General features: G+C 43.5%; 2 protein-coding genes across 3 annotated transcripts in view; one reads left to right on the top strand and one right to left on the bottom strand.

The window, feature by feature from the left end:
- The first annotated feature begins 20,731 nt into the window (after positions 1-20,731).
- On the top strand, positions 20,732-58,162 carry LOC127326116 (uncharacterized). Of its 2 annotated transcripts, none has more exons than XM_051352980.2 (3): positions 20,732-20,786; positions 56,959-57,187; positions 57,806-58,162. In XM_051352980.2, the coding sequence occupies exons 1-3, from the start codon at positions 20,735-20,737 to the stop codon at positions 57,849-57,851; spliced, it is 327 nt and encodes a 108-aa protein (XP_051208940.1). In that variant the 5' UTR covers positions 20,732-20,734; the 3' UTR covers positions 57,852-58,162. The 2 variants fall into 2 exon arrangements, with proteins under 2 accessions (XP_051208940.1, XP_051208939.1); XM_051352979.2 differs by lacking the exon at positions 20,732-20,786 and adding an exon at positions 56,653-56,815.
- A 6,187-nt stretch (positions 58,163-64,349) lies between these two features.
- Positions 64,350-72,089, bottom strand: part of LOC127326149 (probable amino-acid acetyltransferase NAGS2, chloroplastic) — a 9,023-nt gene continuing 1,283 nt past the window's right edge. Inside the window, exons 2-10 of the mRNA XM_051353012.2 lie at positions 69,378-69,465; positions 68,519-68,727; positions 67,748-67,899; positions 67,152-67,572; positions 66,671-66,768; positions 66,232-66,343; positions 65,960-66,119; positions 65,174-65,246; positions 64,350-64,830 (exon numbers count right to left, since the gene is read on the bottom strand). Of these exons, the coding sequence (XP_051208972.1) occupies positions 64,674-64,830; positions 65,174-65,246; positions 65,960-66,119; positions 66,232-66,343; positions 66,671-66,768; positions 67,152-67,572; positions 67,748-67,899; positions 68,519-68,727; positions 69,378-69,465 (1,470 nt within the window). The 3' untranslated portion in view covers positions 64,350-64,673. The remainder of the gene's footprint in view (positions 64,831-65,173; positions 65,247-65,959; positions 66,120-66,231; positions 66,344-66,670; positions 66,769-67,151; positions 67,573-67,747; positions 67,900-68,518; positions 68,728-69,377; positions 69,466-72,089) is intronic.

The following is a 72,089-nucleotide window of genomic DNA, read 5'->3' on the forward strand; positions in this document are numbered from 1 at the left end:
CCCTCCACCCTAACTAGTAAAGTACCTCGCAAGCCATGGCTCCATTGAGCCGGGCGGCCCGGCGGCAGGATATCCTAGGGAAGACGATGAGGACTAGGACCGCCGAGAAAAACTTGACATCTAGCCAGCTAGCGCGTCATTGTATGGCCACTTATGATCACCTGAGCATTCTCGCAGAGCAGTCTATCCTCTATTCGATGGAGAGCGAGCCAGTGGGCGAGGGTTCGTCCGGGTAGGTTTCTAGCGGCGTGTCCTCCAGTTCATTTTTATTTTCTAACTGTTTTTTCCATTTATTTAAATCTCACAGGGTCGGCGGTTCAAACGTCTCCCCGGTAACCACCACGACGGTGGCGCCCCAAGTCCGATCGTCGGAAGCTGAGTTCGGCCCCGTTTCACGGCCAAGCCAGGTAGGCTGTATACTCCCAGCTTGTTTTTTTATACTCCCTCCAATCCATTTTAATAGACTCAGATTTAGTACTCCCTCCGATCCATTTTATTTGACTCAAATTTAGTACTAGTACAACTTTGTACTAAATCCGAGTCAACTAAAAGGGATCAGAGGGAGAATACAACTTTACTAAATCCGTGTTAACTACTACTACGGAGTACTAAAAGGGATCGGATGGAGTAGTTTATGTAATCACGGCTTTCCTTTTAATTATGTGTTGATGAACACTGTGCTATTTGTGGAGCGTCCAAGTGATGTCCATTCCTGTATCAAGATCTGTGCTAGAAATTAGTAGTACTCCTATTTTTTTGCGTGCAATTACTCATATATGAATTGGTTGGATTCTTTTTTTCGATACAATGATCGTGCCAGCAAATGGAGGTGAACATGGCCCACATAGGCAGCCAGCTGGGGAATGAACTCTCCCTCACCCCGGAGTTTGAGCCTGTTCACGTAGATTTGGCGTCCGAGAACAAGATCTGCCTTTATCTTCAGCAAGGCATCAATACCTTTACTGCCGAGCTTGACAGGCTTAATGAGCAGAACCGCGTTTGTGTGGAACTGCATAACCAGAGCGTCACATTGATGAATGATGATGATGCAAACACCACCATCAAGGGCGAGGGTTCGTCCAGGTAAGTTTCTAGCGGGGTGTCCTTCAGTTGATTCTTATTTTCTAACTGTTTTTACATTTATTTACATCTCACAGGGCCGGCGGTTCAAATGTCTCCCCGGTAAGCACAACGACGGTGGCGCCCCAAGTCCGGCCGTCCGAAGATAAGTTCGGCCCCGTTTCCCGGCCAAGCCAGGTAGGCTGTATGCCTCTGTCCACTTGTTTTTTTTATAGTTTATGGAATCACTGCTTTCCGATTAATTATGTGTTGATGAACCCTGTGGTATTTTTGGAGCGTCCGAGTGTTGTCCATTCCTTTATCAATATCCATGCTAGAAATTAGTACTCCTATTGTTTGCAGGTAATTAATACTCATATATGAATGGGTTGATTTCTTTTTTTTTCATACAATGATTGTTGTAGCAAAAGGAGGAGAACAAGGCCCACATAGGCAGCCAGCTGGAGAATGAACACTCCCTCACCCTGGAGTGTGATCGTCTTCACAGAGTTTTGGCGTTGGAGAAGGAGATCTCCTTTTATCTTGCACAATACGTCGACATGCTTAAGCAGCAGAACGCCTACTGGGTGGAACTGAACAACAAGAGCATCACATGGATGGATACTGGAAGCAACCTCATCAAGTATCTCATGGAACAGAGGTTGAAATTAAAGCTCAAGAGGCAGATCTCGAGGGTGCTAATGCGCGGACAAACCGCCGTCCTTAAGGCGATTATCAAGGAGAAGGAGGATCTCCGTGCACAGCTAGCGACCTATATCTCGGCGTCCAGCAAGAGTTTCCCTGAGTAGGAGATCTTGTTCTGCCTCTTCTTTTGATGTTTATATTGCTTCATCACCTTAATATCGCCATGTGCTCGTAAAACTGCGAGTTAACTTTCTGTTGGTATGTTGCACATTTGATTTGAACTTTGTGTTTTGCAATGCACAATTGATCAACTACTAATAAGTGTATATTAAAATGGCGGGATACTCTTTTTAGCGGTGAAAATTTTCCATTTGTTGCTATTGTAGCGAAGCTAAGCCCTTCAGAATCTTCCCTAACGTGAAGAAAACTTTCCAAAAACATAAGCATTTTGGAGGGCAACCTTGATGATATAGGCTATGAGGATGATCCTGGGTTGTGGTTCTTAGCGTGATCTGTAAATGGAAATGCTTCTTGTTCATACCTGAGGCTTTACTGAGGCTGCAAGATGTTCTCTAAGGACACTGTCAGTTATGTTCAGATAAGCTAGGGAAGAGATTACTGGTCTTGGAGCATATTGTCTTTTCGTGGGATTGAATTATCCGCTCAACATTGCAGTAAATCATGCATATTTCGATTCATATTTTGGTGGAGTTTCATTCGATTTGAATCATAGGTTTGTGAGCAAATATATATTTAGTTTAAACTAGTGCTCGAATACGTAAGAAGCTATTTAATCACAAGCTAGTCGTCCGAATGGGATGAAATATTCATAGATTTTAAAACAAGGCATCTACATATTACTGGATTTTTTTCAAAATTTTCTGAATAGTTTTTCTTTTTTAGCTTCGAAATAACAGATAGTTTGGAACGTTGGATCATGAATGGATGGTAGATGGTGGCACCTAGTCACAATGAGACTTGGAAGCATCAAGTCACTGAAGCTTCGTCCGGTTTCCAAACCAAGCTAGGAATGCATTGAAAATGAAGTTCTCATTTTATTTTGGTGCTCGCGCGGTTGCATGCTGCCCACGTGTTAAGGTACGTGTCTCTGGCATAGAGTACTACGATTATCGGCGAAAAATATATCGTATTGGAAACTGTAAAAAAACCCTTTCTGCTCAAGCTGATGTGACGAGACATCACTGCACCAAACGTCATCGCGAATTTATAGATGGGTGGCGTGCTAGTCTACCATCTACCAACTGTCAAATTGGCGCCCAGTCGCAGCAGCAGCAGCCTAGAGTACTGCCTAGCTTTTGCCCCTTGCATGTCTATCATCTTTTTCTTCACCCTCCCAGAATCACGCGCACGCGCAGGATCTCGATCCCCACCACGCCGCATCACTAGTACTATACCTTTCTCTCCTCACCCCAGCAGGCCGCGCGCCGCATCGTTCCTTCCATAGCGCTCGCCCTCTCCTCCGAAAACCCCAAGCGCAGTTGGATCCGCCATCCACCTAAATCCATCTTCACGTGATGGAATATTCTAGGCTTTGCCGGGGCGGCGGGGACAGCCACTTGGAGGCTCTCACCGGCGACAACATCGACCTCATCGCTGCGCATCTGGACGTTACCTACACCGTCCGACTTGCCGCATGTTCCAGGGAGCTCTATGACCAGATCAGCAATGATGAAGGTAAGATGCACCATTGGGATGAACCCTGCCTGTTGATGCCTCCACCTGCTTATTGGTTCGATGAACACTGGTTCGTGGCGACAGCATCTCGTCTGCATGATACCGTGTACGACCTGGTGCCCCTCGACCATCCTCGCCGTTCTGTCACCCTGACGTTCATGCATGACAGAAAATGGCTTGGTGCGAACGGCGATTGGATCGCCGCCGCCGATCATCGTGGGTGCCAGTGGTGCCTTGTGAACGTCTACACCGAGCGACATATCCCCCTTCCATCCCTACCTGATCCGAAGATTGGTCATGGTGTTACATATCAACCTGCTACTAAAGATTGGTTATACTATCTTTGCTGGAGTCGAGCAATTAATTTGTTGAAGATTGTAATCTGCCAAGTGCCCACAAAAGGTGGGAGGTACGCAGATTACAAGCTCATCGCCTTTTTCGACAAAAGGATTTTCTACCTTGAAGGGGGTGGCGACTGGAGAATGCTGAAGAACCCTACACCTGAACAAATTGTGCCGGCGTTCTGTGATGCCATTGAACTCGGTGGCCAAATTTTTGCGGTGGACGAAATTAGGGGCTGGACGTACTGCTGGGACACCGCAAATGGTATTTTTTCAGTCCTTATGTTGCATTGCATGATACACTGCCTTAATCAATGAAGTTATTCATGAACTACCTTGTTTATATTTTACCTTTCATAAATGACTTAATGATCACACCGCCTTTTGCTGAATATGAATGAACCGTTGCTCGCAATGAATTAGTACTAATTAGTCACCAACAAACATAGTATGCTCAGTATGTGATTGCATTCCTGAATTAGTAATTCTACGCCACTGCAGAATATGGATGTAATTAACCAGTATCTCAAAAGATAAGGTAGCACTATGAAGGCACCCTTTTTGATAACCTTTTACACCCATTGTTGCATATATAACTAATTGATTTTTGCTCCAAAAGGAGGACGAGAGACCCCCGCCATCTGCATCAGAGAGATGCATAAGGACTTTCATAAGTATATGACTTAACGATAACATCCTTTATCTGAATATGAATGAACCGTTGCTTGCAACGAATTAGTACTAATCAGTCATCAGCAAACATAGTATACTCCGTATGTGAATGCAATCCTGAATTAGTAACTCTATCCACTACAGAATATGGATGTAATTAACAAGTATCTCAAATGTTAACGTAGCACAATAAAGGCACCCTTCTTGATTAACTTTTACACCCATTGTTTCATATAACTAGTTGATTTTTGCTCGAAATAGAGGGCGAGGTACCCCGGCCTCTGCATCGAAGAGATGCATATGGCCGTTATTTAGTACTCCATCTCATGAAACATGTTATAACTTTTTCTTACTTTTGATTTACTCACTCCGTCCCACCAAAAGTGTCTTGAATATCTGCCTTCTCCTTTTTTCCCTTAGAAAAGTAACTCAATCAAAATCCAATTATTTACTAAACAAGAATGAAATACTTGTTATGCCTAATTTACTTAGTTTAACTTGTACCTTTTATAATTCTGTTCTTTATCCGGCTAGATTTTTCTTTGCCAAATTGCTCGAAGCTTATGCATATTTCAACCCCATCGTGGATGTTATGCCTGTCATACCTCTATTTTTTTCTATTAGCCTTTGTTTGACAAGCTGCTTTAAGTTTCCCATGAAATGTTTAGTACTCTATCTACCAAATTGAATGTTGTATTCATTCTAAAAAATCAACAAAATGTGTACAAGGCGAGAACTTTTATATTTTTATATTACTAGTATGTATGCACGTCAAACCATTAAAGATTCTGTTTGATAATCAAAAGAATATTTATAGCATGCCTTTCACAAGTTTTGAAAGAATATATAAAAAATCTAAAAAAATAGATGTAGAGAATGTATTATTCTACCAGAGTGTAAAATCTGAAATTGAGATACCCTATATTCGGGCCGCACAAAAATGACAGAATCTGATAGATTTTGAAGTTACAAAATGTTGGAAAATATATGTCAGATTTTTTTGTTGTTGCAAAACCTTAAATATAAGATATTTTGATTTGGACATTTGAATGTTGGTAGAACACAACATTGTTGACACCCGTATTTAATCTCCGTTTTCTTTGGAACTTCAAAATGCAGCTCTCAAAATTTTCAAAAACCATGCTACATGTAGCTCGAGCTATATTCATGGTTTTCGAAAGAAAATATTGCCAACAATGCATATATAAAATACGAAAACAAGAGTGGTCCTACAAAAAATGATGTTTCTTCCCATCAGTCGGCAAACGAAGGGAACAAATAAAAAATTAAAAATATGTGTACATCTAACACTCACTCGTTTCTTATCTACCTTTTCCTTTGATGTTTCCTTGAGAGTTGAGACTGTAAGAACCTTCCATTGATCCATGTAGCAGTGCTGAATAGTGATTTCTTTGAACGGGGTTATTCCTATGCTTCAGGGGTTTCAGATATTTGGTCATTTTTTGGGGTAGACCCAAGGCTCACATGATGGTTCTAAAATATTGTAGAGTTAGCTATGTGCACTCTTCACAGAGAATCCTGCTGTTGTGCACCGTTAGATTTAGCACTCCAAGGGTCATGATTGAAGCTCTATACTCAGTTTAAAACTGGACCAACTGGTAGATTATGCGTACTCCTATATTGTATACAAATATCTAATCATATACACCGTTGGATCACTTAAGACAAAGGGAATTAACTACAACACAGGACTTAAACTTAAGATGATATATTTGTCAAAATTTGAATGTATCTATATGCTTTCACTGTCTAGATACATCTGAATTTGGACAAATCTCAGACACTTTCAGTGAGACAGAGGTAGTATATAACTGTGTATACACTAACTAGTGTCTAGTTTTGGCGAAGTTAAGACTAGTTTCGTGGGATGCATGCAGTATAACTGATATATTGGACACTCGATTTGAACACATGAATGACCAATGTCCTTAGCTTACATAGTCGTATTTATACTGTGAGCATGAACGATGAACAGTGCTGCTGTTTGAATATGGTTGCCAGTAACACCCTATTTGTCTCCATTTCTAATATTGCAGAAAACCCAATGTCCATGTTCGTAATCCCGCCACCGGTGGTGGATGATCAGCAGTACGCGTGGTTCCTCGCTCCAACTGCTGATGGCAAGCGATTGATGATCATCCTTACAGTAAACAACATTGGGATTGCCAATGCTGAAGTACCTCCTGACATTCCCTATGCTGCTAATGGGCTTCAGCTACGGCGGTATCCTCCGTTGCCACCTACGTCTTTGAGCAGGATCCCATATCTCTCATTCGTTGCAGCACGTGCGAGGGGACTTTCATTGGAGGCAGGTTAACAGCCTCGGCGACCACTCTCTGTTCCTCGGACTCAATTACCCGATCATTGCCAACCTGAAGAAGCGTGAATCCAAAGCTCTGATGGCACATTGGTTCCATTCATGAGGAAAAACTGCGTCTACACAGCATACCGGAAGTATCTTCATAATCAATACCCTAAAATTTTGCGCTGCAACCTCCAGCCAGATGAAAGTGAGACTATGGGAGTTATCAGCCTTCCCAGAGATAGTTGGGGTAGTGTCCGACAAGCGGCTATGTGGTTTAAGCCTGCTTTAAACATTGCCCGTTCGGTGTTACCTTTAAAAAAACACTGACACACTTTTTTATTATGCTTGAAGTGTTGAGAAGTAGTACACTGTTTTTAGTATGTTCTAGTTTGAATCAGTTTATTTGAACACTGCCCTGCTTTTGTATTTCGTGTTGCCTTCATATTATAACCCATGCATGGCTGTTTTAGGATTGACTTTATTTCAGCACTATAATTACAATGTGTGTACGTCCTTTATAATATAGCCACCTCTTGTTGATCATAGTCATGAGAGGACCATTCCTATTTTTTTCGCCGCTAAAGGGTAAAGTACATCCCTGGGGGCAGCGATTCTTGCTGCAGGCCACTAAACATGCATCAACTATGAGCAAAGAAGTTGATGTGCAACCTAGGTGACTGTGCGGACCCCACATGTTAACCAAAGAAACAAACATGTCAATACGGAACTAATGTACATACGACAACTCCTATATGATATGTGTACGATTGAGCATCTGGAAGTGTGCTGCCACCTGCTTCCTCACACGTTGGGTTTGATCTTGTGTTGCGTACACGGATCGGACTGAAATTGTCGTGTGCATAGCAAGGTTCATGTCAATAAGGCTGAGTGCCTGAGTTTGGCATCCAAGTCTAGGCAACAAATACTTTTTCTAAGTCTAGGCAACAAATACTTTTGGGTTCCAACGGCCATCTACATGGTATTTGCTATAGGCCTACTTGCTCAGGCTGTCGAAGCCCAATAACTAGAAATGGGCTTTTCTGCTCATGCAATTTCGGCCCTTTTCTAATGAACCATAGATCCTATGATGGCAAAAAACAAAAACACGGAGATTCTGCATAAAAGTTGTTTTTATTTATTTAGAATTATCCGGTTGCAATTTTTGAAACTGCTCATGGCCAATATGAAAATCCTTGATCGCTCCATACCCACACGGATCACAGTATTTTAAAAAAATTCATAAAGTGGATTTAAAATTTAAAACATATCCTAATAATTCCATGATTTATTCTATTAACTTGCAAGATCTTGGAGCGAAAGAGCTTGTATTAGTCTGCAAAAATAATACAGATAAACCTGTCATTAACAAGAAATGAAGGTTTATCGTCCAAAGAGGATGCCATGTGGGACCCATGAGCCAACAGCGTCCTCAACATTTCAAAGGCGGTAGGAGATCCAAAAAAAAGCAAGTATCTCGAAAATAGGGGTCAAAAATAAATCATAGAAAGGAACCATTTATAGTTCAGAGTGGCTGACATGTGGGACAGATCTGCCAGCAGCATCCTCATCATTTCAAAGTCGGCAGAGGATCAAAAGAAAAAAAAAGGCAAATAGCCAGAAATTAGGGGTCAAAAGTAAATCCAACAAAGGAAACTTTTATTATTCATAGAAGAAGACATGTGGGACCGACCTGCCAGCATCGTCCTCATCGTTTTAAAGGCCGCAGGGGATCAAAAGAAAAAGGCAAATAGCCAGAAATTAGGGGTAAAAAATAAATCCAACAAAGGAAAGGTTTATTGTTCATAGAGGCTGACCTGTGGGACCCATGAGCCAGCAGCCTACTCAATTTCAAAGGCGGCATAGGATCAAAAGAAAAAGGCACGTGACCAAAAATCAGGGGGGAAAAATCCAAGAAAAGAAACTTTATTGTACATAGAAGATGACATGCGGGTCCCATGAGCCAGCACCTTACTCCACGTTTCAGAGGCGGCATGAGATCGAAAGAAAAAGGAAAGTGACCAAATATCAGGAGCAAAAAATAATCCAAGAAAAGAAACTTTTAATGTACATAGAGGATGACATATGGGTCCCATGTTGTAGCAGCGGTCTGAACGTTTCAAAGATGGCATGAGATCGAAAGAAAAAGGCAAGTGACCAAATATCAGGAGCCAAAAATAATCCAAAAAAAGAAACTTTCATTGTACATAGAGGATGACATATGGGTCCCATGTTGTAGCAGCGTTCTGAAAGTTTCAAAGACGGCATGAGAATGAAAGAAAAATGCAAGTGACCAAATATCAGGAGCCAAAAATAATCCAAGAAAAGAAAATTTATTGTACATAGTTAATGACATGCGGGTCCCATGAGTCAGCAGCTTACTCAACGTTTGAGAGGCGGCATGAGATTGAAAGAAAAAGGCAAGTCACCAAATATCAGGAGCCAAAAATAATCCAAAAAAAAGAAACTTTTATTGTACATAGAGTATGACATGCGGGTCCCATTAGGAAGCAGCATCCTCAACGTTTCCAAGGTGGCATGGGATCAAAAGAAAAAGGAAATAGCCAAAAAGCAGAGGGTGAAAAAATCGAAGAAAAGAAACTTTTATTGTTCATAGTGGATGACATGTGGGACCCATGAGGCAGCAGCATCCTCAACGTTTCCAAGGCAGCAGGGGATCAAAAGAAAAAAGGAAATAGCCAAAAATCAGAGGGTGAAAATAATCCAAGAAAAGAAACTTTTATTTTACATTGAGGATGACATGTGGGTCCTATTTTGCAGCAGCGGTCTCAACGTTTCAAATGCGGCTTGAGAGTTGAGATCAAAAGAAAAAGAAAGTAGCCACGAAAAGAAAGTTGATTGTACATATAGGATGACATGCGGGTCCCATTTTGCAGCAGCTTACTCGACGTTTCCAAGGCGGCAGGGGATCAAAAGAAAAAGGAAATAGCCAAAAATCAGAGGGTGAAAAAAACCCAAGAAAATGAACTTTTATAGTACATAGAGGATGACATGCGGGTCCCATGAGCCTGCAGGTTCCTCAACGTTTCAAACGTGGCATGAGATCGAAAGAAAAAGACAAGTGACCAAATATCAGGGGCCAAAAATAATAATCCAAGAAAAGTAATTTTTATTATACATAGAGGATGACATGCGGGTCCCATTTTGCAGCAGCGGTCTGAACGTTTCAAAGACGGCATGAGATCAAAACAAAAATGCAAGTGACCAAATATCAGGAGCCAAAAATAATCCAAGAATTTTTTTTATTGTACATAGAGGATGACATGCGGGTCCTATTTTGCAGCAGCGTTCTCAACGTTTCCAAAAAAAAAGGAAGTAGCCAGAAATCAGGGGCTCAAAAAAATCCAAGAAAAGAAAGATTTCAATTGGGCTGCATCTGGCCGTCTAGGCATTCGAACTATCCTGCTGGACACTTTTGGACTCGTACAATTTGAGCCCACTCCAAAACAGGAAAGTCCTATGCTTCGCGAAAACAAAAACAAGGAGATTCAACATATAAGTTTGTTTATTTAAAAGTAAAGATTTATTTTTTTCCGTTTGCAATAGCTCAGAGCGAAATACATTGTTTATTGTCTGCAAAATAATCAAGATATCACATGTTTCTTGTACAGGGAGGCTGACATCGGGTACCCATGAGCCAGCAGCATCGTCAACATTTTAAAGACGGCAGAGGATCGAAAAAAAAATCAGTTGGTAACAAAATCCAAAAAAAAACATTTATCGTTCTGAGAGGATGACATGCGGGACCCATGAGGCAGCAGCATTCTCAACGTTTCCAAGGCGACACAGGATTTTAAAAAAGGCGAAATAGCCAGAAATTAGAGGTCAAAATAACTCCAAGAAAGGAAAGATTTATTGTTCATAGAGGCTGACATGTGGGACCCATGAGCCAGCAGAATTCTCAACGTTTCAAAGGCGGCAGGGGATCAAAAGAAAAAGGAAGTAGCCAAAAATTAGGGGTAAAAATAATTCCAAGAAAGGAAACTTTTATTGTTCGTAGATGATGACATGCGAGACCCATGAGCCAGCAGCTTACTCAACGTTTCAAAGGCGGCATGAGATCGAAAGAAAAAGGCAAGTGACAAAATATCAGGAGCCAAAGATAATCCAAGAAAAGAAACTTTATTGTGCATAGAGGATGACATGCAGGTCCCATTTTGTAGCAGCGGTCTCAACGTTTCAAATGCGGCTTGAGATCAAAAGAAAAAGAAAGTTGATTGTACATAGAGGATGACATGTGGGTCCCATGAGTCAGCAGCTTACTCAACGTTTCCAAGGCGGTAGGGGATCAAAAGAAAAAGGCAAGTGACCAAAAATGAGGGTGAAAAATAATCCAAGAAAAGAAACTTTTATTGTACATGGAGAATTACATGCGGGTCCCATTTTGCAGCAGCGGTCCCAACGTTTCAAATGCGGCTTGAGATCAAAAGAAAAAGAAAGTAGCCAGAAATTAGGGGGTAAAAAAAACTCCAAGAAAAGAAAGTTGATGGACATAGAGGATGACATGCGGGTCCCATGAGCCAGCAGATTAGTCAACATTACCAAGGAGGCAGGGGATCAAAAGAAAAAAAGAAATAGATAAAAATCAGAGGGTGAAAAAATTCCAAGAAAAGAAAATTTATAGTACATAGAGGATGACATGCGGGTCCCATGAGCCAGCAGGTTCCTCAACGTTTTCAAAGGCGGCATGAGATCGAAAGAAAAAAGGCAAGTGACCAAAAATCAGAGGGTGAAACATAATCCAAGAAAAGAAACTTTTATTGTACATAGAGGATGACATGCGGGTCCCATTTTGCAGCAGATGTCCCAACGTTTCAAATGCGGCTTGAGATCAAAAGAAAAAGAAAGTAGCCAGAAATTAGGGGGTAAAAAAACTCCAAGAAAGGAAAGCTTTATCGTTCATACAGGCTGACATGTGGGACCTATGAGGCAGCAGAGTCCTCAACTTTCAAAGGCGGCAGGGGATCAAAAGAAAAAGGAAATAGCCAAAAATCAGTGGGTGCAAAAAAAACCAAGAAAATGAACTTTTGTAGTACATAGAGGATGACATGCGGGTCCCATGAGCCAGCAGGTTCCTCAACGTTTCAAACGTGGCATGAGATCGAAAGAAATAGGCAAGTGACCAAATATCAGGATCCAAAAATAATTCAAGAAAAGAAACTTGATTGTACATAGAGAATGACATGCGGGTCCCATTTAAGGAGCAGCGGTATCACCGTTTGAGAGGCGGCAGGGGATCGAAAGAAAAAGGCAAGTGACCAAATATGAGGTGCCAAAAAAATCCAAGAAAAGAAAGTTTTATTGTACATAGAGGATGACATGCGGGTCCCATGAGCCTGCAGGTTCCTCAACGTTTCAAACGTGGCATGAGATCGCAAGAAAAAGGCAAGTGACCAAATATCAGGAGCCATGTGAGAAACTTTTAATGTTCATAGAGGATGACATGTGGGACCGACCTGCCAATAGCGTCCTCATCGTTTCAAAGGGGGCAGGAGATCAAAAGAAAAAGGCAAATAGCCAGAAATTAGGGGTCAAAAATAACTCCAAGAAAGAAAACTTGTATTGTTCGTAGAGGATGACATGCGGGACCCATGAGCCAGCAGCTTACTCAACGTTTCAAAGGCGGCATGAGATCGAAAGAAAAAGGCAAGTGACAAAATATCAGGAGCCGAAGATAATCCAAGAAAAGAAACTTTATTGTGCATAGAGGATGACATGCGGGTCCCATTTTGCAGCAGCGGTCTCAACATTTGAAATGCAGCTTGAGATCAAAAGAAAAAGAAAGTTGATTGTACATAGAGGATGACATGCGGGTCCCATGAGTCAGCAGCTTACTCAACGTTTCCAAGGCGGTAGGGGATCAAAAGAAAAAGGCAAGTGACCAAAAATGAGGGTGAAAAATAATCCAAGAAAAGAAACTTTTATTGTACATGGAGAATTACATGCGGGTCCCATTTTGCACCAGCGGTCCCAACGTTTCAAATGCGGCTTGAGATCAAAAGAAAACGAAAGTAGCCAGAAATTAGGGGGTAAAAAAAACTCCAAGAAAAGAAAGTTGATGGACATAGAGGATGACATGCGGGTCCCATGAGCCAGCAGATTAGTCAACATTACCAAGGCGGCAGGGGATCAAAAGAAAAAAGAAATAGCCAAAAATCAGGGGGTGAAAAAAATCCAAGAAAAGAAAATTTATAGTACATAGAGGATGACATGCGGGTCCCATGAGCCAGCAGGTTCCTCAACGTTTTCAAAGGCGGCATGAGATCGAAAGAAAAAAGGCAAGTGACCAAAAATCAGAGGGTGAAACATAATCCAAGAAAAGAAACTTTTATTGTACATAGAGGATGACATGCGGGTCCCATTTTGCAGCAGATGTCCCAACGTTTCAAATGCGGCTTGAGATCAAAAGAAAAAGAAAGTAGCCAGAAATTAGGGGGTAAAAAAAATCCAAGAAAGGAAAGCTTTATCGTTCATATAGGCTGACATGTGGGACCTATGAGGCAGAAGAGTCCTCAACTTTCAAAGGCGGCAGGGGATCAAAAGAAAAAGGAAATAGCCAAAAATCAGAGGGTGCAAAAAAAACCAAGAAAATGAACTTTTGTAGTACATAGAGGATGACATGCGGGTCCCATGAGCCAGCAGGTTCCTCAACATTTCAAACGTGGCATGAGATCGAAAGAAATAGGCAAGTGACCAAATATCAGGATCCAAAAATAATTCAAGAAAAGAAACTTGATTGTACATAGAGAATGACATGCGGGTCCCATTTAAGGAGCAGCGGTATCACCGTTTGAGAGGCGGCAGGGGATCGAAAGAAAAAGGCAAGTGACCAAATATGAGGTGCCAAAAAAATCCAAGAAAAGAAAGTTTTATTGTACATAGAGGATGACATGCGGGTCCCATGAGCCTGCAGGTTCCTCAACGTTTCAAACGTGGCATGAGATCGCAAGAAAAAGGCAAGTGACCAAATATCAGGAGCCATGTGAGAAACTTTTAATGTTCATAGAGGATGACATGTGGGACCAACCTGCCAATAGCGTCCTCATCGTTTCAAAGGGGGCAGGAGATCAAAAGAAAAAGGCAAATAGCCAGAAATTAGGGGTCAAAAATAACTCCAAGAAAGAAAAATTTTATTGTTCGTAGAGGATGACATGCGGGACCCATGAGCCAGCAGCTTACTCAACGTTTCAAAGGCGGCATGAGATCGAAAGAAAAAAGGCAAGTGACAAAATATCAGGAGCCAAAGATAGTCCAAGAAAAGAAACTTTATTGTACATAGAGGATGACATGCGGGTCCCATTTAGCAGCAGCGGTCTCAACGTTTCAAATGCGTCTTGAGATCAAAAGAAAAAGAAAGTTGATTGTACATAGAGGATGACATACGGGTCCCATGAGTCAGCAGCTTACCCAACGTTTCCAAGGCGGCAGGGGATCAAAAGAAAAAGGAAATAGCCAAAAATCAGAGGGTGAAAAAAATAAAGAAAATAAACTTTTATAGCACATAGAGGATGACATGCGGGTCCCATGAGCCAGCAGGTTCCTCAACGTTTCAAACGTGGCATGAGATCGAAACAAAAAGGCAAGTGACCAAATATCAGGATCCAAAAATAATTCAAGAACAGAAACTTGATTGTACATAGAGGATGACATGCGGGTCCCATGAGTCAGCAGCTTACTCAACGTTTCCAAGGCGGCAGGGGATCAAAAGAAAAAGGAAATAGCCAAAAATCAGAGGGTGAAAAAAATCCAAGAAAATAAACTTTTATAGCACATAGAGGATGACATGCGGGTCCCATGAGCCGACGGGTTCCTCAACGTTTCAAATGTGGCATGAGATCGACAGACAAACGCAAGTGACCAAATATCAGGAACCAATAATAATCCACCAAAACAACCTTTATTGTACATAGAGGATGACATGCGGGTCCCATGAGTCAGCATCTTACTCAACGTTTCCAAGGCGGCAGGGGATCAAAAGAAAAAGGAAATAGCCAAAAATCAGAGGGTGAAAAAAAATCCAAGAAAATAAACTTTTATAGCACATAGAGGATGACATGCGGGTCCCATGAGCCAGCAGGTTCCTCACCGTTTCAAACGTGGCATGAGATCGAAAGAAAAAGGCAAGTGACCAAATATCAGGAGCCAAAAATAATTCAAGAAAAGAAACTTGATTGTACATAGAGGATGACATCCGGGTCCCATTTAGCAGCAGCGGTCTCACCGTTTGAGAGGCTGCACGGGATCGAAAGAAAAAGGCAAGTGACCAAATATCAGGAGCCAAAAATAATTCAAGAAAAGAAAGTTTTATAGTACATAGAGGATGACATGCGGGTCCCATTTTGCAGCAGCGGTCTCAACGTGTCCAAGGCGGCACAGGACCAAAAGAAAAATGAAGTAGCCAGAAATCAGGGGGTGAAAAAAAATCCAAGAAGAAAGATTTCAATTGGGCTGCATCTAGACATCTGGGCCTTCGAACTATCCTGCTTGGCCTTTTGACTCGTACAATTTCAGCCCACTCCAAAACAGGAAAGTTCGGAATTTTCTAAAAAAAACAGGAAAGTCCTATGCTTCGCAAAAACAAAAAAAACAAGGAGATTCAACATATAATTTGTTTATGTAAAAATAAAGATTTAATTTATCCGTTTGAAATAGCTCAGAGCGCAATACACTGTTTATTGTCTGCAAAATAATCAAGATATCACATGTTTGTTGTACGGGGAGGCTGACATCGGGGACCCATGAGCCAGCAGCGTCGTCAACGTTTTAAAGGCGGCAGGGGATGGAAAGAAAAAAAATAAACCAAAAATATGTTGGTAAAATATCCAAGAAAAGAAACATTTTCGTTATAAGAGGATGACATGCGGGACCCATGAGGCAGCAGCATCCTCAGCGTTTATTGTTCATAGAGGCTGACATGTGGGACCCGTGAGCCAGCAACGTCCTCAACGTTTTAAAGGCTGTAGGAGATCGAAAGAAAAAATAAGCCAAAAATCGTTTGGTCAACAAAATCCAAGAAAAGAAACATTTACCGTTCTGAGAGGATGACATGCGGGACCCATGAGGCAGCAGCATCCTCAGTGATTTCAAGGCGACAGGGGATCAAAAGAAAAAAAGGAAATATCCAGAAATTGATTAGGGGTTCAAAATAAATCCATCAAAGGAAACTTTTATTGTTCATAGAGGATGACATGTGGGACCGACCTGCCAACAGCGTCCTCATCGTTTCAGAGGGGGCAGGAGATCAAAGAAAAGAAAGTTTTATTGTACATAGAGGATGACATGCGGGTCCCATGAGCCAGCAGGTTCCTCAATGTTTCAAACGTGGCATGAGATCGAAAGAAAAAGGCAAGTGACGAAATATCAGGATCCAAAAATAATTCAAGAAAAGAAACTTGATTGTACATAGAGGCTGACATGTGGGACCTATGAGCCAGCAGAGTCCTCAACGTTTCAAAGGCGGCAGGGGATCAAAAGAAAAAGGAAATTGCCAAAAATCAGAGGGTGAAAAAAAACCAAGAAAATGAACTTTTATAGTACATAGAGGATGACATGTGGGTCCCATGACCCTGCAGGTTCCTCAACGTTTCAAACGTGGCATGAGATCGAAAGAAAAAGGCAAGTGACCAAATATGAGGAGCCAAAAATTATTCAAGAAAAGAAAGTTTTATAGTACATAGAGGATGACATGCGGGTCCCATTTAGCAGCAGCGGTATCACCGTTTGAGAGGCTGCACGGGATCGAAAGAAAAAGGCAAGTGACCAAATATGAGGAGCCAAAAATAATTCAAGAAACGAAAGTTTTATAGTACATAGAGGATGACATGCGGGTCCCATTTAGCAGCAGCGGTATCACCGTTTGAGAGGCGGCAGGGGATCGAAAGAAAAAGGCAAGTGACCAAATTTGAGGTGCCAAAGAAAAATCCAAGAAAAGAAAGTTGATTGCACATAGAGGATGACATGCGGGTCCTATTTAGCAGCAGTGGTCTCAACGTTTCCAAGGTGGCAAGGGATCAAAAGAAAAAGGAAGTAGCCAGAAATCAGGGGGTCAAAAAAATCCAAGAATAGAAAGAATTTTTGTTCATAGAGGATGACATGCGGGACCCATGATCCTGCATCGTAAATGGCTCGATCAGAGAGCGTTGAACGAGATGGCGCGATCGAGAAAAAAACAATGCCAGAGAGGCTGCCATCTGGGCCCTACATCCCTCGGCGGTGCGGATTTTCATTGACTCGGCCGGCGAACCCGAGAATTCGAGATGCACCACGTCCTGGGACACCATACGCCACGTTTTGGCCGTTTTCGTCGGGCTAGGTGGCCTCAAAAACGAGAAAAAAAAACATTTTGACATGCACAACGGAGAGACCAAAAATCGTCGGCCATGGTACACCAGCAACCACGGCGCGACTTCAACTTCGTCGGCCATGGCAACTTTTCTTGTAGTGTATGAAGATGGATTGAAACACATAAAAGTTTAAGTTAAAAAATACATAGAATGAATATTGAAGTAGTTCAATATAAAGAAGGTGTTCTTTTCATGTGAAGGTTTTACAAGACTTGAGTGTATCTGACACTCAATGAGTAAAAAAACACATGAGTGATTTTAGATCACGAATAATATGTACAATATCAGATGTCCTATGCTCTAAATGGTTAGGAGCATATACCAGAATGATTCATGTGATGATCATTGGATAAACAGTAAGAATATCCTTGAGTGCTTTAGAAGAACCAAGGATATATAGTTTTGTATGAGTAATGACAAACAAATCGCTGTAAGGTGTTGCATCGATATTAGTTTGGTCACATATAAAAATAAAATTCCAATCTCAAATTAGGCTAAGTGTTGTTTAAAAGGTAGCACAATGAGATAGAAGTTGTCTATGCTAGATTTAGATGAGTTCTATATGTTGTGACGGATTCTACAAACAAAGGCAGAATATTTCATTGTTTTGACAATGACTGAGGATGTTAAGTCAAGAGGTTCTTTGAGAACTTGGTGTAGTTCCGATAGTGTCAGAATTTTGAAGCTATATTGTGTATGACAATATTAGTGACATATTTCAGACCGCGGAATTAAGGTTCCACAAGAAGACCAAACATATTTAATGCCAACTCATTTAGAAAATGAGTGATGCGTTGAGACGCAAATGAATTGCAAAATACATACGTTTCTGAGCATGTCAGGTCCGTTGACTAAAACTTCTCCCGTGAGCAAAACATGATAAAGCACCGGAAGGCCAAGGTGTTATATCTTTACATATGTAAACTAGATTATTGACTCTAGTGCAAGTGGGAGACTGTTGGAGATATGCCCAAGAGGCAATAATAAAATGGTTATTATAATATATCTTTGTGTTTATGATAATGTTTACATACCATGCTATAATTGTATTAACCGAAACATTGATACATGTGTGTTATGTGAACAACAAGGAGTCCCTAGTAAGCCTCTTGTATAACTTGCTTGTTGATTAATAGATGATCAATTTCATGATCATGAACATTGGATGTTATTAATAACAAGGTTATGTCATTATGTGAATGATGTAATGGACACACCCAATTAAGCGTAGCATAAGATCACGTCATTAAGTTATTTGCTATAAGCTTTCGATACATAGTTACCTAGTCCTTATGACCATGAGATCATGTAAATCACTTATACCGGAAAGGTACTTTGATTACATCAAACGCCACTGCGTAAATGGGTGGTTATAAAGGTGGGATTAAGTATCCAGAAAGTATGAGTTGAGGCATATGGATCAACAGTGGGATTTGTCCATCCCGATGACGGATAGATATACTCTGGGCCCTCTCGGTGGAATGTCGTCTAAATAGCTTGCAAGCATATGAATGGTTCATAAGAGACCACATACCACGGTACGAGTAAAGAGTACTTGTCAGGAGACGAGGTTGAACAAGGTATAGAGATACCGATGATCAAACCTCGGACAAGTAAAATATCGCGTGACAAAGGGAATTGGTATCGTATGTGAATGGTTCATTCGATCACTAAGTCATCGTTGAATATGTGGGAGCCATTATGGATCTCCAGATCCCGCTATTGGTTATTGGTCGGAGAGAGGTCTCAACCATGTCCACATAGTTCGTGAACCGTAGGGTGACACACTTAAGGTTTGATGTCGTATTAGTAGATATTGAATATGGAATGGAGTTCGAAGTTTTGTTCGGAGTCTCGGATGGGATCCCAGACATCACGAGGAGTTCCGGAATGGTCCGGAGAATAAGATTCATATATAGGAAGTCATTTTCTAGGTTTGAAAATGATCCGGTATTTTTTCTGGAAGGTTCTAGAAGGTTCTAGAAGAGTCCGGAAGAAATTAGCATGGAAGGTGGAGTCCCAGAGGGACTCCACCCACCTTGGCCGGCCAGCCTAAGGGAGGAGGAGTCCCAAGTGGACTCCTCCCCATGGTGGCCGGCCACCCCACCAAAGGAAAGGGGGGAGTCCCACTTCCCCTAGGTTTGGTCATATGGAAGGTTTATGTTGGGGTCTTATTCAGAGACTTTTGACCTAATCCTTGGGGCTTCCACCTACATGAAGAGGGGAGGGGAGGGGCTGGCCGGCCACACCAAGACCACCATGGCCACACCCCCCCAAGAGCCCCCTCTCCCAGAAACCCTAGCGGTTCCCTCCTCCCTCTCTCTCCCACATAGCTTAGGTGAAGCTCTGTCGGAGATCTCCACCACCACCGCCACCACGCCGTCGTGCTGCCGGGATTCCGAGGAGGATCTACTACTTCCGCTGCCCGCTGGAACGGGGAGAAGGACATCGTCTTCATCAACACCGAACGTGTGACCGAGTACGGAGGTGCTGCCCGATTGTGGCACCGTCAAGATCTTCTACGCGCTTTTGAAAGCGGCAAGTGATCGTCTACCGCAGCAACGAGAGCCTCCTCTCGTAGGCTTTGGAAATCTTCAAGGGTTAGTCTCGTTCATCCTCTCGTTGCTACCGTCTTCTAGATTGCATCTCGGCTTGGATTGCGTTCTCGCGGTAGGAAATTTTTTGTTTTCTATGCTACGAATCCCTACACTATGTTGTGCTTGATGCCGACCCTCATTGATATAGTGAGTGACGAGTTCCGGAAGGCTCCACCGGCGATCCCCTTACGTACATGATGCCTATAGATTGCCGGATCGGATGTCATTCGGTCAAGTACACCCATATTTCTAGTCGTGCGACTTCAAGAGGGAGTGACGCGAAGTTTCGATATCTGTTGTCATCATGGGGCATGTCGGTTTTAGATTTTCATGGAGAAGATTGTGGCAGATAATATTATGGCGGCTGAGATATGAGGTCTAGTTATAATAGATTGAGTCTTTGTAGCAAAGAGGACTTTGCCTGGTGTTTCTTGACTTGTGGCTATGACATCGACAAGTGGAGATGACAACACAAGAGGAGTACATAGTCTTATCTTTCATGGTGAAAATCTAAGGTCTGGCCTTTATTAGTTGTGTCTGGCAATCGCCTTGTTGAAGGCATTATTTTGAGAGTGCGAACTCTGGGTGTTGTTTTGGATGTGGTTTTTGTGTTGCGGCTACAAGGTTTTGATCATTGTAGCGGGATCTTTTTTCCTCTCATTTTTTATAGTAGGGTTGTGTGCACCTGGGTAATGTCTTTATGACTTTTCATTGTTGCAAGGTTGGGTGTAACTGGTATCTTCACGATATTAGTATATTCTCTTTGTTAAAAAAATATGTAAGATCTAAAAAAGAATGGAGCAAGCATTCAAGAAGTAGCATTTAACGGGCACAACAACCCTGTGGTCCCAGCCCAACGGCTACGTCCAACAGCTCCACCCCAGCCGGGGCTTCAGTGTGTCGTCTCTTCCGCCTAATTATATCCGCCTCCCTGTCTATCCAGCTCCAAGCCAGACCACACAATGCGCATCCTCCCCTTCCCTCCTCTGTCGCCAAACGGAGAATTGACCAGACAAAGTTGCATCTAATGCCACAGTCATGAGGTACTACGGCCAGCAGCAGCCACCCGTCGGCGCGCCTCCACCGCAAGGTCCGTTTCGGTCGCCTCAAGATCCATCTCCTCGATTATTCCCTCTTCCCACATCTTGTCTACGATCTTGCCGCTGATTTTTTTATCGGTCTTGTCCTTTTTGACTAATAATCCATCTGCGTTAATTTGTTGCTGCTCAGGGTATCCAGGGAAATATGGGGGTCATGGGTTTATATAGGAGGACCAAGGGGTAGGGAGCCTTGGGAGAAGAGGAAACCTTACTAGCCACCACTCCCATAAGGCAGGCAGCAGCTGCCGAGAGGATGGCTCTCTCTCCCACCCACCCACCCTCCAAGCCTTAGGCCTCTTCTTCGCCGGCGATCTTCCAAGGCAGTGGTGATCCTGGATTTCTGATCCAATCATCTTCACCAGCGTCGTCTCCTTGTCAAGGTGATACCCATGTCTCCTTTCCCCCCTCCTCTTGGCCGTTGGAAAGTTTCTTTTGAAGATCTTGATGGTGTTGGTAAGAACAAAGCTGCACAAGGGTTCCTCTTGCTTTGGCCTAAAGGTTGGTTAGCTTTGGTCAACCACAAAGATGCTCCAATTGTTGGGAAGCACTTGTCAAATGGGGAGACTTTCTACTCTGGTTCTTTTGTGAGGTTCCCCTCTCACATGGTTTTTGTTCAAGCTTGTTTGGTTTCTCCACCTGGTTTTTCTTCTTTTCCTGAAGCTCCCCCGATAAAGTGGCGTGTCACTTATGCTCCCTTGGTTTCTTCATCTGTGAGATCTGATTCTAAGCCAGCTTTTGCTAAATCTGCCTTTCTCATCCTCAAGCCTCATGCTCAAAGGATCGTGTTACTAGATTCCAAGGAGCAAGTGATTGATGCAAGGTTCTTGCTTATTAATGAGAAAATTCGTTCTGGTATTATCTTGGACCTTAAAATTTGTATGGTTCTTGTGGGGGAGAGGATTATCACTGATTCTATTGAGCAAGCCATCAACATGATCAATGAAGGGTCAGTTGGTAATGTGAGATCAGAATCACCTTTGGTTAGTCCATGCAGTGGCATTTGTCTGGATTTTTCTATTGGTAAAAGCTTTGAGGACAGTTGCATGAGGAAATTTGGTCTTCCTATCGTCAGAAACAAGAGTTTTTCAAGAAGAGGATTTATTTTAGTGGCTTCTTTTGGAAGAGCAAGGTTCAAGCTTGATGTGCATACTGTTTCTATTGCCCTTCAAGCCTGTTTTGGAGGTCATGCTGCTCTCTTTGATGTCAAATTCTTAAGGGATAGATCATTCAGCTTTTCAGTAACTTCAAGTGCTATTGGGTTTGAAATATATAATGTCTGCAAATTCTCTAACACAGATTTTGAGTTCTTTGTTAGCCTTTGGGGCAATGGAGGTCCTAATTGGATATTTGAGGAAAAGAAATTTTATCGTGAGCAAGATCAAGAATGGACTTTGGTACAGAAGAAAAATGGGTCAAGAGCTTCTGCTTTCCAACGGCTACAATTTCCTTCATCTGTTCCTCCTGTCCGACAAGGCTCTGCGGTTTCAAGAGGTAATGACATAATTAATAGCTTTGATACAAATGGTGTTAAGGAGCGTGATTCTAGAGTTTTAATTGCTCCTTTGAACAATTTGAATGGCTCTGGTCTTGGGAACGGTGATAGCTCTTTTTTGGTCGGAAAGGTGGCGAAGTTGCCGGGCCTCTTACCGTTTTTCACATTCCCGTCGTTCCCGCAACCAAAATGGCCTGATGATTCTTTCCTTGTTTGGTTCAAAGCCCATGGGCCTGCCACGCAGTTAGAGGAAGTTTCCTCTTTTAGGGATTTTTCTTTTTTCCCTTCTCCGACAGTGCACAGTGTTGCTGCCTTCTCGTCTTCTTCGCCCCTGTCTCCCTCCTCGGAAAACCCTGGTCTCGTGGAAGAAATTCATCCACCGCCACTCCCTCCGCCACCTTTGCTGTCCATGGATTCCAGATTTTGCACATTCCAGGGCGTGTTGGAGTGAAGCGGGTGGTAGTTCCGAGAAGACCAAGAAATCATGAGCACTATGCGATTGCTACCATTGAACCAGTTCCTCCAGGTCAGATTCCTTTTGCAAACATCAATGAGGTACTTTCTGAGTTCCTCACAGAGCAGGAGAATGTTGGATTTGTCAGCTTGCAACCATGTCCTTTTGGTGCCGCTTATGTTCAGTTCAACAATGTCAGTGATAGAGATAGGCTGATTAGTTCTAGTCCTATTGGTTTTGGTAATGTCCATGTGTCATTCATTAAGCACAATGAGGGGCCAAACTGGAGAAGGTTCAATTTCAACAGAGATGCTTGGGTGCTGATGGTAGGGCCCCCCATTGATCATATTTGTACTGAAGATATCAATGCTTGTTTTGCTGATATTGGCTCTGTACTGCTTTGGGAAAGGGACCCCACTAACAAGGGTAGGCTTTTGGCAAAAGTTAGAGTTTCAGATTTGGAGGATATACCAAGGAGTGTCAGATTAACTGAAGGAAACAGAGCAGAGGCTGAATCTTGGACTTTTCTAGTGGAGGTCCTGCAGCAGAACTTGCTTGGTGGGGGCCCACAAGATGAGGACCCACTTCCTGATGTTGGTGTGGACCCACATCCACTTCCTAACCTGGATGGTGGCATTCCTCTTCAGCAGCCAAACCCTTTTCCTGATGTTGATCAGCAACAGCAGGAAGCAGAACAAGAGCCTGATGCAGCTGAAGTTGGTTGGGGACATTGGGCTATGGGAAACAATATTCTTCAGGAGGAGCAGCAGTTGGAAGTTGACATTGCTCCTAATCCAGCTTTCCAAGAGCTTCTTGATGCTATTCAAGCTGAGGAGATGGATGTGCTACCTGGAAATGCACCAAATAACAGCAGCAGCAACATTACTTTTTCTGTGCACAGTCCTGAAGGTGCTCTCTCAAATGATTCTGTGAACAACATGCAGTTGGTTGTGTTTGGTCTACCTGTGGAGGATGAAGTTAATCAGCTGGATGTGCCCTTGGGAGATGGTTTGAACAATCTCATCAATGCTTATCAGGATGAAGAGGAAAACTTGGTTGAAGATGAAATGGATGGCATGGTTCATGACTTGGGAGAAGATCTGATTATTCCAAACAATATGAATTTGCTGCCTCCTGAAGAAGCTCACATTGTCCTAGGCAGAGTAGAAACTTTTTTCTTCTCTGCTCCTGAAGAACATAACCTGCATGCTAGGTTCTCAAAGCAAGGCATGGATATTTGGGAGAAATTCTTTGCTCCAAACCTTCTCTCAAATGATCCAAAAGGAAATACCAAAGTGCTTCAAATTCCTGTAAGTTGGTTTAATTTTGTCACCCTCATGCTCATGACCCCAGAGAAGTTTGATTGGGCAAAAGAATTCCTTTATTCTCAACTCTGGGAAATTATTCAGGAACCTATATCTACTGAACCAACTGTTTCTTTCTATATTCCTGATAAATGTGCTGTGTCCCAGGCTCCATCATGCCTTCTGACAGATTACACTGATCAAATTTTGACCCCTGAAGATTCTGGTTTGGATCTCTTGGTTTCACCCAAAAGGAAGAGAAGAGAAAGTAAGATACCTCTGGTTGAGTCTGAGGTAAGAAGAAGTCCCAGACTGATTTTACTAAATGAAGGATTTAAGAATCATGCTTCTTGCAATAATAGAAATTGTTTGACTTGCAATGCTTCTCCCCCTATGATTAATTCCAAGGTGGTTAAAAATTTGGCTTCATCTTTCTGTAAGGTTGATGAGAAGGAAATAGATAAGAGGTTGATGAAGAAAAGCAAGCTAGACACTGGAATAAACAAAGCTCCAGGCCCATCTGCTTCAAGCCTTGGAGGGAATGCATGCAAAGAGATTGTGAAGAAGGGAAAAGAGATTGCCAGGAAGTCTGAAGGATCAGGCAAAGAGAAAAAAGATGGAGCTGCTGGTGGGGCTGCTCAGGGGGCCAAAAAAAGGCCTAGCAAATAGATGTTCCCTATGTATCACAATTCAAGAGCTTTTGATGTTGGGGGAGTTGGAAACTTAGTCATGATGGTTTCCAGTGGGCTTGTGTCTTGTAATAAGATTATGCTTTTGTACCTGAAATGTTCACCACCTGTCCTGACTGCCTGGGTTGTTTGCAAGAATTGGTTGTTCATCACTTATTCTTTTCCTTGCTTTGGGTTTTTTATCTTTTCATACACCCTGTGCTGTCTGCTAGAACAATGGTTGTTTCTAGCCCCAAATTATAGATACAACTGGTTTCCCAATGAATAGACAAAGAAAATGGAAAATTATGAACTGGAATTTGAGGGGGATTAACTCTGAGAAAAAATGGTTAGCTCTCTATAGCAAAATAGAAGAATCTGGATGTGATATTATTTGCTTACAAGAAACAAAGAGGGAGAGATTTGATTTGGAGTATTTGAGGAAATTTTGTCAAAGGAAATTTGATAAATTTGAATTTGTGCCCTCAATTGGAGCTTCAGGTGGCATTATTATAATTTGGAATGGCTCTGCATTTAATGGTGAACTTGCTTTCTCCAATGAATTTTCTCTTTCAGTTAAATTCACCTGCAAATTATCAGATGCTTCCTGGATCCTAACAAACATTTATGGACCATGCCAACATGATAGAAAAGATGGTTTTATTGATTGGTTTGCAAATATTGACATGCCTGATGACACTGATTGGATTATCATGGGAGACTTCAATCTCATTAGGAAGCCTTCTGATAGAAACAAGCCTGGTGGTAATGTGAATGATATGTTGAGTTTTAATGAAGCAATTAGCACTTTGGGTCTTATTGAAGTCCCTTTAAAGGGCAGGAAATTCACCTGGAGCAACATGCAGCATGATCCTCTCCTTGAAAGATTAGACTGGATTTTTACATCAGCCTCTTGGACAAGTTCTTTTCCATCCACTTTTGCTCATGCTTTGACTAAACCAACCTCGGATCATGTACCTTGTGTAGTCACCATTGGAACAAATATACCCAGATCAAATGTTTTTAGGTTTGAAAATCACTGGTTGCAGCACAGTCAATTCAAGGACATTGTTAAAAATGCATGGAATATTCCAGTGGGTTTTAGTGACAGTGCAAAGATGATTAATGCCAAATACAAGAACTTGAGAAGAGCATTGAAACTTTGGGCAAAAAATCTTCCTTCTTTAAAGATTCTTATTGACAAAGTACACTCAGTCATTGGTCTTCTGGATACTATGGAGGAGTTCAGGACTTTATCCCTGGAAGAGTGGAATCTCAGAGATATTTTAAAATCCCATGTGATCACTTTACTTCAAAATGAAAAATCCTATTGGAAACAAAGAGGGAAAATAAAATGGGTGAAGTTAGGAGATGCAAATACAAAATTCTTTCATACTAAGGCCACTATTAATTATAGAAAGAATTACATTGCTTCCTTGAGAAATGATCAAAATATTGATATATCTGATCATGAAAGTAAAGCTGAAATTCTTTGGAATGCTTTCAAGGAGAGGATGGGTAAATCTGATGATCCAGATATGCATTTCAATTTGCAGGACTTATATGATAACCCAATGAGCAGTGAGATGAAAGAAGGATTGGAAGTTCCTTTCTCTGATGAAGAGATTGATAGGGTCATCAAGAGCCTGCCAAATGATAAGTCTCCAGGACCAGATGGATTCAATAATGATTTTATCAAAAATTGTTGGGATATTATTGGAGCTGATGTCAAAAAAGTAATCAAGGATTTTTATGATGGGAATATTTCTTTGGAAAGCATTAATTCTTCCTTCATCACACTCATTCCAAAGATTGATACTCCTCTGCTTCCAGGGGACTTCAGACCAATTTCTCTCCTCAACAGTACCCTAAAGATTGTGACTAAATTATTAGCCAACAGATTACAGAAGGTCATACTAAAGCTGGTACACAAGAATCAATATGGCTTCCTCAAAAAAAGATCAATTCAAGACTGCCTTGGTTGGGCTTTTGAATATTTATTCCAATGCCACAAATCACAGGAAGAAATCATACTTCTGAAATTGGACTTTGAAAAGGCTTTTGATAGAATTGAACACAAATCCATTCTAAGAATCCTAAGAGCTAAAGGCTTTGGTGAAAAATGGATTAAATGGATTGAAATCATTTTGTCATCTGGAACTTCTTCTGTTTTACTAAATGGTATTCCTGGGAAAAGTTTTACAGAACGAGGAGTTAGACAGGGGATCCTTTATCCCCTCTTCTTTTTGTCTTGGCTGCAGATCTTTTACAATCCATTCTCAACAAAGCAATGGATCAGAACTTAATTTCAAGACCAATTCAGTGTGCTTGTGATGATTTTCCTGTGATACAATATGCAGATGATACTCTGATTATTTTAAAAGCTGATGCAATGCAATTGGTTAGTCTCAAAGCTCTTTTGCACTCTTTTGCTGAATCCACTGGTTTGAAGGTGAATTACCATAAATCCAATATGATTCCAATCAATATGGCTACTGAAAAGCTGAATCATTTTGCTGCCACCATAAACTGTAGAACTGGAACCTTTCCTTTTACTTATCTTGGATTGCCTTTGTGCATTATCAAACCTTCTATGGAGCATTTCATACCTATAATTCAAAGGGTCCAATCAAGATTGGGTGGCATTGCTGATTTTCTGAATTATGGTGGAAAGTCACAGTTAGTCAAATCAGTTCTTTCATCTCTACCAATTTTCTTTATGGGCTGTTTTGATGTACCCATAACTATAAAAGATCAAGTGGTCAAATACATGAGACACTGCCTTTGGAGGAAGAAAAATGGAGATGTACAAGCAAGGGGATCAGCTCTCATTTCATGGAAAAAAATCACAAGACCCAAAAATCAAGGTGGATTAGGAGTGTTAGATCTGGACACTCAAAACAGAGCATTGCTGTTAAAAAATTTGGACAAGTTCTATAATAATCATGATATCCCTTGGGTCAAATTAGTGAAAGGAGCTTATTATAACAATGGTACTCTTCCAGGAGGATCAGTGGAAGGATCTTTCTGGTGGAAAACTCACTTGAAACTTGTTGATACTTTTAAAGGATTGGCAAAGTGCAATTTAGGGAATGGGAAATCAAGCTTGTTCTGGCAAGATAATTGGGATGACAACTGCCTAATGCAAAGTATGCCTCATCTGATCACTTATGCAAGGAATCATTTGATAACTGTCAGGGATGTTCTGGACACTGAATTCTTAGAAGATCTTTTTCACCTGCCTCTCTCACAGCAAGCTTATTCTGAATTTCTTCAAATGGAAATGATCATCAAACTGCTAGAGAGGAAATAAGTAATGATGAATCTGATAAATGGAGTTACATATGGGGAAGTAATACTTTCTCTGTTCACAGAGCTTATAATTGTTTAATTGGATATCAAGAGGCACAGCCACACTTTGGATGGATATGGAAATCTTCTTGTCAACCAAAACACAAATTCTTCTTTTGGCTTCTTCTTCATGACAGGCTCAATACCAGGAACTTATTAAAAAGAAAAAATATGACTCTACCTTCTTATTATTGTGTACAAAATCTCTGTCATCAACAAGAGGAAGACATCACTCACTTATTCTGGAATTGCAACTTTGCTAAAGTCTGCTGGAATTACATCTGTCCTCAGAGAAGAAGAAATGGGACAATTTTTCAAGCTTTCTATGATATAAAGAAAAAACTAAATGTTCCCTTCGCTATGGAGCTTATAATTTTAGCAGCATGGGGCATTTGGATTTCGAGAAATAATAAAATCTTCAACAATCAGGAGCCAAGTTTTGAATCCTGGAAAGCCATCTTTCTTCAAGAAGCAAAGATGCTCACTTACAGAATGAAGAAGAAGCATGCAGATTCTTTTAAGGAATGGCTACAATCTCAGACATAGATCTTTTTGTACTCTTTTCTTCTTTCTTGTTTTTTCTTTATAGAGGATCTCCCTCTACCTTGTACTTTGATAAACTCCTATTAATATAAAAATTGCAGTGGGTTATCCCACTGTTTCACCTTCAAAAAAAATAAGGCAGGCAGCCATATACAAAAAAAAAGAGGCCGACTGGCCCCAAACCCTAGCAGACCTCCTCCTTACAACTAAGGGGTAGGTGCAGGGGGTTTCGTCTAACCACCCTTACCAAATTGGCCACCCCTGAATTTGGGGTCTACATAGGCATGGTGAGGTCGTACCATTGGACCCCTAGGAACCATGTGGCCAAGTGTGCCCTTCCGGATACACCTTTGGGTGGATCCAGAATCTTCTGAAACTTTCCAAAAAAACACTGAAACCCTATTTCCTCCAATTTAAATTCACCATAGCTATGATAATAAATCCAAATCCATATAAGATAACTCCAAAAGTTTCCTGATGTCACATTTCTCTCACATATCAACATGGACTATTTCCATAACACGAGAAAGACTCGGGTACTCCACCAAACCTATTTAGATGACACCAGAACTATTCCATACACTTCTCTCGACCACATATCATAAATGCAGCTCTCACAACAAATTTATATAACTTAAGTGTGTGACCCAGAAATTTTGGTAACACGTGGACATGACTCTAAACACTCCTTTCATATTGATAACCAATGGCAGGACCTAGAAGTCTGTAATGGCTCCCACACATACACGAATAACTTTGAGCGACGTTAATACATATGTTATTCCTTATTGCCTCATGACACATAATTACAACCCAAGGTGAGATTTAGGTATCCCGGTGAGTCAACTCTTCACTGTACCATTATCCAGACATCGGTTTCATTCTCTTTTCTCGTTCACATATTATGATGTTCTCATTATCAAGATCACGATATGTCTACGCAGATGATAACTCGACATCACAATACCGCGAGATCCCAGAGTGTATCTCTCATTGTCCAGGAGGAGCAATATCCCAGTCTTGAACTACCTCAGTCCCTAACATATTATGCGGTATATTCGAAGAGCACCTTTATAATTACTCCATTTATGGTGTAACGTTTGATGAACTCAAATATACTTTCTAGTACGAGGTAAGAAGATAAATTAATGGTCTAAGGGCATATAAATAAGATGACAACTTTATGATAATACTAATAATCTGTGACAAAATATGTCAGTGTATCATAGAATTGGACCTGTTCTGTACTCTTGTGCTTCTAAAAATATACTTCCATTGTTGTTAGCATGCTCGTAGTTTGGAAAAATCACTAGGCATAAGCGAGGCGGTTGGCATTCGCCTGGTGCCTAGGTGATGCTTAAGCGCCCTAGGCGTACCCTAGGTGGGCATAGTTTACACTATCAAGTGTGTATATGGGTTATTATATGTGAATAAGCATTAATTTAGAGCATGTAAATGTGTAAGTTTATAATAACTACCTTTAGAATAATGCCCATCTAGCTCGTTAGTAAGTATGGAATGATTTCTAATTGAGAAAGATAATTTCTTGGTTGCCCCGCTTAGACTTCCGCTTATGTCCTAGGCGAGGCATTTGCCCGTCACCTAGTACCTAAGCGTGCTTAAGTGTTGACTAGGTGAAAGGATCATATGCCGCACCTAGGGGGTGAATAGGTGCTACCCAAAATTTTAGTTCGTTTTCACTTAAGGGTTGACACGAAGGTAAATTCTCTAGATACGCAACTATGTGAATTTTCCCTAGATGACAAGGTATACAACTAAGTAAAATATAGCTAGACAAGATATAATAATGCAATCAAGGATAGAGGTAACTGAGAGTGGAGCACGCGGAGACACAAGGGATGATTCTTGTAGTTCCTTTCTTTTGAGGGTAAGTACGTCTACGTTGGAGGGGTGTGGTCGCCACAAATGCCTAACCAACGCCTCAACGACATCACCCTATTCTCCGGTGAGCAATGCCACAAAGGCCTAGCTCACTTGTCCACTAAGAGATTTCCTTGAGGCAGAAACCGGGCCTTTACTAGGTTATTGGGGCACACATCCACAACTGAATTGGAGGCTCACAATAATCGGGGTTTCCAAAAAGGAACACTAGCAAAGGGGTCCTCAAGCAAATGAGGGGGAAATGTAAATCGATTCGGTGAAGATGTAGATCGGGGTCTTCTCCTTCGATTCTCCAAAGATCAAGAGCTTTGGATGGTTGGAGGAGAAGATCAAGTGATTCTTGTGTTTCGTGTGGCTCAATAATGGTGGATGAACTTGGAGAGAGTGAGCATCTTGAGCTTGGGGAAGAACAGGGGTATTTATGCCCTCCGCCCCCCCCCCCCCCCAAAATCGAGCCGTTGCAGAAAGTTGAGGGTGGATATTCCAACCTAAGTAAGGGCTTTTTCCTTTTAAGAAGTTTTACCTTATTCCTAGCAAGATCTCTTTCTTTGATGATTTTGGCAATTTCATCTTGAGGGTCTTCAAGAGTTTCTAGTTTCTCTTCAACAAAAGCTATAGTTTCTTATTCTTCCTCAAGAGCGTTTTTTAAAGAGGCAATTTCAAGAGAATCCTCTCTTTCTATTTGGCATTTTTTATCAAGGATATCTTCTAGTTGTGCTAGAAGAGACATGAGAGCCCCAACATGCTTTTTGTTGTCACCTTTCAAGTTAAAGATGAACTCATCTAACTCAAGCATTTCTTGTTTAACTTTTAAGCTAGCATGATCAACCCATAGAGTATTTGGAATATTAGGCATATGGGGGTTAGGGTATGATACCTCGGAAGATTAAGTCATGAAACAATTTTCTTCCTTCGTGTGAATATCCTCATTGGGGGATTCAATTAGTAATTAAGAGGTAGTGGAGATGGAAGCAAGAGCAACCAACCCATTGGTAGTTTTGTCTTCTTCATCATCATCATCCCCGGAAGTATATTCTTCTTGAGTGTTGAGAGCACAATAGATGTATCCATTGAAGATCTTGCTATAAAGCAATGTGCATTCTTGATGTGAGGGTTCTCACTGGGGGATTCAAAGAGGGATGAAGGTGGAGTAGAGGTAGTACCTAGCAATAGTGGCCACTTCCTTTGAGGTTTCTTCTTCATCACTATCACTATTATTGTCCTCGGAAGAATAGTCCTCTTGAGTTAATAGCACAATCCTTGATGGCCTCTTGTTCATCTTATTCTTGATGAATGGTATCTTTTTGGGAACTTTTGAATATTTTCTCTTGTCCTTGGGAATGAGCCTTCCACCACGAGTTTCTCTATTCTCATATGGGCGCTCGGCGATGAAATGGTCACCCGCTTGCTTTGTTCCTCTTCATGTTCTCTTCTTTTGCCTTGGATTGATCAACCCAAAAGGTTCTTGCATTAAATGCCATATGGTCATGGTAATGGTATTCCAAGTCCTCTGGATAGGACATTCTTCAAGAGTTTCTATATGGTTCTTTATTGTTCACCTCTTCCACCACATTGACATTGAAAGCAAGATTTGCACCTCTTGCCATCCCCATTGAACAATTGCGAGAATCTTGAGAATTTTGTTCGGCCACCTTGAGAGCTTGCATCTCGTGCACTCACTACTAGGAAAAAGGCAACCAGTGGCGCACCACATATAGCCTTCAGTGGCGCACTAGTGGTGCGCCACTGCTATCACGCCACTGCTAACTCCTAATAGTGGCGCACTAGGGGTGCGCCACTACTAGCCTGGATACCAGTGGCGCACTGCGTGGTGCGCCATTGACATGTCCAGCAGTGCGCCACTATTACTCCAAAGTGGTGCGCCACTGTTGGTCGATGTGATGCGCCACCACTGTCTAGACGAGGTGCGCCACTGCTACCGTTTTGCGTGCGCCACTGTTTTAGCGAGGTGGTGCGCCACTGCTGCGTGTGGACGTGCGCCACTGATGTCTCCAGGACGTGCGCCACTGCTGAGGTTCCTGGTGCGCCACTGCTAGTCTCGGAGGGGATCACAGGGCAGTGCGCCACTGGATCCAGCGCAGTGCGCCACTGCTACTTAGTGGACGTGCGCCACTGATGGGCCACTAGTGCGCCACTGCTACGAATTTCGAATTTTTTTTTGTATCCTGGCAGGTATTTATACAGGTATATCACAGTACAATAGCACAATACAGGATATATAACACATATAAACAACAGCACAGCTTATCCATACATAGTTCTTCACATTAGCCCCACATGATTCACAAGATTTCACATTAGAGAAGTTACAAGGTTACAATGCAAGTTACGGGGTTACAAAGTCGCAAACGAGCTAGTGGTTACACAAGATCGATCATCTAAAGTACAATCACATAGAAGAGAGCTAGAGTCACTACTAGCACCATCCCGATGATAGTGGTCTTCATCCGGTTCCTCCTCCGCTCCCTCCTCTCTCCCGCCAAATAGCGTGCGTATCTATCTTCAGCCTCCGCTCTAGTGGTGTACCCTTTGTAGCTGTTACCGCTAAAATGGTGAACCTGTCTCCGACACTCCTCCCAGTCATTGTAGACTCCGGGAACCTTGCCCTTGTACACGACATACCACGTCATATCTGCACATATATGAACAAGCCAAAGAAACATTAGTGCACGCTCATAGATGTTTGCAACGAATAAGAGCAAACTCAAAAACGATCCAAGTAGTATGAACTAAAAGGCATGCCTCATACATTGTTGGTCGGAACAAATATCAACATTTAGGGAAGGGGTTAGTGAAACCAAGTAGGATGCACAAGAGATTGATACTTGTGTCATCGCACCAGGTTCACTAGCCCCTCCCCCAAGTGTACAAGTGACCAAACATTCTAATCATTGGCATTTTGAAATACGAAAGCAAATGGAAGAATGACAAGGGCCTCATACTTTGTCGGTCCAAACAAATATTAACATTTAGGGAAGGCGTTAGCGAGGCCAAGTAGGATGCACAAGAGATTGATATTTGTGCCATCGCACCAGGCTCGCTAGCGCCTCCCCCAAGTGTAGTGACCACAAAATTTAATCATCGGCCAATGCAATTAAGAAGTGCCAACTCAAATAAGAAACAAGTAGCTAGTATGAACTAAATGGAATGCCTCATACATTGTTGGTCGAAACAAATATGAACATCCCGGGATGGCGTTAGTGAGGCCAGGTAGGATGCACAAGAGATTGATATTTGTGCCATCACACCAGGCTCACTAGCGACACCCCGGAGTGTACAGTTGACCGAACATTCTAATCATCGGCACTAAAATGGAAGAAAGAGCCAAGTGGTATCAACTAAATAGCATATGCCTCATACATTATTGGTCGGAACAAATATTAACATTCAGAGAAGGGGTTAGTGAAACCAAGTAGGATGCACAAGAGATTGATACTTGTGTCATCACACCAGGTTCACTAGCCCCTCCCCCGAGTGTACAAGTGACCAAACATTCTAATCATCGGCATTTTGAAATACGAAAGCAAATGGAAGAATGACAAGGGCCTCATACTTTGTCGGTCAAAACAAATATTAACATTCCGTGATGGAGTAAGCGAGACCAGGTAGGATGCACAAGACATGGATATTTGTGCCATCACACCAGGCTCACTTACGTCACCACGGAGTGTATAAGTGACCAACCATTCTAATCATCGGCCAAATGCAATTAAGAAGTGCCAACTCAAACAAGAGATAAGTAGCTAGTATGAACTAAATGGAATGCCTCATACTTTGTCGGTCAAAACAAATATTAACATTCCGTGATGGCGTCAGCGAGGCTAGGTAGGATGCACAAGACATGGATATTTGTGCCATCACACCAGGCTCGCTTACGTCACCACGGAGTGTACAAGTGACCAACCATTCTAATCATCGGCCAAATGCAATTAAGAAGTGCCAACTCAAACAAGAGATAAGTAGCTACTATGAACTAAATGGAATGCCTCATACATTGTTGGTCAAAACAAATTTTAACATTCAGGGATGGAGTGAGCGAGGCCAGGTAGGATGCACAAGACATGGATATTTGTGCCATCACACCAGGCTCGCTCGCTCCACCCCCGAGTGTACAAGTGACCAACCATTCTAATCATCGGCATATGCAAACAAAATTAACGACCAAATCAAGTGCGGAAAACGACAGAGCCATATATATAAGTTCACAAACATAGCCGAACTAGTAATTAATAGCAAGTAAAGTGCTGGATAAAGTTTATTACAATAGAAGCTCGTCTTTAGTTCACAACTACATAACTAGGCTCGCACATCAAGACTTTCTCGGAGCGTGGATAAAACCGCCGCCTTTCTTCAAGCACATCCATGAGCGGTAGTCGTCACCCTGCATATGGAGCATTGTGTCTATGACACTATTTGACGGCTGATAGCCGGCGTAGAACTCCCCCGCGCTTCTAACGACATCTTGATGGATGATTTCACAAAACTCTACTTGGATGCGGAAGAAGTCTTGCTTGATGCCGTCGTCAGGGACCCGCGACAATTTGTTGGCCCATCTACGAGATGCTCAGGTAGCGTAAGCTGCTGCTGGTCCCGTATGAACTTATCCATGTGATAGAGGGCGTAGTAGGCATCCTTGTTACTAGAAGGCGGCTTCTTGACGCAGGGAAACTTTGTTTGGTGCTTGAACACATGCTTCCCGTACCTAACATTTGGCCTCTGCATGTTGCCTTTCGCTTTGACGTAGCCATTGAGAGCATCATCAAGTACGGCCTTGACATTCGTGTAGTCCATGGTTGACTTACCGTCCGCATCGAGGTATGTGGCCACGGAATGTTTCGGGGTTATGGAGATGAGTGTGCAGGTTTTGTCTCTGCGTAGAACACATAATGTTTTAGAACATGACGATTGAAATCTAAAAAAATCACGAGTTAAGACCGGTACGGTGAGGGGGTGACTTACTCGGGAAATACAGGCAGGAGGATGTTACACTTCTTCTGGTTCGCTAGAAAGAAGTCTTTGAGGTATCCACTCGCGACTGCCCGGTCTCCAGCGGTGGCCAAGTGGACGGCACGCATGTAGAAGGGGTCGGCTATCGCGATGTCCGGGATGTTGTGTCTAATGATCCGCATCGCCTTGCTGAGCGAGTATAGGCGAATGAAGGTGTAGTGCAGCGGATAACTGTTCAGCATGGCGAAGATGTCATCATACCGCAGGAAGATCTTCTCCGCGAAGCCACTATCGACAAAGCCATGGCCCGAGGGCACCTTGGCAACATACACTGGGTATCCATGATCTTTCTCCCTGAGACGCCGCTCCTCCATAAACATAACACCGTCAACCAGAGATCGCATAGGACCGGGTGCAGCATCGTACAATCTTTGAATTAGCATCCGCTCACCGGACACATGCACCCTCGCCTCTATATTCATGGGCACTGGTGGCCCGTCCTGAGCACGGATAGGTGCCGGCTGGCTGGCAGACTTGCCATCCTTCTTCTTTCTTTTCCGTCCCTTCGGCTTCGTATTTACTGGGACTGCATTCTCCTCTTCGCAAGCCTTCTTCAGTGTGTTAGGACTGATAACACTTCTCACCTCGGCTATCGGCTGAGTCTCGGTGAAGTCGGCAGCAGGAGGCGTCTCCTGAGAACAGAATAGGCGCCGCTTGTTGCAATTGGTTTTCCCCTCGGCGGCAGCTTGAGAGGGTTGGCTACTGAGATCGTAGTCCATCACCCCAAAATCGAAGTTGCAGTCCAGGTTGGCGAACGTACTGTCCTCGTCCGGACCATCGTTCGGATCCTGTGCCATCTGCATGTCCACATCAGCTAATGGCGGCACCGTTGGGGTGGTCTTGCCATGGCTTGGTGCCGGCACGACTGGGGGTGCTGTCTGTGGGGTGGTGTCCCTCGCCCCCAAACGAATCTGGCTCTTTGGCCAAACCATGGACCAATTGAAGCAATGCTGGAGGGTAAGGACCTCATCTTCGTCGGCACCATGGGGTTGAAAGGGAGGTAGCATGTCGTCGTAGCCGCTAAGCACCCGAACCAGTTGAATCCTATACACGTCGGGTTGCATGGGTCTACCGTGTAACTGACGGTTGCTCGGTTGAACGATTTTGGCCTTGGCAACATCGATCAACTCGCCGTTCACAAACTGCAGGAGAGTGCATGGGACGTCGACGGCGGAGCTCTGCGGAAAACATGTAGGGCGTTAGGGATGGCTAGCTAGTCAAAGGCAAGGATATGGAAGTCATTGGCCAAGGGTTGGTTACCGTGATGGCGTCCAGCTCGGCTAAGGTCGAGGCACCGCCGGCGGCGGGCGTGCAACTGATGGAGTGGCCGCTTGTTGGCGCGGTGCCGGGCGGCGTATTATCCGCAGCGACAGGTGCATTGAGCTGAAGTAATGGCGCCGCGGGAGACACCAAGGTTGGCGCCGTGGGAGCCACCACGGTTGGCGCCGCGGGAGCCACCAAGGTTGGCGCCGCCGGAGACACCATTGTTGCCGCCTACGGACTCACCGATGGATCCACGTTGTGGGAGTTGCTGCCCACGAAACTGGGAACCGGGGGTTCCCCCTTTTGTCCTCCCTTATACCACGCGTCCAGACCGGCAACCAAGGTAGGGATGAGGGAGCTAAGCGTCGTGCCCACTTGGTCCTCCACTTGCTGTCGTTGCGTCCTCTGTTGGGTCTCCACGATTTGTTGCACTTGTTGCCGCACTTGCTCCTCAACCAATGTCGGGATCTGCGCAACTTGTGCCTTGAGTTGTGCGACTCCTTCTCATCGATGGTGGCCTTTTTCTCCTTTTCCCCGACTTATAGTATTCTGACCATTTCATAGAGCATCCTTCGCCGACCACACGACCAGCCGACATCGGCTTACTCAATGGATCCCTCTTCTTGTGGGCATTCAACGCCCTATTTAAAGGGGTGTCCCAAGGGGCACATTGCGAGGAGCTCGTGGACCCCGCGCCGCTACTAGCTTCCTTTTCACTTTCCGCAGCAACCTCCTTAGCCTACGGGAGGAACATGCATGAACCATTTAGAAATTTGGATTCATCAATAAGAATGCAACCATAAAGGAGCTAATTAAGCGGGTGCATTCCTTACCAGAAGAGCCTCAAACTGCTTCACATCCGGAGTGGTGGTGAGCTCCTTTGTTTCCGGGTCAATACGGTACCGGGCCAGGAGAAAGTTCCTGGTTTGCTTGTTTTTGTATTGCGGGAAGAGGGGCTCGAGGCCGTTCTTCACACGCTCCTCATCCGCGGCGTCCCATTTCGGTTGCGCCACCCTAAAACCGCCAGGACCAAGTTTGTGGGTGCCTAAGTTCAGTTTTCGCATGTCCTTCCCCCACTGACTAGAATCCGACGTTGACTCGCTCTCGCACTTGATCTTGAAATCAGCGTAGTCTTGCTCGGTGATCGAGGGACTTGACTCCTTGATCTTCTCGTAACTCTCACCACTATTAATCATTTTCTTCACTCGGTTCCTCCAACTAGCGAGGGTGGTGCTCATCTTCGTGAGGGCGGCATTGTGCACTTTGTTCCGCATGAGACGCTTTTCTGAGCAGTCCACCGGGAACTCGTATCGTTCGTGCAGTTTCTTGAAGAGGAGGGTGCGCAAATTCGCTCGGTCAGGATGCCTGAGGTTCTCGGTGTTGATCGAGACCGTGCTCCAGAGGATGCACCCGAGTTGGGCAGCGTACCCTTTGACTAAATCAGGGGGCGCCGTTGGAAGCCCACTGGCGTTCACTTCGGTGAATGCCTGCTTCACGGTGCTGAGCACATTCGGGCGACGCTCCCTCCGTAGCTTCTTCGGTGCATCAGTGTCATCCTCGCCGGCACCATCCGTGGTGTCATCCTCGCCGGCACCATCAGTGGTGTCATCCTCAGCGGCATCGTCCGCTCGGTACTCTGGATCGGTGCCATCATCCTCGCCGTCGTCGCGGCGAGGTTGTGACTCCATCACCTCCATTTCATCGGTTAGCATCCAGAATGGCTTGCTACCGCTGCCGCCGGCCTCTTCGCTGTTGGCCATGTTCGAACTAAGTAGGAAAAAATGCATAAAGTTAGCGCAAGATTTCACGGAAAAATTGGGCATGACCTATGCTAATTTATGGACATATGAGTGCCCCATTTTCGCCGAAACGGAAATGAATCAACATTTCAGCGATAATGGGCAACTCTGTCGATCCCTGCACAAGAAAATGACACCATATACACCAGCTGAGCACCATGGCACATGTACAATTGTTCCTCATATACACCAGCTGAGCACCATGGCACATGCACAAGAAGATGACACCATATGCACCAGCTGAGCACCAACAGCAAGCAACAGCAGCTAGCAGCAGCAGCAGCTAGCAGCATGCATCAACAGCAAGCAGCAGCAACAGCTAGCAGCATGCATCAACAGCAAGCAAGCAGCAACAGCTAGCAACATGCATCAACAGCAAGCAGCAACAGCTAGCAGCTAGCAGCATGCTCACCGTGAGTCACGTGGAGTCGCCGAGAGGTGAGGTGTTGCCCCGGGTCGAGGAAGATGCGGCAGCGATGGTTAGGGCTGTGAAAGAATGACAATATGGTAAGAAAATGATCAATAAAATATGCGCAGCTTAATTACCAGTGGAGTTCTTCATTATTTTCATCTAAATGATTCTACTGAATATTCCAAGCAGCCCATGCCAATGGTGTTATTTTTGATTTATTTGCTACTGCTAGCTACTTCATGATGGAATAGCTTGATTCTGTTGATCGTAATCATTAAGCAATGAATCCATGGTCATATGCATCCAATCGGAAAAATTACTGAAGTTGCTACTACTATGGCAGAAATAAAAGAACTACATCTAGCAGCAGCACCTATCACTAATATGCTAGCAGCAACACCTAGCAACCAGCCAACAGCAGCCACAAGCAGCAGCAAAGCCACCGCAACCAAAATGCAGCTAGCAACAGTGTGTAACCAGATATCTTTTGACATATAAAATGGCTGTCAGCATCATTGTTGAGATAACAGCACTAGAGGAGGAGGGGCATCGGGGGCTACCTGTCTGCAAGTGCGGCGGCGGTCCTCTGCGGCGCCGTCAGCGGTCGAGGGCGGCGCGGCGTGCTTCTCCAGCTGCTACTCCAAGCTGCTGCTCCAAGCTGCTTCTCCAGCTGCTGCTCAAGTCTCAGCCATGACCTCCTTCTCAGCCTTGCAAATGTTTAAAATAAAAAGTCAGTAAGCTTTGAACTCTGAATATAAAAGAGATACAGTTGCTACTATGATGGCAGAAATTAAAAACTGCACCTAGCACCAATATGCTAGCTAGCAGCAGCACCTAACACTAATATGCATGCTAGCAGCAGCACCTAGCACTAATATGCATGCTAGCAGCAGCACCTAGCAAAACAAAACCTTGCAAGATATATACTATAGCAGCCAAATGCAGACACAACACCAACTACATATTTACCATGAAGTTCTTGGATCAGCCAAATTTTCAAGCCACTAAACCTACTGTCAAAGAGAACATTTCCAAATTTCCATTTCAACAGAGAACATTTCCAAATTTTCAAACCACTAAGAGAGAACATTTCCAAATTTCCAAACCACTAAACCTACTGTCAAGAGAGAACATTTCCAAATTTCCATTTCAACAGAGAAAATTTCCAAATTTTCAAACCACTAAACCTACTGTCAACAGAGAACATTTCGAAATTTTCATTTTCCAAATTTTTAGAGAACATTAGGTAGTAGCTGGTAGCTAATTAACAGAGAAACTATACTCAGAATAAAGCTAATTAACAGAGAACATAGCAGCAAGCACATAGCAGCAGCAGTACAGATGTACCAAATTGTTTAATTTTCTCTTATCTTAAATATTTTTGCTTTCTTCTTTGTTGCAGCAGCTCAAGCATGCAGTAGCACATAGCAGCAGCAAGCTACCAACAACAGCAAGCAAGCATGCAGTACCTAGTAGCAGCAGCAAGCTACCAACAACAGCAAGCATGCAGTAGCTAGTTTACTTAGCAGTTTACTCAAGCATGTTATCCATGTTAGCATGAACTGCCAGTGACTATTAGTCATCGAGCGGGGAGGTGAATCGAGGGGTACCTGGCGGGGGCGGTGGTCTTGGAGCAGACGAGGACGGCGGCGAGGAAGAACCTGCTCCGCGGCGACGAGGTCGCAGACAAGGAGGTCTGTGGTCGCAGACGAGGAGACGACGATGAGGTCGCAGACGAGGAGGCCACCTGCGTGACGCCGCCGGGGTCTGTCGTCGCTCGCATCGCCGGGGTCCGAGGTGAATCGAGGGAGAGGCGGACGCCGGTGGGAGGTGGCGTCGGAGAGGGGGCACCGGTGAATCGAGATCGAGTGGGGAATGGGCGTAGTGGTGGAGGCAAAGGAGGGCGAGCTGGTGGCTTCGGAGATCCAGGAGCAGGTGGCCGACGGAGAGGAGGGCGCAGTGGTGAATGGGCGCAGGGCGTCGCTCGGGGGAGGGGCGGCCGCCGGCGTCGGAGAGGATCGAGGGGTACTGGGGAAGAATGGGGAATGGAGGATGCGTGGTCGGGACGGGGGATTTTTGGCTAAGTCCCAGACACCCTTAGCAATAGTGCACCTCTAGTGGTGCGCCACTATGAGGCTTAGCAATAGCGCACCTCTAGGGGTGCGCCACTACCACTTTATGTCTAGGTCAAAAGCAAAACGCGTGGGGATTTGACATATTCTGATTAGTACCGCACTGGCTCTATCCCTGGTTGGTTTGTGCCAAACCCTGCCGGCCAGGTTCGAACCCTAGCGGCCCCAATTTTTTTCCTTTTCTTTTTAAATTGATTTAACACTATAATAAACATCCAAAATAGCATAATACACCAAAATAAAAGGCATAAATAATTATAATTATGTAGAATATTTAAAATACTATAGAATCTAGAAAATATCCAAAAATATAAATTATATGTCTATTTTGATCGGTACAATGTGTAGATTAACAATATGACATCCATTATTCATACAAGAAAATGATACATAATTAACTTTTCACAATCTTCTTGCCCTTCTTTCTTGCGGTTGAATAATTTAGCCCCGGAACTCCTTGACTTCTTCTCTTGAATGGACGGCCTTTAGGTAGGGTGGTCCTGCTTCTTCTTGTTGTGTATGGTTCTTCATCATCGTCGTCGTCATCTTCCATCTTCGAATCGCCGTACTGGTCAAAGTCTAGCTCGTTGGCGGCTCCATCCATTCCGATGATGCTCCTTTTGCCTCTCCTCACGACAACACGGCTGGGCTTTTGCGGGTCGGTAATGAAGAAGCATTGGTCCACTTGGGAAGCTAGTACCCATGGCTCATATTTCGCGGTGACCTTTGCGCCCGCTGTCTTGGATTTGGCTTCGGGTATAACCATGGTGGTGAAATGCCGGTCTTCTTTTATGACGTTCTTGGCCCACCTGACACGGAACATCGGCACATTCTCTCCGGCGTAGCTCAGCTCCCAGATCTCCTCGATCTTTCCGTAGTATCTCTGCTTGACGTCACCGGTGTAGGACTCCATCGTTACCCCGGAGTTCTGATAATCGCTCTTCATGTCCTTTTCCTCGGTGTAGAATATGTAGCCGTTGATATCGTACGCCTGAAATGTCATCAGGTTGTGTTCGGCGCCCTGTGACAAGGCGAATATGAGTTTTTCTTCCGCAGAAGAATCCTCGTCTATAGGGTACATCAGCATCTTGTCCTTGAACCACCGCGTGAAGGTTGAGTTGTGCTCTTTGATTATATCTACGTCCGTCCTCTGTTGGCCCTTATCACTGTACGTCTTTGCGATAAAGGTTTTGTGCTCTACCACCCAAGGATCGACCACGTCTATGTGTTGTAGCGCGACTAGGTTTGCTCTTTCAAAGTCGGCGATTTGACCCTTGAAGTCGACATGCATTTCGCGGCTACCGTCGCGGTGACCCCATCCAGCGAGCTTCCCGAGATGCCTGTTTACGGGCAGGCCAACGGGGTTCTCGATTTCTAGATAACTCGTGCAGAAGGAGATGCACTCTTCGATCAGAAAGCCCTTGGCTATGCTTCCGTCTGGACGTGCCCTGTTGCGAACGTACCCTTTGATGACACCATTCATCCTTTCGAACGGCATCATGCTGTGCAGGAACGTCGGCCCCAGTTGGATGATATCCTCCACGATATGTACCAGCAGATGCACCATAACGTCGAAGAATGCGGGCGGGAAGTACATCTCAAGCTCGCACAGTATCACCACGATCTCTTCCTGTAACCTTCTAAGTTGCCTCACGCCAACAGACTTCCGAGAGATGACGTCGAAAAAGTTGCATAGGCCAAAAAGCGTTTCACGGACGTGCGCGTCCATGATCCCACGGATTGCAACCGGAAGTATCTGCGTCATCAGCACGTGACAGTCGTGAGACTTCATCCCGCTGAACCTCTGGTTCGCTTTGTCTAGGTACCTGCTTATCTTCCCCGCGTAACCGTAGGGAAGTTTTACTCCTAGGAGACAGTCGAAAAACTGCTCGATCTCCTTCTGACTTAGAGTGAAGCACGCGGGGGGCAGTAATATTCAATCTTTTTGGCATTTTTGCCCTTGCGACGACTTTGCGTGTCCTCCGCCTCATCATCGTCATCGTCATCATCATCATCATCATTAGGGCATCCCGCGTGAAGCTCCTCCCTGATCCCAATTGATTGCAAGTCGTACCTTGCTTTCGGCCCATCTTTGGTCTTCTCTGGCATGTTGAGGAGGGTACCAAGCAGACTCTCGCACACGTTCTTCGTGATGTGCATGACATCAAGGCTGTGAGGCACACGGAGGATCTTCCAGTACGGCAAGTCCCAGAAAACAGACCTCGTCTTCCATACCTTAAGCAGCGGCTCCGGCGCCTTTCGCTTCTTTCCCGGCGGTGGGCACTCTTTCCAATTTTTCAATAGCTCGTCTATTTGCTCTCCGCTTCTCGTACGTGGCCGTCTTCGGGGTTCGTCTTGACCATCGAACAGATCCTTGCGTTTCCTCCATGCGTCGTCCTCGCGAAGCCACCTTCGATGTCCCATGAACACCATTTTCGAGGACCCGGGATCTCTATCTAGCTGGCGGTACGTTGTGTCGTCCATGCACCTGACGCATGCATTGAATCCGTGGACCACCTGCCCCGCGACATATCCGTAACCGAGAAAGTCGTGCACCGTCGTGAGCAGTGCGGCTCTCATAGGGAAATATTCTTCCGCGGCGGCGTCCCACGTATTGGCAGGCGTGCCCCATAGCGTGGCTAGCTCCTCTTTCAGAAGCCCCATATACAGATTGATGTCGTTCCCTGGTTGTTTCGGCCCTTCAATTAGCATACTCATTTGAATGTACTTCCTCTTCATGCACAACTAGGGGGGAGGTTGTACATCCACACAAACACGGGCCAGGTGCTATGCGTGCTGCTCTGGCTGCCAAACGGATTGACTCCATCGGTGCTCGCGCCCAGCCTTATGTTCCTAGGATCGTCCCCAAATTCTGGGTACTCGAGGTTCAACGCATTCCACTGGCTAGCATCCGAAGGGTGTCTCAACATCCTGTCCTTTTTCTTTTTGTCCGGATCATCTGCGTCATCTTCTACCTTCCTCATCTCCGCGTGCCAGCGCATTATCTTTGCTTGCTTAGGATCCGCGAAATACCGCTGCAGACAAGGAGTGATCGGAAAGTACCACACCACCTTCCGAGGAGCTTTCTTCCCCTTCTTGTACCGACTGACGCCGCACACCGGACATATGGTACACGCCGCGTGCTCGTTCCGATAAATGATGCAATCGTTCAAGCACACATGATATTTCACATGCGGTAAATCCAGAGGACACACGATTTTCTTGGCCTCCTCGATACTAGTCGGACACGTGTTACCTTTGGGAAGACGTTCCTGCCAGAATGACATGTTGTCGTTGAAGGATGTGTCAGTCATTTTGTGCTTTACCTTCATCTCCAGAGCCATGAGCGTTACTTTCAGGCGGGTATCCTCCGGCCTGCATCCTTCATACAATGGAGTAACCGCGTCTACCTCCAGTTGATCCATCTTGGCTTTCTCTCGGGCGGCAACTCTTGCGTTACTCGTCTGCTTGAGAAGCAGCTCTTGAATATAAGGGTCCTGCACCCAGTCCATCGACGATGGTCCATCGTGATCTTCATCTTCATGATCGTCATGATGACCTCCATCTTGATCTTCCTCATCATCAGGTCCAGGATCTCCTACATTGTGGTCATGATCATCTCCGGGATCTTCTACATCCTGATCATGTCCGAGATCTTCTACATCCTGATCACCTCCTTCCTTATTTCTTGTTGAAATCCCATGGACAAATTCATAATCATCTTCGTCGCCTTCCCACCGATAGCCATCCATGAAACCACGCATGAGAAGGTGGTCCCGCACCATATCGGCTTTAGGGTCCATAAGGCTCGTCAGCTTGCATCTTCGACACGGACATCTTATCTCCTTTTGGTTATTTCTAATCATCTCGGCTGTCGCGGCTTTCAAAAACCTAGCCACAACGCCTTCGCTCATCATGCGGACCATGGTCGCCTGCGGGTATAGAGAAAATGGATATCTTAGCATACCAAAAGAAAATTTTGGCATGACCTTCCCTAAAAATAGGACATATGTATATGCGTAGTATGCCCACTATTCGTCGAAACGGAAATGAATCAACGTTTCGGCAAAATATTGGCAACTCCATCGCATTTCAAATCCCTGCAAACAAACACATGCAACACATGTGTGGATCGGAGGCTTTGCATATACAACACATGTGGAGGCTTCGCATACAACACACATGCACGTGATCGAGACGCTTTTCGCGCATGCGCACAACACATGAGCTTGGCATAACATATGTGCACACACACGTGTGTGTGCAAGACGATCGGAACCGGTCACACACAAAGCATAAAACCAACAAAGTTACCGATACGGCGAGACCTAGAGTGTTGGATGAGGTAAAAAGTTGAGATTGAGTAGGGTATTGAGCTAAGAAAGCTTCACCATTACTTACCTATGAAGAAAATTAAGTTTACCAACTTAATTTTGGTGAATGAAGAGGTGAAAATGAGGTGGGAAGGAGGGGCAACACGACCAGATCCAGATTTGGTGGGAGGTGGTGGTGGAAGAGTGTTTGGGGAAAGTGGGTGGCACATGTGAGTGGAGGGTGAAAAGCAGGAAATGGTCCCAGGTTAGTAGTGGCGCACCACATAGCCGTGCGCCACTGCTAGGGTGACATAGCAATGGCGCACTGCTAAGTGGTGCGCCACTGCTCACCTGGTACCTACAACCCACGCCCCTGCCCAACTTAGCAGTGGCGCACCATGTCGGCGGTGCGCCATAGCTAGTAGTGGCGCACCACGGCAGTGCGCCATTGCTAAAGCCCTCATCTCTAAAGGGCCATGGCCACCTCCTAGCAGTGGCGCACCACTACGCCATGCGCCATAAGTAAGCAAAGTAGCAGTGGCGCACCATGGAGACGTGCGCCACTATTAGTTTTGGGTAGGAGCTGGCCTCCTGCCAGGAATTAGTAATGGCGCACCACAAACAAGGTGCGCCACTACTACATTTGTAACAGTGGCCCACCATTTTGTGGTGCGCCACTGCTAAGTAGTAGTGGCGCACGGCCATCAAGGTGCGCCACTGAAGTCAACCTTACGGCTAGGCCTTTTCCTAGTAGTGACTCCTTGATAGGAGCTTAGCTTAGGATAGCTTTCCCTCCCAAGGAGACTCTTAACATAAATAGGTGTTGGAGATATGCCCAAGAGGCAATAATAAAATGGTTATTATAATATATCTTTGTGTTTATGATAAATGTTTGCATACCATGCTATAATTGTATTAACCGAAACATTGATACATGTGTGTTATGTAAACAACAAGGAGTCCCTAGTAAGCCTCTTGTATAACTAGTTTGTTGATTAATAGATGATCATGGTTTCGTGATCATGAACATTGGATGTTATTAATAACAAGGTTATGTCATTAGATGAATGATATAATGGACACACACCCAAATAAGCGTAGCATAAGATCACGTCATTAAGTTCAATTTGCTATAAGCTTCCGATACATAGTTACCTAGTCCTTCGACCATGAGATCATGTAAATCACTTATACCGGAAGGGTACTTTTATTACATCAAACGCCACTGTGTAAATGGGTGGTTATAAAGATGGGATTATGTATTCGGAAAGTATGAGTTGAGGCATATGGATCAAGAGTGGGATTTGTCCATCCCGATGACGGATAGATATACTCTGGGCCCTCTCAGTGGAATATCGTCTAATTAGCTTGCAAGCATGTGACTAGGTCACAAGAGATGACATACCACGATACGAGTAAAGAGTACTTGTCGGTGACGAGGTTGAACAAGGTATGGAGATACCGATGATCAAACCTCGGACAAGTAAAGTATCGCGTGACAAAGGGAATCAGTATCATATGTAAATGGTTCAATCGATCACTAAGTTATCGTTGAATATGTGGGAGCCATTATGGATCTCCAGATCCCGCTATTGGTTATTGGTCGGAGAGAAGTCTCAACCATGTCTGCATAGGTCACGAACCGTAGGGTGACACACTTAAGGTTTGATGTCGTTTTAAGTAGATATGGAATATGGAATGGAGTTTGAATGTTGTTTGGAGTCTCGGATGGGATTCGAGACATCACGAGGAGGTTCGGAATGGTCCGGAGAATAAGATTCATATATGGGAAGTCATTTTCCGGGGTTTGGAAAAAATCCGGTGTTTGACCGGAGCTTCTAGAAGGTTTTGGAAGGACCGGAATAGTCCGGAATATTGCGGAAGGTTCCAGAAGTGTCCGGGACGACCCGGGCTGTCTAAGGAAGTCCGGAGGGTTCCATAATAGAAGTATCCATGTTTTCCTTAAGGGTTAAGAAGTTTTCCCTAAGGCAGATTCGGATTTGGCAAAAGAGTCCTAGTTCTAGTAGGTTTCGGCTGACAGAAACCTACCGGAACTCTCCCAAACTTTGGGGGCAGGTCTTGGATGACCCAAGGACCTTTTCCACCTATAAAAGGAGGGCAAGGGGAGCCACAAGAGGTGCCCAAGTCGCAGCCCAAGCTCCCTCTCCCCAAACCCTAGTCGCCCCTTCCTCCTCCTCCCTCTTGCACGGCTACGGCGAAGCCCTGCAGGATTTCTCCACCACCACCGCCACCACTATGTCGTGCTGTCGGGATTCCGAGGAAGATCTACTACATCCGCTGCCTGCTGGAATGGGGAGAAGGACGTCGTCATCAACACCGAACGTGTGACCGAGTACGGAGGTGCTGCCCGACTGTGGCACCGTCAAGATCTTCTACGCGCTTTCGAAAGCGGCAAGTGATCGACTACAACAACAACGAGATCTAATCTTGTAGGCTTTGGAAATCTTCGAGGGGTAGTCTCATGATATTCTCGTTGCTACCATCTTCTAGATTGGATCTTGGCTTGTTATTCGTTCTTGCGGTAGGAAATTTTTTATTTTCTATGCTACGAATCCCATCAGTGGTATCAGAGCCGTGTCTATGCATAGATTGGTTGCACGAGTAGAACACAATGGATTTGTGGGTGTTGATGCTTTTGTTGTCTTTATTTGGTGTACTTTGCATCTTGCGGGATGGTGGGATGAAGCGGCCCGGGCTAACTTTACATGACCGCGTTCATGAGACTTGCTCCACGCTCGACATGCAACTTGTATTGCATAAGTGGCTTTGCGGGTGTCTGTCTCTCCCACCATAGTGAAGATTAAATCTACTCTTTCTATTGACAACACTAGTATCACCGTTGTGGTTCATGTTCGTACGTAGATTAGATCTTGCTCGAAAACCCTAAACCACGTAAACTATGCAAACCAAATTAGAGGCGTCTAACTTGTTTTTGCAGGGTTTGGTGATGTGATATGGCCATGATGTGATGATGAATATGTATGAGATGATCATTATTGTATTGTGGCAACCGGCAGGAGCCTTATGGTTGTCTTTATATTTCATGTAGTAGTATTATTTCAAAGTAGTTGTAATAGTTGCTACATGTGGTGAACAACCATGAAGACGGCGCCATGGACCTTGACGCTACGCCGAAGATGATGGAGATCATGCCCGTTGATGATGGAGATCATGTCCGTGCTTTGGAGATGAAGATCAAAGGCGCAAAGACTAAAGGGCCATATCATATCACATATGAATTGCATGTGATGTTAATCCTTTATGCATCTTATCTTGCTTAGATCGCGATGATAGCATTATAAGATGATCCCTCACATTAATATCAAGATAATAAAGTGTTCTCCCCTCGTATGCACCGTTGCTACAGTTCGTCGTTTTGAAGGATCTCGTGATGATTGGATGTGATAGATTCTACGTTCACATACAATGGGTGTAAGCCATGTTGCACACGCGGAAATACTTGGGTTTGCTTGACGAGCCTAGCATGTACAGACATGGCCTCGGAACACAGGAAACCGAAAGGTTGAACACGAGGCATATGGATGGTATGATCAACATGTTGATGTTCACCATTGAAGCTACATCATCTCACGAGTCATATGGATGATATGGATCGTGTGCCACTAAACAACTATGAGGGATGTTGTATTAAGTGGGAGTTCATTAGTAATTAGATTAAAACATGAACTAATTATCATGAACATAGTCTGAATAGTATTTTGAATTAAATTTGTAGCATTGGCATCTGTTTTCTACCATGCCCTAGTCTTGTAATTGAGATAGAAATACTGTTAAATCTGACAAGAAACTTTATGGACTGGTACCGTATTGTTAAAGAATCAAGAAATGATTAAGTCCTATTGGAAATTTTTAGTAAACCTCACATTGCTGATTCAAAGAACAATGGTTTCAATTAGTACCTAAAATCATCTTGTCTCCGTGAAACTTGAAGTTCAAATTAGTTTGAAAATTAAGGAGCTGAAAATTTTATTTTCAGAAATAAGCGAGGTATGAGATATATGTGATATCTAAGACCTTATTGCAAGGTGATAGGATATAATTTGGTGAGACTACATAAACTCATAAGTTTTATGGGAATGTACGAAGGTTGAAGACGCCAGGCGTCCCAATCCTCCAACTATTGGGGCACTAACGATATTCGTATATCCATGAAATGATCGTCCTTAGTATGCACCGTTGCTAAGACTCGTCGTTTAGAAGCATCTCGTGATGATCGGGTGTTATAGATTCTACGTGTGCATACAACGGGTGCAAGCCAGATTTGCACATGCGAATACTGAGGTTAAACTTTATGAGCCTAGCATGTACAAATATGGTCTCAGAAAGTCGTCATGATTTGATGGATAAAAATTATGAGTGAAATTGTTCATCACATTAAAAGGTTACTAATAGTGAAATCCGGAACACTTGTCATATGATGATCAACTTCAAAGTAAGAACCTCAAGGTTATTGGTATTTGACCAACAAACCTAGAAGTTATTGATGTTGAAGTGTTTTTCTGAGAATGAGGAAAGCTAAAAGAGAAACTACAAAAGGTTATTGGCAGAAAGAAAGAAAAGACTAGAAAGTCTAGCTCAGGTGTATATAGATGATATACATGTTATGAATGTATTCCTAGTTTGGTCACACAATGAAATTCTTGGGTATTTGTACCATATTGGTTGGTATGAAGTGTCATACAAAATAGTGCAATACAAGAATACAATGGCCTAAGTGACTGAAAGAAATATGATGGGAATGCACGTCTGGAACAAAAATAAAGTGTTATTATGTTCGTCGTTGGCATTCTATCTAACCCTTCAGATTTATAATAAAGAACTTCATAATTCTTGTTTTGTTCTGGTCAAATGAAAACAATGAGTTGTTCAAATTTTGACAGTATTCCATGTATGTTGGATAAGTTATTATAAATCTTTATGGTGAAACACACATGCATAACACTGACGCTAAAATGCCATAAGGCAAATGATTTGAATTCCACTTATTTGTGGAACCACCATTTAGGTCATGTTAGAAAGGAACGCATGAAGAAACTACATGCAAATGGATTTTTGGAGTCATTTGATTTTTGAATCGTTTGGCGATTGCAAATCTCTTCTAAAAAGAATGACTGAAATACCGTTCATAGGACAAGAGTTGAACGGGCAACTAACTTAGTGGAAATATACATGATGATGCATGTGGTTCACTGGGCATAGTTGTGTGCGGGAGATTCTTCTACCTCATGAAAACTTCCATCAATGAACTGAGTATATATATGTGGATATATTCGATAAGGAAGAAGTTTGAAACATTTGAATGGATTCAAATAAATTTCAGCATGAAGTGGAAATCATCGTAATAGAAAAGTCAAATATCTATGATTGGATCATGATGGAAATATTTGAATTACGAGTTTTAGCGAACATCTAAGAGAGTTATGAAATTGTTCTACAACTCACGTTTCTTGGAGTATCATAGTGATGATAGAGTATCCAAGAGACGTATCCAAACCTTGTTGGGTTAATGATGAGCTAAAATAAAATGATGCCATTATATTTTTGTGGATTATGCTTTAGAGACTACTGCTTTTACACTGAATAGAGCATCATCATGATCCGCTGAAATGACACCATATGAGTTATGGCATGGGTATGAACCCTAATAGTCCTTTCTTAAATTTTGGTATGCATAGCATAAGTAAATTTACAACCAAAATCGGATGAATGTCTTTGTTGGTTATCCTAGAGAACAAATTGGGAATTCTTTCCACTATGAAGTAAAAGACAAAAGTGTTTGTTAATGTTACTTGCTTACTTCCAAGAAATTGTTTTCTAGCGAAGTATTTGAGTGGGAGGACAATAGTACTTGATAAGGTTTATGAACCTGAGCATAATGATCAGAGTAGCGCATCATCGGAAATGGTTCCGGAAGCGGCCACGACGATCATGGCTCCCATGACTACAAAGTGTTTTAGCCATGGAGATCGAAGTACCTATTGAACCTTGTAGGTATGGTTTACTTTGTGATCAAATAAATGATTTGTGGACAAAGTATTGATTTTGAACAATGATAAACCAACTACATACAAAGTTTATGATGGGCCCTGACTCCGTTAAAATGGCTATGAGCCATGAAATCCAAGATAGGTGAATACTTTTTGAAAGTAAATGGATCTATAAAATTGATGGACTTGGATGGAATATCCATGAAGAAGCTCGACTTGTCGAAACGTTGTTTACGACAAAGTTCAAAGAGTTGACTACGATAAGATTAGATCTTCCGTAGCAATGCTTATAGTCTATGTGGATTATTCTAGTAATCGCTACATATATCTTTTATGAGATATGATAGTAGGATGGCAAAAATACATTTCTTACCAGAAGTATGTATGAAGGATGTATACTAGATACATACCAAAGAGTTTTGCTAGTCCGTGAAATACTAGATAAGTATACAAACTTCAATTGGATGAAGTGAGTATCGCGGAGTTGGAATCTTCACCGGATGAAAGATTCAAAGAGTTTTTTATTTCATCAAAAACGATGAAGATGCTTGCATTTGCAAGAAATTAAGTGGGAGCGCTGAGACATATTTATAATACTTTATGTAGATGAAATATCGTTGATTATAAATGATGTAATTATATACTTGGTGTGAATAAAAGGTTTCATTGAGAATTAACTAAAATGAAAGGATATAGACTGAAACATATTTAGTGTCAAAGTACATAGAATGGATATTGAAGTAGTTCAATATAAAAATATTAAGAAGGTGTTCTTTTCATGTGAAGGTTTAACAAGACTTGAGTGTATCTGACACTCAATGAGTAAAACACATGAGTGATTTTAGATCACGATTAATATGTACACAATCAGATATCCTGTGCTCTAAAGTGTTATGAGCATCTACCAGAATGATTCATGTGATGATCATTGGACGACAGTAAGAATATCCTTAGGTACTTTAGAAGAACCAAGAATATATATATAGTTTTGTATGGGGTAATGACAAACAAATCGCTGTAAGGTGTTGCACCGATATTAGTTTGGTCACATATAAAAATGAATTTCAAATCTCAATTAGGCTAAGTGTTGTTTAAAAAGGTAGCACAATGCTAGATTTAGAAGAGTTCTAAATATTGTGACGGATTCTACAAACGAAGGCAGAGTATGTCATTGTTTTGACAATGACTGAGGATGTTAAGTCGAAAAGTTCTTTGAGAACTTGGTGTAGTTCCGATAGTGTCAGAACTTTGAAGCTATATTGTGTGTGACAATATTAGTGACATATTTCAGACTGCGGAATTAAGGTTCCACCAGAAGACCGAACATATATGATAAATGCCGACTCATTTGGAAAATGAGTGATGCGTTGAGATGCAAATGACTTGCAAAATACATACGTTTCTGAGCGTGTCAGATCCGTTGACTAAAACCTCTCCCGTGAGTAAAACATGATAAAGCACCAGAAGGCCAGGGTGTTATATCTTTACAAATGTAAACTAGATTGACTCTAGTGCAAGTGGGAGACTGTTGGAGATATGCCCAAGAGGCAATGATAAAATGGTTATTATAATATATCTTTGTGTTTATGATAAATGTTTGCATACCATGCTATAATTGTACTAACCGAAACATTGATACATGTGTGTTATGTAAACAACAAGGAGTCCCTAGTAAGCCTCTTGTATAACTAGTTTGTTGATTAATAGATGATCATGGTTTCGTGATCATGAACATTGGATGTTATTAATAACAAGGTTATGTCATTAGATGAATGATATAATGGACACACACCCAAATAAGCGTAGCATAAGATCACGTCATTAAGTTCAATTTGCTATAAGCTTTCGATACATAGTTACCTAGTCCTTCGATCATGAGATCATGTAAATCACTTATACCGGAAGGGTACTTTGATTACATCAAACGCCACTGCGTAAATGGGTGGTTATAAAGATGGGATTAAGTATTCGGAAAGTGTGAGTTGAGGCATATGGATCAAGAGTGGGATTTGTCCATCCCGATGACGGATAGATATACTCTGGGCCCTCTCAGCGGAATATCGTCTAATTAGCTTGCAAGCATGTGACTAGGTCACAAGAGATGACATACCACGATACGAGTAAAGAGTACTTGTCGGTGACGAGGTTGAACAAGGTATGGAGATACCGATGATCAAACCTCGGACAAGTAAAGTATCGCGTGACAAAGGGAATCGGTATCGTATGTAAATGGTTCAATCGATCACTAAGTTATCGTTGAATATGTGGGAGCCATTATGGATCTCCAGATCCCGCTATTGGTTATTGGTCAGAGAGAAGTCTCAACCATGTCTGCATAGGTCACGAACCGTAGGGTGACACACTTAAGGTTTGATGTTGTTTTAAGTAGATATGGAATATGGAATGGAGTTCGAATGTTGTTTGGAGTCTCGGATGGGATCCGAGACATCACGAGGAGGTTCGGAATGGTCCGGAGAATAAGATTCATATATGGGAAGTCATTTTCCGGGGTTTGGAAAAAATCCGGTGTTTGACCGGAGCTTCTAGAAGGTTTTGGAAGGACCGGAATAGTCCGGAATATTGTGGAAGGTCCAGAAGTGTCCGGGACGACCCGGGCTGTCTAAGGAAGTCCGGAGGGTTCCATAATAGGAGTATCCATGTTTTCCTTAAGGGTTAAGAAGTTTTCCCTAAGGCAGATTCGGATTTGGCAAAAGAGTCCTAGTTCTAGTAGGTTTCGGCTGACAGAAACCTACCGGAACTCTCCCAAACTTTGGGGGCAGGTCTTGGATGACCCAAGGACCTTTTCCACCTATAAAAGGAGGGCAAGGGGAGCCACAAGAGGTGCCCAAGTCGTAGCCCAAGCTCCCTCTCCCCAAACCCTAGTCGCCCCTTCCTCCTCCTCCCTCTTGCACGGCTACGGCGAAGCCCTGCAGGATTTCTCCACCACCACCGCCACCACGCCGTCGTGCTGTCTGGATTCCGAGGAAGATCTACTACATCCGCTGCCTGCTGGAACGGGGAGAAGGACGTCATCATCAACACTAAACGTGTGACCGAGTACGGAGGTGCTGCCCGACTGTGGCACCGTCAAGATCTTCTACGCGCTTTCGAAAGCTGCAAGTGATCGACTACAGCAACAACGAGATCTAATCTCGTAGGCTTTGGAAATCTCCGAGGGTTAGTCTCATGATCTTCTCGTTGCTACCATCTTCTAGATTGGATCTTGGCTTGTTATTCGTTCTTGCGGTAGGAAATTTTTTGTTTTCTATGCTACGAATCCCATCAATAGGTTCATAAGGCATCATGGCATCGATATACTTGTGCTTGATCCAAAAGTCATCAATATGTTGGGCACTCACATTACGAAAGGCATCGACAATGGATATGAGCCTTCTATACATCTCTTGATGATATTCATTTGGAAACCTCATGAACCCTTGAGCTTGGGGAAGAAGGGGGTATTTATAACCCCCCTCCCAAAATCGAGCTGTTGCAGAAAATGGAGGCCGGATATTCCGTCCTAAGTAAGGCTAGATATTCCCCCCCCCCCCTGCGGATGCAGAGGAAAATATCCGGCCAACATCCAATAGCCCCGGACCTTAACTCCTTAGTCGATTTTCAGGGGCCAGATATTTGAAAATATCCGGCTTGGGGCATATTTGCACCTTTCTTTTTCTTGCTTTTCAACTTGAATTCGATCAAAGATTAGCTCTGCACCATTTCAACGCACATCAATGTATCACAAATGTTATTATCAAACACAGAAAACTATAAAGTTAGAGATATGTTCTTTCACTAGGCGTCCCCTTGTCCAACAGTGCGCTCGTTACATTAACTATGCCTATGATCAGGAAAAACATGATCATCAAGCAAGCCATTTTTATTTTATTTTCTCCAAATCTCATATTCAAGAACCATATCAATTACATCATACATGGATAAACATTAACAACCAACACATAGTTATTAATAAATAATTATATTATATTATTGCCTCTAGGGCATAACTCCTCTTGTCTCTCACTTGCACTAGAGTCAATATTCTAGTTAGCATGATTACAGAACCTATGGAAAACCAGTGTCCATCACATTTATCTCTTGATAGACTTTGTCACCAAACCCGACCAGTTCAAACCCTTTATGACCTTTATAAAACTTTGCATGTCCAAGCTTATGGGAAACTTGGATCGATTAAAAATAATGTTTTAAATACTTTCGGATTCTAGGCCCACTATTATATTGAGACCAAAATATTCCCAAAGATCCTCGGCATTACAGAACAATAATTTCTTGGTCACACAAACAATTTACCCAAAACTTTCATCTTTTTTCGACAAAAATAAAATAAATTACGCTCCTATGTTGTGCTTGATGCCGATCCTCATTGATCTAGTCAGTGCCGAGTTCTGGAATGCTTCGTCTACGATCTCCTTACACGCATGATGCCTATAGATTGCTGGATTGGATGGCATTCAGTCATGGACACACATATTTGTAGCCGTGTGGCTTCAAGAGGGAGTGTTGTGAAGCTTCGCTATCTGTTGTCATCATGGGGCATGTCGGTTTTCTATTTCCATGGAGAAGATAGTGGCGGAGAATGTTATGACGGCTGAGGTCTAAGGTATAGCAGTAACGGATTGAGTCTTCATAGAGAAAGAGGACTTTGCTTGGTGTTCCTTGACTTGCAGGAGCAACATTAGCAAGCGGGGGTGCCAACACAAGAGGAGTGCAGAACAGTAACGGATTGTGTCCGACAATAATCTTGTTGAAGGCATTGTTTTGAGAACGCAAACTCCGGGTGCTATCTTGGTTGTTGTTTGTGTTGCAGCTACAAGGTTTTAATCATCGTAGCCTGATTTTTATTTTTTATTTTATAGTAGAGCTGTGTGCATCTGTAATATCTTTAGGACGTTTGGTTGTTGTAAAGACTGGATGTACTGTAATTGCTAATATATTCTCTTTGTTGAAAAAATATCTAAGATCTAAAAAAATGGAGCAAGCGTTCAAGAAATTTGGTAGAGAGAGGTTTTTGCCCGTTGCCCCGTTGGCGTGTAGTACTGGCATGCAACGGGCACAACAACCCTGTGGTCCCAGCCCAACGGCTACGTCCAACAGCTCCCTCCACCCCAGGCCAGGCGGGCTTCAGTTCAGTGTGCCGTCTCTTCCGCCTAATTATATCTGCCTCTCCGCTGTCTATCCACCCCACACAACGCGCGGCCTCTCTCCCTCCCCCTCTGTCGCCCAACGGAGAATTGACCTGCATCCGACGCCGCAGTCATGAGCTATTACGGCCAGCAGCAGCCACCCGTGGGCGCGCCTCCGCCGCAAGGTCCGTTCCGGTCGTCTCAAGATCCATCTCCTCGGTTCCCTCTTCTTCCCACATCTTCTCTACGATCTGGTCGCCGCTTTTGTGATCGATCTTGTCTTTTCTTTTTACTAATAATCCGCCTGTGTTAATTTGTTGCTGCTCAGGGTATCCAGGGAAAGACTCGTACCCGCCGCAGCAAGGCTACCCTCCGGCCGGCTACCCGCCGCCGGCGCAAGCTTATCCTGCCCAGGGCTACCCGCCGCAGCAGGGGTATCCGCCACAGCAGGGGTACCCGCCGCAGCAAGGCTACCCGCAGCAGGGATACCCTCCTCCCTACGCCCAGCAGCCGCCCCGGCAGCAGGGGAGCAGCGGGCCCTCCTTCATGGAGGGATGGTACGTCTCCTCCCTCCTTCCCCAATCATCCTTCTTCTTGGTTCTACTCTACCACGTTAGATCTATGAAGAGTCGCCGGTGGTGCCTCACGGTCGTCGGCGTCGTTGGGGGGTCATTGTTTTTTGTGGCCACTGGCCAAGAGGGAGAGGGAGTGGGCTGCTGAGTTAGTTGGTGATTACTCGTGAGCTGACCATGACCTGGTGTCCTGGTCTCGGAAAAGCCCAGCGCGTCGGCCCCACGTCGCTCAACTTCCAGACTTGTTCCTGCCGTCCCTGATCTGTCAGCGTGGTTGGCTCAACTGAAATTCTAGCTGTCAGCCCCTCCTCAAGCACTGGGTGCCAAAAGATACAAATTATGAAATGACACCAGCTGCCGGCCAAAATAGATTTTATTTGTTAAATTCAGAGTAGTTTTATCTGAAACATTTTTAATAATTTGTCCTGACTTAATTACCGCAGAATTCAAAGCTTCTTTGCACAAGCTGTAATTTTTTTTTCTCCTGTTCCAAGCTTGGCATATAGCATGCGTCCACTCATTTCAAAGCTATGGAACATGCGAAAAATAAGAATGTTATGTGTGCTGACACAACTAACATACATTTTTATTGTGTTTTGGCAGCTTGGCTGCCCTTTGCTGCTGCTGCCTGTTGGACGCTTGCTTCTGAGCTCTAAGCAACAGAGAACTGGTCTGTTGCAACTATGTGTTCCAGATGGAAATCGGGATTATATTGGCTTGTTGATTACTTATTATTGGTGAAGGTTACAAGAATTACTGCTGTTTTGTATGCTCGGATGATTGGTGTACCTACTAGTATACTCCATCCAGCCATCCTAGTCTATGTTTCCAATGGAATTAAGGAAGATTTAATTGATCCAACAGCATTGTACATACCCGATGTACTATTTTATTTTCCTTTCTCTTGGTGTTGTCGACGGGGTGTAAAGTGCATCAATAATCTTTGTTCTGCTCGTTTTATTATTGCCTCACTGTCATTACATCATTACATAGTGAGATATGGCAGCGTCCAAGAAAAGTCCAGTTGGACACCATGCCAAAAATATTTTTCAGATCAAAGTTTGACATTTAATTTGACCAAATTAGTGTGGATTATTTCACTTAAAATTATAACATCAAATTTATATTCAAATAAAGTTTCCAATGGTATAATTTTAATGACATGTGTATAATTCGTTAAACTAGTGGTGAAAGTTAAATCACAAAAACTAGAAAGGCATGTAAATATGGACATAGGATTGTTGATGTGTTGTGGCGAGCTTGGTTAAGTAGTAGTAGTATTATTATTGGGGTACTTCCTCCGTCTACCAATAAGTGTATCTGTATCTTTTGTCTTATGTGAAATTCTTCAAATTTGGCTAACTTTATTGAAATGAGTACGAACATGTATGATGTTAAATTGGTAGATTATGAATCTATATACCAAGTCAATCTATATGTCAAGTCGAATCTAGTGATACTAGCTTAGTGTCATAAATGTTTTTGTATTTGTACAGGTCAAATTTGAAAAAGTATTTGAATAACTTTGACTTAGTATTCTTAAGATGGCATGTTCTTACCTCCGTTTCCTCGAAAAGTTCTATGTACAAAAACCACCTATTGATTTATTCAAGAAAGAGAAGAAGTCCAAGAACCTCGCAATCTTCTTTGATGTTTTCTAGATAAAACCTAGAAATACACTTGTTCGTGGATGGAGGGAGTACTAGTTAAGGGTGTTACTTTTAATGGCCGTGCTAGTTAATGTGCTATGACACAAGAGCTTAAGTTGCTTCGTGGTTATATCATGGTATGGTGTGTTGTGAAGCCACTTATGGTTACACTTGAAATTGTGTGGAGTGCCAAGAGGAGAATATTACATCAAGATCTCTTCAAGCAACCAAACACTAATAAGCATGCCTCAAGCTAGTCCAAAACTACTCTTGTAGGCAACCAAACCAAACACCACATCAATATCACTTCAGACAATTGCAATTGTGTGGAGTGTCAGGTAATCTCACCACTCTAACGGGAGAATGCTATATCAAGATCCTTCAACGCAACCAAACACTACCAAGTATGTGTCAACCAAGTCCAAAACTGCTCTTGCAGCCAACCAAACATCACAGCCTTCTAGTGCTCGTGTGATACATGCAACCAAGTGTGAGAGCGACACTTGTCTTGGATGGAGATTCCTTGCATGCAACTAATTACGTTCTAGAAGGAGTACCAACCTTCTTGTCCAACAACTAACCGGTATTCAAGACAATGTAGAAAATGACGATAAAAGATATGATGAGGCAGATTAGCGGCCTACAGAGAACTGCGTCATTTGCCATATGAGAGAAATGCAGATGCCAAAATGGTACTACACAAAAGGCCATAGCAGTCGGTTGCTAAAATCAATCTTGGTCGATTTTACCAGGCACGTGGTTTCGGAGTCAATAGGAACCGCCTCATGACAACATGTTTGTGTCGCTAACCACTCTTGAGGACTTCATCTTTGAAGTTGTGCTTCAACTGGAGATACCATAGCATCTCTAGCCGCATCCCCTAGAGTGTCCTCCAAAGGGATTTGGGCACACTGAACATTTGACCGCCTCAGCCGCACGTTCCAAAGGCAACTTCGGTCTGGCGCAGCCTAATAGAGTGTCCGGCTCCCGCTTCCCGCCCCGCTACACAGGAGTTTGCTGCGGGGGTGACAAATGCAATTAAAAGCGACGCGGGTACCCACCTTCCATCGAACAAAGCTGACGTTGTTGCCTCCCTCCTTTCTTTCGCGATACGACTTCCCTCCCGTCCCTCCCACCGCCGATCAAATCGCCGGCCACTCCGATGGAATATTTCGCATGCGCCGGACATTGGCTTGGCTGGTTGTTTACCGACTCATCCCTGAACACGACGGCTTCCCTATGCGTCCACCACGCACTTAAATTGTTTGGTTGTTAATGATTTTTTTTTGCTCGTACACATGGATCCAACAAATCATGGAGGAGGAGAAAAACTTCAACATCAATGTTGGGAGCACCTTTCAATCATTAGTTGCCTTCCAAAAATGCTTGATGACGCTAAGAAGAGGAAGAAGGGCCATGCCGTGAAAGTTCAAAGCCTTGAAGAAAGAAGTGCAAGCCGCAACAGATGTTGGAGGACAATATACTATGCTCTATAACGACTACTTTGCCGACGAGGCAACACAAGCCGATAATTTTCGTTGGCACTATCGGATGAGAAAGGACGTGTTCATGGAAATTCTTCATGGCGTGAGAGAGTACGATGACTACTTCAAGTTGAAGCACGATGCCGTGAGCACAACTGGTTTCTTGTCGATCTAGAAGTGCACCGCTTTCATGAGGATGCTTTCATATGGAGCCACTACCGACTCACATGATGACTACCTTCGCATGTGTGAGTCCACTACCATCGAATGCATGTATAAATTCTACAGAGCCATGGTGGGAAAGTTTGGCAAAGACTATTTGAGAGAGAAAAATGAAGCATAGGCTGCTAAGATCATAGCACAAAATGCAGCAAGAGAATTTTCTGAGATGCTTGGAAGAATCGATTGCATGCACTAGTCATTGAAGAATTGTCTGTTTGCTTAACAAGGTTTGTACAAAGGGCATCACTCTACAGTGTGGTACTAGAAGCTGTGGAAGATCATGACCTATGGTGGCATTCTTTCTTTCACATGGCTGGATCGCACAATGGCATTAACATGCTGCAGCGCTCTCCAGTGTTCGCGAAACTTGTGGAAGATCATGCTCTACCATACAACTATGAGATCAATGGAAACTCAAATACCAAGGAATATTATCAAGCTGATGGCATCTATCCCAAATTGGCAACATTTGTCAAAACAATCCCGACGCCTCTAGGTCAGAAGAGTTGCCACTTTGTTGATCCCCAAGAGAATTTGCTATTGTTCGGTACCCTGCTCTTACCTGGTATCAAGACTAAATGTGAGAGGTGATGCAGTGCTTGTGTGATCATGCACAACATGATCATCGAGAGTGACCGGAAAACTCGAGCCAGGCATGTTGGTCCATATGAGTGTGAGGGTCCTCTTGCGGTCGTTGATCACCATGTGCCTACAACTTTTGTTATTCCATCGATATGCATGCAGAAATCCGTGACTCAAGCACTTATGAGCAACTTCAAGATGATCTCGGAGAGCATTCACAGAGGCTCAAAAGAGAGTCATCAATTGTGTCGGCGCCTTGATCTAGTTGAACTTCTTTTTGTTTAGTTTATTGTTTGTTCTATTTTCATTCGAAACAAATGTTCCTGCTTCGTGTGTTTAAATTGGTTGTGTGTTCAAATATTAGAATTTGCAAAAGAAAAGTTCGGGGGACGCCTTTGGGCTGAGAAAAGATGCACTCCAGACGCGGCAACATGGGCGTGACTAAAGATGCTCTGAGAGCATGTACAACGGAGCCGATGGATTAGAATCCTAGTCATTTTGCATGGGTACGCTACAAATTCTGGTGTCTGGGCTAGCATAGACGCTCAAATACTCAAAGTTGAGCCGACGCTTGATCGATATTCCCTCTGCTAGATAAGCGTGGAGAGCAACGGGCGACCGGCTGTTTGGCGCTCAAAATAAGCGCCTAGCGTTGCAAGGTAGGACACTTTGAGTTTGAGATAGTTCTAATTTTTGGTATTCTTTTTGCAAGGTACGACACTTTGAGATAGTTCTAATTTTTAGCGGGCGGCCGACATTTTTATATTGAGTGTGACTATTTTTCAGTCGACTACAAGGGGTGCACTGTGACGCGATGCGCCGGGAGTTCCATCGTCGGCTAGGCAGGGCCATGACCTCGGGTCGGTGTGGGCATGGACGGCAGATACGATGATCCAGTCAATTGCGGTCTCGGGACTGGTGTGGATTTCGGAGTAGCGGCTCCGTGTGTTGGTGTGGGCATCCCTCTTCCTGTTAGAGCATCTCTAACAGAGCCCGTATTTATCGAAACCGAATAAACTGAGTTCAGTCTCCCGAAAAACGAATTGAGAGCGCATTTAGGCACCGCGCAGAACAGAAACCGTAAACGCAAACCGAACTCGCGAAACTCAAATGTCGCGGGAAATCGATTTTCGCGATTGCAGTCGATTTTATCCGATCAAGCTTAATTCATTCATAATTTACAATAATAGTGCCAAAATACATCCGCATTGGACCTACATTACGTACTACGGACCTAATTAGACTAGAAACTTAGGTACCCGGAGACTATACTGTCACCGGGGCGTCGGCGGAGGGTTTTTGGTCGTCGGCGATTGCTAGGCGACGACGAGCGCCGCCACCTCGATGGCCGCCGCGCCGGAGGTGCTCCCGCAGAGGAGAGGCGGTCCGTCATCGTCGCCGCGCGGGGGCAGCGGCGGCAGTGGCGGGCTGCACGCGCCGGTAGCGGGAGGCGCCTCCCTTCCCCTCCGCAGCCGCAGCCTCTCTCCGCAGCCGCAGCCGCAGCCGCCTCGCGCGCGCTTGAAGGCGGCGCGCCATTAGCTCCGGCCACTTGCGGCCGGCCCGCTTCCATGCGGCGTCGGAGAGCGACCGCCTGGCACGCTCCGACTCCGCCCGTACGACCGGCGGACGGCGACTTGACCTTCCACCGCCCGATCGGACACCGCCCCTACCCACGCGTCTTACACGCGTCATTTCGGACGGCGGGGTGGTGGCCGTAGCGGCGGAGCAGCGTCCGAGGGCCCGGGATTGCTCGTCGGAGCGGAGGCAGGCTGCGGAGGCGGGAGAGGTGCGGCGGGAGGGGAGTAGGGTTTCCGAACCGAACTCCCCTCCGCGAACCCTTTTAATAGGGGCCGTGCGGGGAGTTTCTCGGGCCCCCGAACTCCGTATTCGGGACGGCCCACTTTTTCAGTCACTGATCGGCGCCAGTTTCGGCCCGAACCCGTAAATCCGCCGGAAAAGTTCGGTTCCGGCGGGATTTACGGGCTCCGTTAGAGATGCTCTTAGTCTGGGTTTTCCTATGTTTGGCACCCGTGCTCTCAAAATAAATTAAGCGATGTATCAAGGTTTTGATGATTAATGGCAAGCCAATTACATAAGTAAATCAAGGGAGTGCTAAAAGCAAGGCTAAAAGTGTGTTAGTACTGCATGCTATTTGGAATGTCGTCAACTGAAAATTCGAAAAACCAGGTGACTTAGGACAGTTCAAATGTTTGCGCAAGAAACAAGAATTTGGCAAAGTTTGCCCACCGTTTGTTGCTGCCCTTAAATCCAGAACACTACAAGGGGTGTTCGGTGCTTTTTTTTTTTCTTTTGCGGGGAGGATGTTTAGTGCATCCACAGTTCCACACGACCAAAAAAGAACTCTCTAGGACCTGCTCCCAACAAAGTAGTGTTCCTCTTTCCCCTCTCGTGAACAGTTCTCGTGAGAGGCGAAAGAAATAGCTCCGAGATCCCTTGCTCCGCCGACGGCTGGATCGCCGGTCGCCTCCCTCTCCAGCTGTCCTTGTGGCGGCGGGAGGATGGAGGGACTGTCGATTTGTACCCGAGGCTTGTAGATAGTAGGGTAGGGCTCCCCATCGGCGCTGTCAGGGTGGTGGTGGCAGCGACAGTGTGGAATAAGGTGGCCGACGCTTCTTCCCCATCACGGCTACGCCTTGTCTTGCGGATCCGTGAAGCATCCGGCTTTTGGTGCCCCCAGATTGGTCGATCTGGTGGGAGGTGGTGCTCCGGGCTTGGTCGACGACGTGAAGACGGCGACCACCTAGTGGAGCTTTTGTTCCCTGTTCCTCTCTTCGTCACGGTCGGGTGCGCTCTGGCCTTCTTGCGAAGGATCTGGGGGTGGTGCGTCCTGGCTCCGGCAGTCCTCGCCTTCTTGCGAAGGATCTGGGGGTGGTGCGTCCTGGCTCCGGCAGTCCTCGCCGGTTGCTGTGGTCGTTTGTACAGGAGCAGGCTCGGATCTAGCGGAGGTTCACCGGCGAAGATTTCGAAGACGATGGCTTCTCCTTCGACGCGTAGGGCCTTCGAGGCCCCTTTCTTGAAGGACTTCCAGCTGCTTGCCTATGCAAAGCTCCTCGGAGCGAAGATGGCAGCAGCGTGCCTTCAGTGCGCATTGTTGGCGGCAGCGGCCGTCTTTCCCAAGGATTACGTTGTAATTTTCTTGTTTTTCGGGGTGTCTGTAACCGGTGATCTGGGCTTTTGGGTCAAAAAAAAAACTCTCTGACACGCAGCATCCAAATAAGATTTGGACACCAAGCAGTTCCATTTCTCATGGTAACGACCAAAGGAGGCTGATCTTTGTACTGTCTCCCAGTACGGCACCACAAGACACCAGACGCCTCAAAGGTATGAACCAGAAAAATATTACTCCTACTGTACCAACGCTGAGGTGGACTGCTACTCTATAAACATTATGGCTATCAACTATTCACTTGACTTTATACCATACACGATTCTACGATGTACAACTGCTGCAGAAGCTATGATATTGAACCTCATATGCAGCAACTAGATTGCTATACTGTTTGCCTCCAGAAATCATTTCATGGCAAAGTTATTAGCAGCCATATGTCCAATCTCTGCTGGCTGGAGCCGCTTCATGTAATATTTTGATCCCCGCGAGAGATTGATCCGTTTTCTCCTCTCCGCTGGGAGGGATTCCATTGAGCATTCCTTGAAGCCACGCCGGACAAACCTGTGGAAATTTTAATGTAAACATGAGAAAGAATGGGTATTAATTTAAACTAGATGGAGGTCTAGTATCGTCTTTATGACATGAATATTTTCACCACAAGAAAAAGAATGTGCTCTAAAGCCATGAGCAGATATATCATGTTTTAGTGATGAATCAAGAAAGATAGTGAGGCTGACGCTTAATTCATATCGAAACTATACTGAAACTCTCAAAGGAGACGTACAGTATTGCATGATTGACCACCTTCTACTAACAATGATAATTATTCAGTACCATGTTATAGATCATTAAAATGTCTAGACAGAAATAGCACTTTGACCAAAAGTAGAACACAAGTACATACCAATCTGCTGTCCGCGTGGTAAGCAAGAATATTTTCTCGAGACCAAGGTATAATGCCTTCTTCTCAACATAATCTGCATAACCAAAAACACCATGATAAGTATTTGATGAGCAGCAGTTCACTGCAGCGCGTGTGCTACAGAAAGATGAACTTGAAGATGACAACATAGAAGTGAAAACTCAATTGTGGTTATTTTTTTAGGTTGGCTGGTTTAAACACAAAATCAGGAAACATTTTCCTGGAAAAACTGAGGTAGCTCTCAGTTGAGCAAAATCCCTTCCAAACATCAAATTATTGATTCATTTTTTGTTGGTAGACTTGATTCCAAAAGTATACATCAAAATGGCAATAAGACAAGCTCAATAAACAGTGTGTCAATGCTCTGGAGGTAGCATACAAAACAGGCTTCAAGTATTTTACTAATGCAATTTCATATAACTTTGTGTTTTATTGGGGGCAAGTCCTGAAACCTGGTTGATACCAGGAAACTAACCTGTTTTACATTCCCCAGCTGGCATTTTTTTTCAGCCGCCCTTGTTTATTCAAGATTAAGTGTTTGCAGCATATAAAACAAACATTCACATAAACTCTCTAGAGGTTTGTGTAGCCTTTACTAGCTAAACTCATTGGGGAATGATCTCAGTAAACAAGGTGGGAATTACCAGGTTAACAATATTTTCCAAACCCTAGTTGTATGGTTGTATCAACGTTATCTGTATTAAACTGATAGAGGAACTGACGTGAATTTTAAACCCATGGAACAATGCTAATTTGCAATAATCTTACCAAGTAACTTGTCTCCTTGACCCTGTCCTCGACATTCTTCAGATACAGCTATAGCAGCAACTTCCCCAGATTTATCCTCAAAAAAGGGGAAGAGAGCAGCACATGCAATGATTGAACAATCTCTTTCGACAACAATAAAAGATTTCAGTGCTTCCAAAAGCTGTTGAAAGAAAAAGAAAAATGCTTTGTTCAGTTGACTTAAGAGGGAACTGTAAACTCAGGCTAATGGCTTAGTATCCCCACTGCTCGAAGTTCATAAGATAATAAATGACCTCTTTATCTGTTCGCCGCACTAGGACACCAGATTCTTCTAGGGGGTGAATGATTTTTCTAATGCCAGAAAAATCTTCCTCTCTAGCAGTTCTTGTTCCTTCATACATATCTCTGTGGAATGAGTGGAAACATATTATTTCCCTGCACTTTGCTCCTATAAGATATATGCATTATATATGTCCTAATCCAGATCATATGCACACAACACCAACCGCACAAACGCACAGATTTAGATTGTGCCGTACATTATCCGCAGTGGCATTGATGAAATGCATGCATTTTGAGCAATTACAGGAACAGCTTCTTATGAAGTGGGGAAAAATATATGAATCAATAGCTCAATAGGGATATAGGTGCAAAGTAAGTATGCAATTATGGGCTTAGATATCACGGCTAGTGTTCTGTAGCAGGTAGAAATCGACAGAAGTTTCACTATACCTAGCTATCAACGTTCCTGCACCATCTCTTGTGAATAGTTCTAACAACAATGATCCTCCAACCGTGCCATCTATGATATGAACTCTCTGGACACCACCCTGTGAAGAAGAGGAAATACAAATCAGGAAAAATGAACATCACCAATGAATCAATGATACGAAAGAAACATGTACTGATGCATGTCATATACTATTGCCTCATGGAAACAGAATATTCAATGAATCATAGTAGATATCATTCTCGAAGCGATATTACAGATACAACTTCCACTGAGATCAATAAGCAGAATATATACAATCAAGAAAAAAAAAGTGTATTTCAGCAGGATACTTGTCTAACATTATAACATGTATATGACATAATGGTGGACATTGATGAATGTAGTGACAATGCATGTAGCAACATGTACTCATATACCATAATCAGTTTGAAAAATAAGAGCATCCCAAGACATGACTCGAGCAAGAAGTCCAAAACTTACATGGCATACATATGCTGCTGCAGCCAACTCTGAAAGGTAACCATTTGATCTGCTCAACCGCTCCTCCCCTCCAATAGCAAACCCTTGCTCACCAGACAGACCATTTCCATTGTTAAAACCCACACCATTGCGGAAGGATGCAGTGTAATCACCGATGAAGTCCCTCCCGTTCCATACTTGTTCTTTCTCCTCTTTGATAGGAAAGTTAATGGCATAACTTATATCCTCCTCGCCCACGACCTTGACATAATTTGCAGCAGTCTCACTCTGCTTAGCACGTGTTCTGATGAGCATATCTGCTTCCTCGATAGACATGAAACGATTGACTCGGCCATGCTCATCATATATTTGGCCATCGACAACGCAGATAAGCTTGTCTGCCTCAATAGCTAGAGCACATGCCGTTGCAACTTCATAAGTGCTGAAAGTTAGCAAAAGTAATCGCAATATTAGCACGTATTAAAGATAAGAATGATGTATCTGTCATCCTCAAAAATGCTTAAATGAATTATATGAACTATTTGATAGTGAATTGTAGAAGTTTAACCATGAATCAGATGAAAAGAACTACAAAGTGGATGGATTAGAAATCGTACTTGCAATTTAACACCTCTCCTGCACTGGAGTATCCCATATTGCTCACAACAACTATGCTATCTCTATCAAGTCTTTCTTTTATCCGTGAAACATCGATTTTCTTAACTTCACCAGTGAATCCATAGTCAATGCCACCAACAACTCCTCTTCTCTGCCACAAGAAGAGAGGCATTTGAATTCACCATTTCAGAACTAATATACAACCAATATAAATTCAAACATGATTATCTTAAGAAAAGTGAAAGAAAAAAGATGACAGGTAGAGGTTCCAAATTGTTAATTTAAGTACAGCTAAGTAGTTCAAAATTACATAATTTGGAACTCATATAAGCACATAATATTAAATTATTAATACCTCCCAAAGGATTCAATTGGTTATTTAATTATGTTAGATCTCCCTAATGTATTATTTATGTGTGCATTGGCATATTAACCCCTTTCAACTGCATCTATAATCGGAGAGTCGTACTTATTTGGCTTTTGTTTGGGAAAATCAGTTAACCTTTGATGCTTTACAGTCCTAGTACCTATGGATATGGTGCCCTAGGACAAAAACAAGTTAAGAGTATGCCCATACTGTTATAGAAAAGTTTATACAGTTCTAGCTTCCGATGTTGATCTTCCAAATAACTACAGATGGCTCCACTCTTCAACATGTTTTCCCATATCTCTGCTCTCACTACTCTTAGTGATGTAATTTGCATCTAGTAATGAGACGAAAATGTGATATGCTGCAATAAAACCAATACAGTTAAGTACACGATATTCACCTTAGCACCAAGGAAGTTTCCACTTGCAACATTATCCGAGATTTCGTGCCAACGACCATTAACACCATGTCGACGAAGATCTAACATTGGGGGACCAGGAGACAGTTTTGCTTCTATAGTAAGACGTATTCTGCCAGCTGCCTCCATTGCAGCATCTAATGAATCAGAATCTGTAATACGGTAACGACCACCATAATTGGGTGTCTTTCCTGAGAGAAAATCATAAAATGAGCTCCTTCACCACCATGCACACATGTAGTACAATCACCAATACTAAGGAAAGTCATCAAAGCATCAACCACAGCATCAGTACGAAGTGCAGCACTGATTATGTCACAGTTTTCACTTACAGTGCTTCACTAGTTACCAACACTACAAGAAGCAAGAAATGGTTAACTTTAATATTAATCTCCATTTCCAAAAGTGTGAGCTCAACAAACTATGACTAGAATGCACCATGAATACTTGTGCCAGTGAAAATGAATGCATCCAGCTCTCCAGCCATGCTATGCATATACAAAACCAGAATTAAGAATCTTGTTTTAGGTAATCTTTATCCAGAACTCAGCATATCCCAATAACACTTCCTCTACTTTCATTACATGCTACTGTAGCAAATATCGAATATGGCGAATGTGAAGCAAAATAATAAGAAAAGATAAGGTAAAATACGATGATCTTGCGAGTTTTCTGGGATGGGGAGAAATTTATTTCTGACTGATGCGCTTTGTTATGTTAGCGGTAAGCAAACACAGATAGCTCTAATAGAGTGGACGCTAAAAAAACAAAACAAAAAACAAAAAAAAAACATAGCTGTTCAAAGCATATAAAAGTTAAAAGCGCAAAATCTTCAGCTAACCTCTCTCAGCCAAGAGCTTATCAATCTGAACATGTGTTCCAGGAACAAGCACAAATTTGATCCCAAGACCATGTAGAAGCGATATATCCTGCATATTTAAGTAGACTGTGAATTCATGGAACTACACAAAGTATAAAACTAATTACATTTACAAAAAAAATAAAAAAACTACTCCCATTAATTTACCGCGGAACTACACCTTCAGTGACCTGCTGTTCCACTCAACGGACACTGACCCAAGCCCATCTAAAAGGAACTACCGGTACACTTTCCATTATGGGAAGTTGCAAGCTGTCACACGGGCCATGTAATACCTCATTACCCTACTAGTGTGGCTCTGAGGGGGCTCAACACCGTATTCTACTGCACCCTGCCTTCACCAAGTCAGCCAGCAGGTCATCTGTGGCGAATAAATTTCCACGTGCCACATACAGGTGAACTTGTTCGGTAAGTGTCAAACAGGAATTTGTTAGAATTTCACTTTTCTGATAGGAATGTCAAATTAAGTAGTTCTGTACAATATTTTCTTCAAACTGTAGTTTGTTTGAAATATGTAGCAGACTTGCATGAAGACATGACAACTGAAGTGATATCGTACAAAATATAGAGTAAAAAAACACCATTACACAACTTTAGCAACTTGATTGTTTATATGGCAAGCTTAAATAAGATAACCGATTGAAATTAAGGAAGAATATGAGTATGGGGCATTGCGAAGCATCAGAGAACAGACTGGATTAGAAACGAATTTGAGGTAAAGAAAGAAATCAAAGATCATAGAAGATACGTGAAGCCAGACTGTATACTGCATGCAAGGGAAGTGCCAGAGTTGTTAGAACATCCGTTGTCTGACTCTGTACCGGCCGCCCAATGGTCATTTAGTTGTGAAAAGTTTAACCTTTAACTATTGGTAGCCATCAGCCTGGAGAATATACAAGACTAAGCCAACCCAACTTCATAAACACTTGCAAAAAACAAGTCTAAATGAATACAACCCAGTGGATGAAGAAAAATATGACTCAGTAGGTGAACAAAATATGACTTAGTGATGTTGCGCGTTCAGTTAACTAGACTAAACAACTTGTTCCAAACAGACACCCACAAACTGGATGAAAACAACTCAAGTATGTAAAGTGTCCTCATAAGAAGGAAAAACTCCTCCACGAAAGACAAAAAATGGTAATCTTTTAGAAAACACGCAAACAAACATTTGCATCTCATCTCATTAGGGCGGAATAGCAAACTGTAAGTGCAAGAGTTTGGACAACATTGTATCCTACCACAGACCCAGCAAGAGCACGACACTCAGTGAGAGTATAATCCCCAAAAACGAAAAATGATGATGGAAACAAGAAGAATCGTAATATTGCCTTTGTCAAACAACACCTCGGAAAAATCTTAACTATTTCTAAGATCTTGTTTCAGCAAGAAGAGCAGGTCAAGCTATCGAAGATTTTGTTAACAACAATATTCTACAAAAGTGTTTGGGTGACAAAGGACTGGTAGCCGATAGGAGCAAGGAAAAGAAATATGGAGCACACGTGCGGCTGCTAATTTATTCATCTTCTCCAAGAAATCACTGAGCGAGTCAGCGCTGGTTTGAATTTTGCTCGGACAAGCATAACCTCTACGATAGCAACCAGCAGTTGGTAGCTTGTTTCCCTATCGGTGCTGCTCTCATCTTGGTAGAACCACTATAACAAGTGTCGTATCCAACTCGAACAATACCATAACGAAGTGAAGGCCATCAAAATGGTCTCAAATTCCGACACTTTTTAGCTAATGGTCTCAGATTCAATGTATTTATAGATATCCGGCAAATCATCCATGGACAACATTTTAAGATTTGGTTGATCTCCACTTCCTTGTAATTCTAAATTTTCCTCTTTTGGACATTGGACATGCCAATTGACTGCTTACCCTTTTATTTATAAAAATTACTCTGCAGGTTTAGGGGCTGCCCCAGTCGTATTTCTGTCAAGTAAAATGACTGGATCCAGCTTATGAAGTGGATGAATCCACTAAAATCGCATGGCAATGGAGAAAGCAAATTTGATGATAGGCTCATAACTGACACTTGAGAAAACAATTCTAAGCGAGAAACAAAAACTGATCCATCTCATAAACTTCTGCTCTTTTGGCCATTGGACATGCCAAATGACTGCTATTTGTAGGAGTTACTCTCTAGGTTTAGGGGCTGGCCCTATCATATTTCTGTCAAGTAAAATCACATGTTCTAGCTTATGAGTGGATAAATATGATCCACTAAAATCGCAGGGCAATGGAGAAAGTATACTTTGACAGGCAAAGAAAAACTGATCCAATCTCACACACTGGCTCTTCTCCCAAACTCGCAGGTTGAAATGGGGAACAAATCAGCGAAATGCGCTCTCTTCTTTAGCAGAAGAATCAAAATAGTGAAAAAGACAAGAAGCGAAGGCGTTGAAGGGCTTGTGGGAGGCGTCTTCCTCCGCTCGGTTCGGGCGGTGGATCTTCTCTCTCCAGGATCTGTCGGTATGGCGGCGTTACCGGCGGAATTGGTGGAGTTTTTGTTCCTCCGGCCGCGTCCGTGTCCCAGCGGCATCTTCTCCGATGTCGGTGTGAAGCCGGGTGGAGTTGTACAGGAGCTTTCTGGCCGACGGAGCCCGCCCTCTTCTTGGACGGCTACGGCGGCTGTTCTGGATCCTCGGGTGCTTCGGAGCGCGGCGGGTG

Source organism: Lolium perenne, chromosome 4 (assembly GCF_019359855.2).
Source record: "Lolium perenne isolate Kyuss_39 chromosome 4, Kyuss_2.0, whole genome shotgun sequence".
NCBI lineage: Eukaryota > Viridiplantae > Streptophyta > Magnoliopsida > Poales > Poaceae > Lolium > Lolium perenne.

Excerpts from the sequence above, each read along its gene's own strand:
- LOC127326116 (XM_051352980.2), top strand. The coding sequence starts at position 20,735 with ATGAGGTACTACGGCCAGCAGCAGCCACCCGTCGGCGCGCCTCCACCG. Across the intron at positions 20,787-56,958 it reads CGGCGCGCCTCCACCGCAAG|GGTATCCAGGGAAAGACTCG; the intron begins GTCCGTTTCGGT and ends GTTGCTGCTCAG. Across the intron at positions 57,188-57,805 it reads CCCTCCTTCATGGAGGGATG|CTTGGCTGCCCTTTGCTGCT; the intron begins GTACGTCTCCTC and ends GTGTTTTGGCAG.